Raw genomic sequence first — 72,089 nt, 5'->3', positions numbered from 1 at the left:
TGTGTGACTGTGAAACTACATAGTTAATGTAAAAAAAAAAATGTTGCCATGAGTTATTGATCACATTTCCGACCAGTGCACTTCATTGTAATGAAATTGTGTTTTCCTCTTTTGTGCAGTTTTAAACAATACACCAACACTTTTATCTGTTCCCAAGCATGTGCAGTAAGTGGACTTTTTTGTAATGTTACATCAAAAGGGAAGAAAGTAGCTACAACACTTTTTTCAATGGCCATTTTTCCCCCAATGCACAGGACAGTGAAGAAAACCTCTCAGGTATCTTTAAGTGCATAAATAACTTTACTTAATTTACACTTGAGTACCTATTATTTCTAATATGAGTTGCAGGAGTCCACATCTACAGAAGAGCAGTGATGCAGAGGTGGGCAGTGTTGTACTTTTCCTTTTAATTTTTGATGCATAAGCCATGTGTTTGACAGGTTTACCCCTACCCCTAGAAAACAGAGTATTTTGAAAATACTTGACAACTTAAAGAAAAAAAAAACTGGCACTAGAGATAGAGCTGCTTCATAGGAACTTCAGAGTAAGTGCTAATATATTATTTCACACAGAGTACAATATATATTATTTGCAGGCAAAAGATGACTTGATCACTGGCTTTTCTTTACAAAGAACAATTAAAATAAAAATCAAGGAACTAAGCATATTTGTCTTGTCTTTTATTAAACATTTAATGAAATGTTTTAAATTTTTTCTGATGGTGCAATGTTGTGTAATATGGCCCATGTTATCACCTGTTTAATGGAAAAATTCAGTTCTGTTAGGATATGCATGTATGTAATACAGTGAGCTTGATATTTATATTTTTTCTTACCATGTTCAAATAATGTGCATAAATCTCTGAAAATTCTTGAGTCATGCACAGATCCTGGCCATATTTGTGATATGGAACTAGTCACACACCATCTAAGAGATTTTAGTCAGTCAACTGCCTTTTTAAAATGTTATATATTACTAATCTGGATAAGAATCGCAATAGTAACTTGCCTGCACTGTTATTAAAGCCCGATTCCGACGAGTCGAACATTTATGCGTTTCCAACAAATTAATGATGTAAACGACATCCTCACGAGTCATGAGAAAAATGATATCTCTTAAAAAGTACACTATCGCACTGCGATAAAAGACTTCCCGTATCAGCTCCGCTTATAAAGCCGCGATCTAATCCTGTTAACATGAGTTAAGCCTGCTCGCGAGCAGGTTCAAGCTGGCACACCTGTTGCTATGACAGCAAGTCCAGGATGAGCGTCGAAGAACCAAACAATCCAAGATCATGCCAAATCGCCAACAATCAAATCCAGCTAAGTGAGTTAGCGACGTACGAAGACGGGCCCCAGGTCGTGTTTTCCCTCAGACTTACCTTCTACTGCATTGTGATGTGCACCGATAGCATCACCATACACTTTTAGGGTGGAGGGAGACAGGCCAACCCTTCTTGCAGGAAGGAAAGCACAGTTCTGATCTGGCATTTCCAGGGGTCTTCTCGCCGAGAAGAACACCACTCAACGAACAGGTTCCACTTCATAGCCTAAGCACGCCTTGCACGCTCTTGCTTAAGTGATAGTGTCTACCACTACTGGGGATAGAACTCTTAAGTCCTGCGCGTCCCATCCAGAGACCACAATCGGAGGTTACAGGGTTCCAGAAGCGAGTGCGATATGGTTCCCAGTCTCTAAGAAAGCAGCTCCTTCCTCAGAGGAATCCGCCAGTGTCTGTGCGAGTAGGCTCACTTGGGGAAATGCATACTTGCATAGGCCCCGGGGCCAGCTGTGTGCCAGTGCATCCATGCCGAGGGTCATGAGAGTTTGTCGGCTTGACGATTGAGCTTGCCTGGAACGTGAATGGTGCGAAGCGGCCTCAGATGCTTCTAACTCCAGAAGAGGAGATGGTGGGAGCGTAGACGTGTTTGCCCTGTAGCAGCGATCTGAAGGGACGCAGGGCAAGCCGTACTGCTAGCAATTCGTGGCAATTGATGTGCCATCGCAGTCGAGGTCCTGTCCAGGAGCCCGAGGCTGCACACCCGTTGCACATGGCACCCCAGCCGGTGGTGGAGCCATCTGTTGAGGCAACAACACGCATGGACACTTCTAGGGGAGTTCCTGCCCATAGAAAAGCAAGGTCTGACCATGCGCTGAAGGTTTGGCGACAGGCCGGTGTGATTGCCACCCGGTCTGTGCCGATGCGCCATGCCCATCTCGGGACTCGGCTGTGTAGCCAGTGCTGAAGCGGTCACATATGAAAGAGTTTCAGTGAAACCAACGTCCTGCCCTTGAATGAATTCAGGCAATTCAGCATTGAATGAGCAAGTGCATTCATGGGACGTGGTGTCATGTTGACCGAGTCCATCTCAACCACACACTCTGGAGAGCTTCTTCCGGGTTTGTAGAACACTAGAAGATGACTGCAGTGCAGAATCAACGAAATGCTCGGCTTTTCTGTTTTTAATACATCGTTGTTGTGTAAACGTGTCAGGGTTCTGCCCTGGCAGCCTTGTCTGTGTTGTCTTTGTTTCATGTTTCTATGTTTGTCTTGTGTTTGAGCACATGGCTCTGTCTTTGTTGGTGTTTGGCATGTTCTCCTCGTGTCCCGCCTCATTGTTTCCTGTTACCACGCCCCCTTGTTTAGTCCTCGTTTTTACTAATTGTGCTCACCTGATCCTCATGTGCTCTGGTCCCTTTATATTGTGCCTCTTCCCCCATGTCTTTGCTGGTTATTTGTGTAGGTACTTTGTGGTGTTTTCTGGTTTGTGCTCTTGAAATTATCTTAGCGCTTAGGCCTACTCTAGTTTTTTTCTTAATTTTTCTTGAATCTTAAACCCAATATCAGAGTATCCTTGTTGCTATTTTGTTTTGCTCAGCTTCTGTTTTGCTTAGCTTTAGTTCGTGTGCTTTATAGTCTAGTTTGAGTTCTCTTTTGATTTAGAGTTTTATTTTTAGTTATTTTCTTCAGTTCTTATTTTCCCGTTGTTTTTTGTTTTTGCAATAAACAGTTTTTTATCTTAGATCCTAGTTGTTGTTTTGTTTGTTTTTTAAACCTTTTTTCCTTAGTTTGCTTTTGTTAGAATTATATCTGTACTTTTTTTCTCTCTAATCATTGATCTTATCAGTTTAATTTTGGTTCTCTTAATTGTTGTTATATCTTGAGTCTCGTCTTGTATGTTCTTCTGTGTGTTCCTGCCCTGTATCCTGAGTTCCCTGGCCACTGACTCTTATGCCGAGTTCAGACTGCACGATTTTAGCCCCGATTTTGGCTCGCCGACAGGTTTTGAGAAATCACCGAAAAATGCCCGAAATCACAGGCAAATTGGTGCTCGTTCACGCGAGTGACAATCATGCAGTGTGAATGAGCAAAGACGCGATCTGAGAGAATCGCCGACGAGTCGCCGACGCCCGTGAGATATTTGGCATGTTAAATATCTGGACCTGTCGGCGATTCACAATCCTGCTGTGTGAATGTGTTCTGACTGAAAACGGAGGAGGAGGAGGAGGAGGAGGAGGAGGAGGAGGAGGAGGAGGAGGAGGAGGAGGAGGAGGAGGAGGAGGAGGAGGAGGAGGAGGAGGAGGAGGAGGAGGAGGAGGAGGAGGAGGAGGAGGAGGAGGAGGAGGAGGAGGAGGAGACCAGAATATCAGTATTTTAATAGATAGGCCTATATTTACAATTATATCAAACAGAAACAAAGCACAAACATTTGCGTGACCAGCAGCAACAGCAGGACATTTGCAAAATTATTTATTTACCCCCAACTCTCTTTGCAAAACCTCCTTGCTCCCCTCGTCTTCCCAACCATTTCCTGCATAAACTGTTTATTATTATTTTTCAGCGCACAGACAATTTGTATCATTTTTAATAACAAATTCAGTGTCATGCGAGAACTCCGGTCTCACGCACGCGTGATCTTCCGTTATTTCCTATCACTTCTCGCGTTTGTTTGGTTGTGAAACGTAGTTTGCGGACCAGGCAGAAGTTGTCGGCGATTCTTTCTTTTGTAAAGTCATGCAGTGTGAAACCTCCTGTCGCCGATCCATCGTGCAGTGTGAACACAGCAGCAACTGAATGTTACCCCAGATAGTCATGCAGTGTGAAAACAACAGTGACCCGATTATTTTGAAAATCGTGCAGTCTGAACTCGGCATTAACTGCCTGGCAGCCTGACTGGTGCAGCTATCTAACCCCTGTGTCAAGCCTCTGGTTCTGTGAGCCTCTACCTGGCGGCAAGACTGGTGCTACATCTGAGATCTACATCAAGCTACGAGTTCCTTGTGTTCCTGCCTGGTCTTTTCTTTGGAGCTGCCTCTATTGCACTTACTTCATCGCCATTTTACTGACAGTCTCAGTCGTGTCGTCTGCCCTGCCCTACTGTTTTAACTGTGGTTCACGCTTCACTCTCCCTGCTGTCTCAAGTCTTCTGTCTTGTTAATAAAAACCCACTGTCTGCTCATTTGCATGTGGGTCCTATCTCTTGCAGAATTGTGACAAAACGTACCTTAAGTAAAGTCGGTGGACCGAGGAAGACTTTAGGTGGAACCCAGCACACCATCTTGTCTGATTGGGAACAAGCATCCAAAGTGCAACATCAATAAGTAGGATTAGTTGGCTTAATTGCCTTCAGAACTGTTAATCTTTTGCTGATTCTCCCTCCCCCCCTTCCTCAACCTAAACCACACTGCAAAGTATAGTTCTGTTTTGAAAATGGATCCTGTTCTAGCAGAGAGTTAATGTAATGTCAGTGTCAGTATGTCTCTCATGCGGTCCGTACTTTCCAATAAAGGGATCTCCGTGAGCGCTGATCACCACAGAGCTCTTTCGTTCATTCTCAGGTTGCTGTAAAGTGCCCCATTAGGACCAGGCATAAACATATCCAGCTGACCAAGCAAACAAAATAACCCATTAAAAGAGGAATTTTCAAATAATATTACAAGCTTTTAAAAACACCTAATGTGCAGTGGGCAGACAGAGAATTATGTAAGTATTTTACCGCTCAAATGCCAGTAGCTACTCTTGCAAACTGTCTTTACGTTGTCTGTATTTCCCACAAATCTAGTCATTATTTTGTACTCTAACATTATTGAATGTAATATTATTTGATATTGATATTTTTTTTCTTTACAATGGGAACTGCTATATTCATAAGAATATATGTAGCAGCACACATCCAGAAAGGAATCAAAATTTGTCTGTACAGCATCGTGGGAATGTTAAACGTGTTTAAGTGCTTCCATTTAAAAAAAAAATATATATATATATTAGAAATGTTATGAATTGAAAAAAAGAAAAAATTAAAAAGATCATCCACAAAGATAATGCATAAATAGCTAAATATAAAATAGTATTTCATTATTTTCAGAAAAGTTAACAATGGCTTTTTGATTATTAACAACCTCCATCTGAATAGGTAGAGTTTACAATTAACTTTAATAGAAAGGACCTGCTTATTGGAAGTGACAGCCAAACCCCTCCCATTTTGTCTCTTCAGCATGGTCTTTTGTTTATTAAAATCCATCTGAATGGGTGGAGTTTTGTAATGAACTTTAAAAGAGATGTGCTTATTGGGAGTGACAGCCAAACCCCTCCCATTCAGTCTCTTCATGACGCTTTTTCACACACAAACATATACACACATGCTCTCACATACATCCAAACAGTTACACATTCACAGTCTTGCACGTCTGGACAGAATGATCAATAAGGAGTCCCAATCTTCTGACCACCTTACAGCAGCCTCGAGCAGAGGGGTAAGCAAAACCTTTTATCACTGTATTAATGTCCGGATTGTAGCAAGCATGAATGTATTTTGTATTTGATGTTTGCTTTCTTATCAGATTATGGAACAAATGTGGGTTCAGATTAATTGATTTTGTTATAAACTGTTATTGATTTGTGTCTCTGCAATCTGCCATATCTAAAAAAAGAAGAGCAATTAAATAATTAATAAATCAAATAATATATAATATTATAAAATATTATAGTACAATAATTTATAATACATATATAATATATGTAATTTGTATATGTAAAAGCAATGGCATGGTTGTGTGTTTTGGATGTCATTCGTATCCAGCTTCTGTGCTGTTATTTAAAAAGATACTGTATGCATACCTGTCTTTGAGTTTAAACCGCTAACCACTTTCTTTAATCAAATTAGAAACTGAAACCATGATATGGGTTATGGAAAAAGTCTCCATTATGATATGTGTGCATTGGTTGAGGAAGGTACAAAACTGGTTGTGCTTGATATGATGATAAGCCAACGATTGACAGATTGCCTGCGAGTTTGACAGTGTGTGGAAGATTTTTCAAAAATTTACAACATGACAAAAGCAGATATGTCTGTACTCGCACATTTTTAACTGGTTCAAGCCAACGCTGAGAGTGAAATCATTTTAAAAAGTAACGTTTTTAATCTTTATTGGGCTCAGCACAACCCTCTTACTATCAAAAACAATCAAATTATTTTCCCAGTTAAAATAAAAATGTGCTTCATGTCATAACATCTAAATGTTAATGTTAAAATCAAATGTTACATTTAATATGAATCAACTTGAAGGTTACAGCAGTGCACTTTAATTTTAAAGCTCGCCTCAAGGTTACAACTGCACATTTTAACCTTTTACAATGAGCCATTCCTGGCTATTTATGCTTCTTGTGTTGAAAACATGATTCTTTGGAGGGGAAAAAAAGGTAACACTTCAGAATAACGGTCCGTCATTAATAGGTAACTATGTATGAAGTAATGCAAGATAAATGAGTAGAACTACTACATTAACACTTCAGCTACCACTGGTACTATTAACTAATATGGAAACAAGATTAATCAGTACGTAATAGCAAATTTAGGACTGAGCTACTTCCTTATTAGGTGACTGAATTATTGCTGAATCAGATTAGCCTCATTAAGAACTACTAACTATGAAAAAATGATAAAGAATTGCCAATTAATTACTAATCACAACATTAACATGTGTCTGAGACATTTTAAAATAATGGTCCATGTGTCTTTTTTTACTCTGAACGTGGTCATAAAATGCATCCTTAATTACTCAAGTGTTACCTAGTCACTCTGCAAGAACTACCAATGATCTGGAACATTATTTTTAAAGTGAAAAAGTAATTGAGTAATTATGATGGATTTTATGACCACATTCAGAGTAAAAAAGATAATTGCTCACGTCTCAGACACGTTAATGTTGTGGAGAGCATAAGGAGTGTTCAGTTATGGGAATCAAGCTTTGCAGTAAGCTGGGAATTTGATTTATTCATGGTTTTTGTCTGTAGGCGAGGATGGCAAAAGTGGCAGTAGCTTTAGCCGCTGCGTTTATGCTGGCCAGCATAGCGGTCATCATTTCTATAGCAGTTGTGCAAACTCATAAGAAGACTTATATATCCCGTGGACTCAAGGTAAAATTCTTAAATTTGAGCATGCCTGATACAAACCGTACAAGTGGGATCCAAATAAACAGACCTATTGTGTACCTCTTAGATTGTGTAAAATTATGGGACATAAAAGCATAATTGGTGTTTACCAGTCACATGTGGGAATATATGTTCAAGAATGATTTAACTTAAATTATTCATTCCTATTGTTTAATCATACTGATTTTCTTTTTAATTATACAAGAAAGAGTAATGTTTGTTTTTTAATATTATGTGTTGAAAAACAAACATCTCGCATCCCACATATGTTATGACATGGGCCACTATTCATTTACAGATGAATGGCAGGTAAAATGTGGTCAAAGAGTATTATACATGATTTATGGATTATGCTTTTTTTTTTTTTATTTTTATATAATGCTTCATTCAGTTTCCGTGAAAACAAATACTGTTTTTGTAACACGGAAAGGAAACCTATTTTCCTAAACACAAAACAACTTTCAGTGGATAATCACCATTCATGGAGTTATTTAATTCAATACAATGCTGCATCCTTAACATTGAGATACATGATCCTTTTGATGACTCATAAAGTCCTTGAAAATTTTCCCAACAGAAGAGAATGAGATTTTTTTTTTTTTTTCAGTAGAGTTAAGGGCAAATAGACATGTCTGTTCTTGGGTGCTTCACTCAGTCATGATTTATAGACCTTGGGATTTTGGCAATTACTATTCAGCAATGTATTTTGTGAACAGTGCAAATGAATGAGCTCTTTATTGCTTTGCAAGATCTTTAGAGTTTGGTCTTTGGTTACAGTAATGTCCTTTTTCACTTCTGTTGCTCTTTCTTTCTCCAGTATGGTATTGTTTTGGATGCAGGCTCGTCCAGGACTACCATTTATCTCTATGAGTGGCCTGCCGAAAAAGAAAACAACACTGGGGTTGTGAGCCAGACAACAAAGTGTCAGGTTGAAGGTACGAATCAACTGACATAAAACCTTGGATGGTTTACATAAACACATGGAGTCTTATTCTATATATACTAGCCAAAAGCTGAACTGTTGGTGGCACTTTCCGAGAATACTGTAGTATTTGGTTAACAAAGGCCACTTTTTTAAAAATATGTTTCTAAAATTCAAATTGGTGTGAAAAGCACTAGGTTTAAACACATCAAATGTCTCTGTTGATGTCTTGACCTTCTCATCATTTAAAAAAAAAAAAATCATACCACATCTTAATTTTGGTCTGTTGAATTCATATTAAGTTCCGTATAAAAATTAAATAGAAATAATAATAATTTAATTTATTTACCAGAATCATAATACGAAATATCTCAAATTTTGCGTGCAACCCTGTTACTATATGATTTTCCTTCTATTACAAAAATTAAACATTTTTTAAAGGGGTCATGAACTGCATTGCTTTATTTCAGAATATTTCCTGGAGTGCACTTATAATGTTAGTGTGGTTTTTACATCAAAAATTGTCATAATGTAAAAAATATAAAGGCAATTTTCCTACCCTGATTTTAGCCTCTGATTTGAACGCTCTGTTTGAAGGGGCGTGTCTGCTGTGGGACTTGCATCTGAAATAAGTATTAAATGTGGAAGTCTCTTGAAAACTTTATAGCATGTTTTTACTTTTACAGCTCTCAAGGTTAACTAATCGTAAAAAGAGTTTTCACCTCTTGAAATCTTTGGCGTTCTTATTCTTCTTCTTCTTCCGCCATGGAAGTCTATGGCAGCCCATAGAACCGCTTGCAGGAAAGTTATGAAATTTGGCACACAGATAGAGGATAGAACTGTCAGTGTCATAGCACATTTGGAGTCTCTAACTCAATCCCTTTAGCGCCACCAACTGTCGAAGTTTCACACATTTATGCTAATAACTTTTGAACCATACAGGCTAGAAACAAAATCGTGTTTCCTCTGATTCCTTAGCTCAAGTCGATTTGATTGCACTATATGTTTTTCCGTCATGAACAATTTTCTGCCATTTTGATTTATTTTTTTAAACCTAATTTTTCGTACTCGTCCTAGACGGTTGCTCCGATTTTCTCGAAAATGGAACCATATCATCTTCAGACTATGCTGACAAAAAGTAATGGAATTCAAGTTGATTCGTCAAATAATGCGCAAACTAATTTTACATAGCACTTGCGAAAACAGACTTAAGTCTGTATCTCCGCAATGCTTTATCGCATTTATACCAAACTTGGTACATTTCACCACAAGCATGACCTGAGGCAACATGCTGCGCTTCAGTCCAGCGCCACCTAGTGGTCCGGAGATGCCAAAATTGCTATTTTTGCTTATAACTTCTGAACGGTTTGTCCAAAAAAAAAAAAAAAAAAGTGGTCTCGTTAGATTTGGGGCATCATGTAGAGTTTAATGATAGCCAATTTTCCCATATCGGCCATTTTGTCCGTTGGCCATTTAGATTTCTTTTACTAAAATGCTGTATTTTATGAACGCATGAACATATCGTTAGGAAACTTGGTATGGGTCATCAGTACGATGCCCTGAAGGAGCATGAGAAGTTTCGAACAAGCGCCACCTGGTGGTAAAATGAAATATTCAAGTGCTTACAACTCTGGGTGTGGTTGACTTATTTTCACGGGAGTCATCTCCTTAGATTCCTGAATCCTTGCCGATTCCACCGATACTAAATATGCTAGGTTTCGCCTTACGGTTTGTGTAGCGTTGTGATTTAGCGCTTACATTTTTTTTTTTTTTTTGCCAATATCTTCAAAACCTTTAGACCGATCGAGCCAAAACCACCATGGGAAGCTTGAAAACATAGGTCGTTGGTCATACCTTAATGACCAATTGTCAAAATATTAATAGTAAGTGGCAAGAAAATGCAAACAAAGTCAGGTGTGGGTAATTTTTTTATGTGTTAATACATATAAATGTCTATAAATCCAAAACGAAAATGAGATATTTTCACCAAATATGACACACTCACTCTGAGAACACATAAAAAAGTGGTGGAACTGCGCCACTGTGTGGCTTTAATAGTACAAAACAAGGCATTGCCATTAACTACAATATAATATATCATGATATTAAATGCTACACTTTACGAATGCATTGTGGCTCTTCAGCTAAAAGGTTAACCATAAGCTACATTAGCATTAAGATAGCTTAGCATGCTAATCTGGTTAACATGCTTTTGTATGCTAATTCTTACAGTGAAGGCTCTCTTCGCAGTTTGGTAGGTCAGCGTCAACTGAGTGGCGCAAGCAAAACCAAAAGCCCTGCACCATAAAGGTCGTGGGTTCGAATCCTGTGTGGCACATGCCCAGACCGCAATGGGTACTGTGGTGCAAAAGTTGCTTCAGTTCCAGATATGGTTTTTATCTGAGAAGGAAATCAATAAATAATACATGTGGCACATTTATATAAAAATGATTTATTTTGAGTTGATTCTCACTTGAACTATAGAACATTGGCATCTTGGTGACTGCATGTCTTCCCAGTGGTGCGCTGGGATGAGTGACCAGCATCTGATCCAGAGATAGTGGGTTTGAGTCCCGCGTCCGACGACTTTAGAAAAATTTTGTGGAATATTGTGTCATTTCGATTCCTTTTTTATTCAAGCGTTGTACTAATCTTTCTTTCTCTTGGATTAGAAATAAGTATGTTTTGTTCAATCTGTGTTCATTCTCATCTGAACTTCTGCTCATTTTGAGTTCATTTTCACCTGTACTTCTGAACAAGCTATTTTTTCATGTATGTTCAATTGCTGCTGTTTTTGCTCTTCCTGCTCTGCACTGTTGTTGCTGCTGCTTCAGGGGCTTGGCCCCGTATCGCTGCTTGCAGCTATATTATTATTATATTTAGATCTATATCATTTTATTTAGATCGTGACATGGAAGGTTGTAGTGGATGAGCATTGTAACCGATCACAGATATGTTGAGTGCATGAATGCAGTGATCTCGTCATTGCAAATCGATTTCTGCACTTTCACGAATGCTTTCATCATAACTAACATTGCAAACACGAGGTAAATAAGAGAATTGTTGATTATAACGGGAATTTTGGTGAGAGTCCAGACATAAGTCACTGATAAACTCACGCTGTTTGATTGACAGCTCCAGCGATTGTAAAGGGAGCGTTCTTTTCATTTAAGTTAAATATACAGCCGTGTTACTTGCAACCCTGTTACCAAATTCTTACACTTTTAAATACATGTTAACGCGTTACTTTAATGGTCCGCCTTAGACATTAGTAAATTTGCAACTACATGTCAACTAACTCTCATTAGAGTATTAGTAGACTCATTGCTTAATATCTGCTAACACTTTATTTTGATGTTGGACATTAGCACATGTTAGGTCACTGTCAAGGCTCTATTGTGAGATCATTTTAGACTAAGTTTTATAGAAGACAGAGAGGAAAAGCTGTGCCTTTTCCAGAAAGTATTGATAATGGTGACGGCAATGCATCAGAAAATAAGGTCGTAGTAGGAAAGGTAGAACTTGAAGATCAAGGAGGATAGAAGCAGTGAGGGTGAGGGTAGAGAGAGATGAAGAATATAAGTCACAGATTGTTGTGGAAGTCAGACATTTGGGTACATTATCCTATGCCAGTTTGGAAGGTGTTATCCATACCATAACCAGAGGTCAGGAAAGATGCCACTGCCTATTGGCCTCACCTGCCTATTGGCCTATTGACAAGCAAATGATGTCTAAACAAATCAAAATCGAGATATGTGTGGGGGTACACTGAAAAAGAAGATTTTCACTTGTGCTACATTAATTGATTTGGAATTCCAAGAAAGAAACACTGTTTAACAATAAACACTAATGCCTGCTTCAGACTGTGCTATTTCATCAATCTTATAAGATCATTACAAATCACACTTTACGCCATGGATCTAATAAACTTGGGTACGACATGTATGTAGACCGTACAATGACGACACCTATTGAATCGTAGACTACGTTGTAGGTTAGTATAGAAGAATAAAAGTCTTCAGCATGCACTATTGGTAAAACAAATAGAGCAATATCAAAACTACTTTGGCAATTGTGGTTTTTATGTGCGCTGAAAAAAAGGGGAGGAAGCGAAAAAGGAGAATATGAACGGGGTCATGGCTAGGGAAAAGAGGCCAACTTGGCATTCCAAATTTGCAAATGGCTTGAGGTAAGTAGTTTTAGGCCATTGATCAGTAGGCTACGCCATTTTTGCATTTTTTTTTGGCTGGCCAGTAGATGTAGGTCGTAGCAACAAACACTGTGAGAAGATCATGCTAAATTTCTGACACTGACACAGAAAATTATCGCAGGCTATCTTTAGTCGCCAGACTGTGACAACGGCTGTCTTTGAACCTCTCTCACTGTACGATGTACAATAGGATTACCGTTTATGAGCCACAACCAGAGAAATCACCACGATTGGTCATCTTTTGTATGGGACAACCCACAATCGTACAATGTGTACCAGGCACAATGTGTACCAGACATAAACCAGACATAAGGCACAAGATGAAATGAAATGTTAACTATGCTTTTTGAAACACCAAGGACTTTTCACTTCTTTTCAGATCGTGAAACTGCATTTGAATGTGTGTGAAGTTGGACAATTTGCCAAAAACAATATACCCTAATAGGACAAAGGCAGTTATGACAACACCGTAAAAAAAAGGTCAAATGTAGAAAACTAATTTTGGAAAATTATTGTAGTCTTAAATATGTCAAATATGAAGTCATTTAATTTTTCCAGCTGTGATTTTATAATTAGTATTTGGTTTGAGAGTATAATTCTTTACTACTCTTTTTACTGAGCAATATATAGGCAGTGATAGAATAATAGTGTGACTTAAAAATATACATATATAGGACTATAACAGAACTTACATAATGTGATGTGTCTTTTCAAGGCCCCGGAATTTCAGATTTCGGTGTAGACGAGGAACAGGACAAAAAGACATGGAAAAGTTTAAAACATTGCATGGCAGAGATAACCAAGGCCATTCCCTCCCATCAGCATAACTCCACCCCAGTCTTTCTTGGGGCGACAGCAGGGATGAGGCTCCTACAGTAAGAATGATTTTCCATTCCTCTTTTTGATCATATTTTCTGTTTACATTCTTACCTTTGCATCACAATATATTTATGTATCAGTAGAGCCATTTGCTGTGATACTGAGAGCTCATCATATTGTAACACCTATATCCAATGAAGATGAAGGCAGATTCAGTAGTTCAAAATAACAACAAGATTTATTTAACGAGCTCTACCAACACGAAACAGTGTGCATGGTACAAACAATACCAGACAATGAGGGAAAGGAACTTAAATACACTAAGGTGATGAACACAATGACATACAGCTGTGTTGATTAATGAGTGTCCATGGTTTAATTTAATATTCAACAAAATTATTGATCTGCCTGCATTGACACCATTATATGAGAACTGAACTGAGCTGGACGATGACATCACGGTTTTCTCTAAAGTGGCCAAATATATAAATTAACTAAATTAATAACTTTTCTTTTCTTTTTTTTTACAACAAAATGAATCATCACTGAACTTACTTAAGCTGGACTGTGACGCTATTTTCTTCTGGAAACAAACTTTGTTGCATTATTTTCCTGTTTTCTCTGTAAAGATGCTTTGAAACAACCAGTATTGTAAAAAGCGCTATATAAATAAAGGTAACTTGACATGGAAACTGACGAGTGGCAGGAAACTTGAACAAGGAAACAGGGGACTGATGAATACAAACTAAAAGTCCATGAAAATATATATCTAACAGAACATAATAGTGACGCATACAGTGTTAGACAATAGAATATAGTACAAAATAACATAATATCCACTTAATTTCTTCAGATTCATTAGCTGCTATATATTAAGAAGAACAACAAGGTGCAGTCAAACTATTTGCGCTAGAATGTTTATAATTATGACAATGCATAATGCAATGATATGGTAAGAAACAAGAAAGCTTGCTTTTTCAAGCAGCATAACAAGTTGTTGAAATCGGAAGCCATAGACATTCAATATAGAAATGACACTGTCCGCTCTTACATTAAAAATAAAGTGGATTGCTAAAGAAAAATGTCTTTATGCACTTTTTCATAATTTTAACACGCTGTTTTTAACACTATGTTGTTATTACTCAAATAAATTATTATGTATAAATGTATATATTTTGGCACAGAGTTAACGTGACACTGACGCAATGTGTCCTGCATCTTTGCCAAATCTTTTTTACACAGAATGAAAAATGAAGACACATCCAACGCTATCCTGAAAGACATGAGGAACTACCTTAGCTCTCTTCCTTTCAATTTCCAAAATGCTTCCATCATCTCTGGACAGGAAGAAGGCCTTTATGGTTGGATCACCGTCAACTACCTGATGGGGAACTTCTTAGAGGTCAGTTCATGGGCTGCTTTACTGAACCTTTTTTATTTTGGTCTTTGTAACTAAATGTTTCATCTTAAATGTATGTATTCAAACAACGTAAGTGTTTAATGTCCCCCATGAAATAACTTTTTGTTTGTTTTTTTTGGTATGAATATGTTAGCCTTAAGGTTATCTAAGCTAATGTGCTCAAAAACAATGACACAATTTGCATTTAGAAGATATAAGCATTCAAAACTTACAGTCTCTCACTTCCGACAATATGATTAATGATTTTGATGACATCACTCTGCACTTCAGCTTCTCATCAGATTTTCTGCACTATATATGGGATAGGGAACAATTCAGACAATGTAAATATGCTTTCCATTGGGGCAAATGAAGTCTGGTTTTGTGTTAGTGTCTGCTCTGGTCCAGAGACACGATAACACAGAGCGGATCATATGCGCGAGTTGGTGCAGACCCCACAAAACATATAGAAGCCATTTGACCATTCTACATCGAATGCTATATTTTAAAGCGATATGGAGGAGATTAGGAGAAACGGTTTAACAGATTCGGCATTAGAAACAGCATTGACAAATGTAAGGTGAGGAGCTGCTCGATATGTAGGCTACCTCCCTGTCTTCCTGTTTCAGTTGAAATTGCGTCACCTCATAGAAAAACGCTGTGCGTTTCAAGGCACTTCAGTGGACCTTTAACCCTGTCAATGCTCTTACTGTGGTATTATCCCCAGTTATTTGTCTTCATTATGAAACAGAGTCTGGATGTGTTCAAGGCATTGCAGTCATCTTATGACACAATATTGAATCAAAACCAGAAGTGGACAACAGAGCTTAATTGAACTTTTAAAATGTTAAACTTTAGTCTGTTTTATAGAGAAATCTTTGGAATGCCTGGGTACATCCTCGTGGGGCTAAGACAGTTGGTTCATTGGACTTGGGTGGAGCCTCCACCCAGATTGCCTTTGCTACTTCTGATGATGCCAAAGGAGAAGATATCATTACGGTTTCGCTCTATGGCTATGAATATAATATCTACACACACAGTTTTCTCTGCTACGGGAAAAATGAAGCTGAGAAAAGAGTTAATGCCAAACTTTCAAAGGTATAGTATGCTCATGTCATTGAATGTTATTTCAACCAAAATATGGGTTTTATTTAAAATACAGACTATTTTGTACTTTTAGATTGAGTATTATTGTATGTTTCTTCTTACTTTGCCACCATCAGTAATTATATGTCATTGAATGCTCTTTCAACCAAAATATGTTTTATTTAGGATACAGACTATTTTGTACTTTTAGATTGAGTATCATTGTATGTTTCTTCTTGCTAATTATACTAAGACATTGATCAGTTGTGTAAAACCTTTCTTATAAAATCCATTATTGCTAATGCTGAGTGATGCAATTAAACCAATAGCTTATGCATAACATTTCCCCAGACAAGCCACGTCAATACATCAGTCATTTAATGTAGGATTGAAAGAGGGATGAATTACGCTACATTTCCCTGATTTGCTCTTAGGTAAAATCTTCCTGGAAATTTTATATTAATTGGTTACTGGAATTTTCTTTTCTTTAGATGCTTTATATAAACTATTATCTAACAGAAAATTATCCTAGCAGTACAAGTGACTAGTTTTAAATGCATCAAATGTCTGTAACCACTCATTAGAATCAAGTTTTGGCCTGTCCCACCTCAGGTCTTTACACTCTTTGCATTTATTGGAAAAATCTGAAAAGAAAATTCTGCTGTTGCCCTTAGTGTAAATAGCTTTTAACACTAAGAGTAAATTATAGTCAGATACTATTTCCATTAAATAGTGTTAGATAACTTGTATACTTAGTGCACACAGAGGCAGATTCTATTTGCACTCCAGTGTATGCACTAATAGCAACATATTCAGTGTATATTATATTATATTGTAATCATAAATGGATGCTGCCTAATTGGTTCCTTGCTTGTCACTAAGGCCCCGTCCACACTACTGCGTTTTCGTTTAAAAACGGAGACCTTTTGCTACGTTTGCACCTCCCGTCCACACTAAAACGGCAAAAACGGAGACCCAAAACGTTTAGAAACGCTGCCGATCCGTTTTTCGTTTTGAATCTCCGGAGGGCGTTTTAGTGTAGACGGGTCAAAACGGAGGACTTTAGAAACGATGACGTAGTAGAGGCTCAGTCTCGGCTCTATGATTGGGTGTCATCAGTCATGGCGTATATCTTTGCTAGCAGCTGTTGTACAAGTAAATTCTGCATTTTACAACGCTATAACTGCCTACATGCGCCGGAGTCAAGCTATTATTCGAGCGATCTGTGACCATTCCCGTGTGCAGTGGCGGCGTTGACCGTACATGGAGCGTTGGTTTGGGGTTAACCCAGAGCATGGTGGGATGATTTTATCAGTGAAGTTGTGTTTACACCGGCACGCGCATCCCCAGTGTTGGTAAATGGTCACGTGATCCGCGTTTTCAGTCGTTTTAATGTGGACGGAGATCAATTCTAATACGCAGCTAAAACGCTGGTGTGGACGGAGATCGTATTTGTTTTAATTATCCGTTTCTAAACTAAAACGCAGTAGTGTGGATGGGGCCTAAGCCCGAAAACCCTCCCCTACACCTGCAACTAACCCTAACCCAAAACATATTGAACCTTCTGATCAGTAAAGCTCCGAGAAGGGAGTCACTGTTTTGAGCATATTTACAATATGATCACTACAATAATGTAATTTTGTCTTGCTAAACCAGACAATGGTGGGTGGAGCTAGTGAAAATAGCCTTTGCCAACAAAATTGGCTTTTTGATTTGGTTTGTTTTTAACTATTAACTATTATAATGGCCAAATAACCCTGCAACACTGTTATCATTACCAAATAAAAAAAATCACAAATTGCAAAAATTATCATTCCTTTGTAACACCTAACCCAAGAAGTAACACTTGTTCATAATTTTGGAACATGTATTAACTCTTTGAATTGTTTTCCTTTCAGGAATCCTCCAACTTGGCTAATGTGAAGCACCCCTGTTATCCTTCTGGTTATAATATCTCTATGCTTGCAGGGGATATTTTTGGAAGTGAATGTACAAATAATGACACTCCTTTGTGGTATAGCCCAAAGAAAACAATTACTTTCTTTGGACAGAGTAACCCTGAACAATGTAAAGCCTTGGTCAGGAGTATCTTTGACCTGACGTCCTGCCAGGGAGCTGAAAACTGCTCCTTTGATGGAGTTTATCAACCAACCCTCAGTGGAGACTTCATGGTAGGTATTTTTCTTTAGTTAAGATAAAACTAGGAACAGTTTCCCGCAAAATGAAAATTCGGTCATTATTTAATCAACTTCGTATCATTCCAAACCTGTATGTCATATGTGTCAAAGTCCGCTCCTGGATGGCCACTGTCCTGCAGTGTAGCTCCAACCAGCTCCAAAACACCTGCCTGGAAGTTTCTAGCTGTATTTTGCCCCTATACTCTCATTCACCATTCCCAAAATTACTCCACTAATAAAGTCCACTTGAAGGAGTGAATGAAAACGAGTGAATTCGGACATTGAGTGTGCCAGAAGGGCTGCCGCTTTTGCATAGTTTATGCTTGCCGTAAATAATCATTTAAAACTTCGCAAACTAGCAACTCCAGTAGTTATGAAAAGATTGATCTTGAACTCTGTCATGGAAACTATAGCAAGTATAAACCTTAAGTGAACAATTCAATAATGAATTAAAAAGCAATTTATATCTGTATGATATTATGCTGTAGCCACATTGGACCAGCGGTTTTGAAAATGGATGGATGGATGATTCAGCTGCGGCGTTATCTACTGTGAGACATGGGAATTCATTAAGCACGACCCTTACAGTCCATTATGGGTATTCTCTAGCCGTTGAGTGTACATCAGTTGTTCACTAGTTATTGCGGTGCATTATGGGATTAAATGACTGCACTTGGTAACGTCCACAATGGACACCACTACAAATGGCTGTTCCCTCAAATAGTGCCCTATTTAAGGGTAGGGTGGCAATTTTAGACACAGACTAGTAATCCTGAAGACCTCGATTAACTAATCCAGGTGCGTTTAATTAGGATTAGCATTAAAATCTATTGATTGTAATGCTGGACTGCTGGAGTTTCACACCCAGAGGAACCCAAATAACATCAAATGTCATTGTTTCTTGCATGTTAATGTGACCAAATGTTACAGCCTAAGCTATATTTCTTTCATCTGGATCTATTAAAGCACTTATTTTTGCGTTTTAGGCATATGCAGGGTTTTACTGGACTGCTTGGGCTCTTAAAGTAGAGGGTTCCAAAAGTATGGATATATTCAACAAGAACATGGAGCTGTTCTGCTCAAAGGTCTGGAAAAATGTGAGTACCAGCCAACTGCATAATCACGACTTGCAGGAAAATATAGATTGGGAGGAATGAGTGCTGTGGTTCTTTGTTACATTTATGATTGATGTGTACAATCAATAAACCTACCATTTAATGTCCCCCCTCCCCCTCCTTTAGCTCAAGCAAAACTACAGCATCAAAGACATCCATCTGAAGTCCTACTGCTACTCTGCAAATTATGTGCATACCATTCTTGCAGATGGTTACAAGTTTGACACGGGCAACTGGAAAAATCTCAATTTTCAGAAAGAGGTGCATTGCCTTTCATGTTTATCATGAGATTGTGTGAATATATAGGCTATATATTGTGTGTGTGTGTGTGTGTGTGTGTGTGTGTGTGTGTGTGTGTGTATAAACAATGATGCCATACAATATATACTGTATACTATATATATGCCATGATATTATTGCACATAACCTAAAAAGGCTGTAAAATTATTTAAAATGTATATAAAAAAGTGCAACAAAACACTTAATGTACATATTTTTCTAAACATTTTAATCTTCATATTTCTGCTTTTAAATGGTCCAAGAATTGGTCCCATTTACATCCGTTGTAAGTGGCTCACCATAAACTTCATAATTTGTATTGACAAACGTTGTCGATTGACTTTAAACTGAACTTGAAATATTAATTTAAAACCTTTTCACAGCAAATGCATTTCTGAGCACGTGATTTCTACGGAACAGTCACCTCAAGTCTCAATGCATGACTGTAATGTGAAATATCTGCCAATGATATTCTCTCTCCCCCTCCAGCAAATCAGCTCTGTCTATCCAAAATGCTGCAGTGAACTGGACCTCTTCACTTGTCTCTTTGTGTTTCAGGTAAATAAGACCAGTATAGCTTGGTCCCTTGGCTACATGCTTGCACTTTCCAACATGATCCCAGCTGAAGGGAAAATCATCAAGCTACCCATAAACAACGTTCTTTTCACTGGACTTCTCCTCCTGTTCTCTACTCTGACTATTATCACCCTCACGTACCTCGTCATTGCTCTGGTGCGCTTCTGTTATTGAGGTGTTTGTACTGAGTTCCCATCTATATTGTACTGAGTTCTCATCTGTAGGACCAGTGTCCCACTTAGGGAGGTTTTGGAAATCAGGAGAGACGTCGATGTGTCAATGCAGATGTACCTGCTAGAGAAGGGTTTTAGTTTTGGAACGTGAAGGTCTCAAATGTCTAGCGGTGCTAAGGTAAAAAAAGAAAAGACGCCTGATGTGAACTCCAAATGTGTTAACCTGTATTAAATGTCATTCTATCCAAAAAGGGGTGTACAGGTCTTTCTAGTCCTGGAATACAGTGGCAAGATCTTGTACTGTGAACTTAAAAGACACCGAAGACAAAGTAAAGGTTTTTGCTTATATACAGTCAGTAAAAAGTATATCTACTATGGTCATGTCAATGTTTTGATTGTGTATTGTATCTAATGCTTGTCTTATCCCTAGCATCATGCCTTATGTATCTCACACATGTATTTCTGCATGTGCTCTTCAGCACACATTGTCTTTGGATGAAATGTCATAGTATCTAAATAAATGTTATGGTTGTTATGGCAGTGAAGACTAATGATTATATTTTTTAGGAAAATTAGGTATTTTAACTTGTAGTCTGGGCATTGGGCATTCTATAATGTAATAATGTAAATGTTATTAAAAATGGACAAAAATGTATGTAAGGGAGACATGGAAGAAACTACGTTGGGGATAATTTGTGTCTGTCAATGCTTCTGCCAGTGTTCTGTCTGTTAAAAAACAAAACATTAAGAAGACCAACCATAAAATGTATAATATATATATATACAGTTGCAATCGAAATGATTCAACCCCCATTGCAAATCAAGTTTATTGGCAAAATTTACAGACTTCCAGCTGTTTGCAATGAACAAATAAAACAAAAGTAATTGAAATAGCTCAACACAACAAACGTTTCAAGTGGTTTCTCCAAAATTAACTGAAAATGCAACAGCTGCACAGTAAGGTGCGTACTAAACGCATGCAAGAACTCCAAGACGTAAACCACTACTGACCCAGAAGCACATAAAAAGTCTGCTCCAATTTGCTCAAAATCAAATAAATAAGCCAAAGAAGTTTTGGGATTCTGTTCTGTGGAGCGATGAAACAAAATTGGAACGTTTCGGCCCTATGGATCAGCGGTATGTCTGGAGGAAGAAGAATGAAGCATATGCTGAAAAGAACACTCTGTCTAAAGTTAAGCATGGTGGTGATGCTCTGCGGCTGCTTTGGATCCTCTGGCACTGGAAACCTGGAGCGTGTGGAAGGCAAGATAGATCCATTGAAGTATTTGGACCTTCATTGGACCTTCATTCATTGGACCTTCCAACAGGACAATGATCCTTATACCTCAAATTCCGCCACGGCTTGGTTTCAGAAGAAGTCCTGGAAGATTCTACAGTGGCCATCACAGTCACCTGACTTAAACCCCATAGAAAATCTCTGGTGGGATTTGAAGAAGGTGGTTGCAGCAGGCAAACCTACGAACTGGAGACCATTGCTCATGAGGAATAGGCTAAGATTGCTCAGAAACGCTGCCAGAAGCTGGTGTCTGGTTACACATCTCGATTGCAGCAGGTCATAACAGCAAAAAGGTGTTCTAAAGATGCTTGCAATGAAGGGGTTGAATAATTTTGAGACTCAATAAAAGTTGCATTTCAGTTGAATTTGGGGAAACCACTTGAAACATTTGTTGTGTTGAGCTATTTTAATTTCTGTTGTTTGATTTGTTCATTGCAAACAGCTGAAAGTCTGTAAATATTGCCAATAAACCTGATTTGCAATGGGGGTTGAATAGTTTCGATTGCAACTGTCTATATATATATATGACATTCTACATGAAATACTGTATAGTCCAGATAATGACTACCAGTTATTTTTTTGTTGGCCCTAACAAAAACCTTTTTCTTGCGTGACTTCAGCTGGAGATTTTTTTTTTCCAAACATCTTCTGAAACCCTCCTGTCTGTTTTTCCATGTTTAATGTATGAATTCAAATATTTTTTTTATAGTGAATTTATCAAAACATATTGTTCCAAAGCACTTTACACAGAATAGTGCCTTACAACACTTTAGTAAGCAAGTTAAAGAAAACAGTAGAATCTTTTTTTAAATGTATACAGAGCATACATAAATTCATGTAAAGTTAATCTGGCCAGATATAATTCGCCATGATATTATCAGGTTAAAAAGGCTAAAAGAATCCCTTAAAGATTTTTTTATTATTGATTTAAATATTACAGTTACTGAAAAATCAGTGTGAGCCCAGTTTGCACCAATGTTATTTTCTTTGAAATATTTTTGAAATATTTTTTATTGTTTATCATTTTAGTTAAAGTTTAACATTATTTTATGTCTATGTAGATTGTATTCATTTTAGTTTAGTTTTAAGTTATTTTAGTACAACAAGTTAAACTAAATGCAAATGAGAAGTGCTGCCTAGGCAACTAGCTTAAAAAAATGAGTTTAAGGTTATTTATATTTTATTTCAGTTAACATTTTATTTCTAATAATGAGAATTTTTTTAATGCTTTTAGTTACGTGTTTTGCACAAACTTCTCAACAAATCCATTCTCTCGCAGTTATAGAAGACAAGTGAACTTTTTATACTCCAAACAGATGAAATTTCATGTCTGAAATTAGAAAAAAGGTGAAGTGTACACTAGTGACAACATGGTCCCATGAACTAGCATGGTGTACAATCTTCCCTTAGTATACTGTAAATCACCATTCAACCAGAAGAGGACAGTATAATCCCACAATAAATTATCAAGGTCCAATAAATCATTTCTAGACATCATTTTTAAGGACCGTGACACATAATGTGAAATAATGAATACTACACTTGATATAAATCATTTTCTTAGTAAATTTCAAGTGAAACAGTTTTCCAAAGCCCTCCATTTCTTCCTCCAATTCCCCATTTTATGGACAATTATTGTTAGTACTGTGAAATCATAATTTATGAATATTGGATCTCCTTCAAACAATGTTTCAGAATATTTCATCATTTTGTTCTTTTTTTTTTCCAATGATATATTAACACCAAGATGCCACAAAAATGTTGTAAAACATTAACTCTAGCTGTAATTACTTCAGTGGAAATTACAGTTAACATAGTAATGAGATCTGAATGAGGATTTTGTTTATAAAAAATTAAAGGAAGATCACATACAACTCTGTGCATTAGCAATACGGCTAGAGGCGCCCAGCCCAGGACAATAAATCTCCTCAGTATGTTTTTTTTAAAGACTTCTCAAGTTACACAGCACATTCCTCTCCAAACCTCCACTCTGCTTTCCCTTCTCAAGTCCACCATCCTCCTGCAACGTGTTGCTAGAGATCAGTGCTTTGTTCTGAGACTTTGGAGACTTTGCATTGGAAACGGAAGAATACACCAAGAGAAAGTCACTGAACAATCTGACTTTGGATGCATCTCACATATGGTCCAGTTAAGATGAGAGATTGACGTGCTGGAATAATAATGTGTTTGAATGAGGAGCGCAGGAATTAAGATGATGTGGCGCTGATGCTGTGAGTGAACAGCCAAAGCATTAGGCTGCTGACGTTAGTGTTTATGATGGTAAGTGTCCAATTGAGAACTGTTCAGTATTATACTTTTTAAAGTTGCTAGAGTTTATGTCGCACAGGTCATGTTCATCAGTGGATTATCAAATACCTGTAAGCATTAATTGTCTGAGATGAGTTTTTATTGTTTAACTCGCAATGCAAACTCTCACCTGAGTTGGTTAAGTTGGAATGCATGTTATGTATCTAAATTCAGTGGAAACAGATCAAAAGAATTTGTCGAGTGCTCTTTGCAGGACATGGCACTAAAGCACATTGTGTGTATTGAGATCAGACCTCTGATTTACACTCTGCAGAAAACACTCTGTCAGTTATGCAAGATGCATCCAAGAGTTGTACAACAACAGTGCCTAATGTTTTACAGCATTGAGAATTCTTTGAATCATTCATCCCAGCTCCAGCCCTCCCCAGCAGACCCTGTTAAATTCCCTTACTCTGCAGACACAACGTTAACTGCATTCTGCCTTTGAGGGTTTAGTTTGCATTGCTATTATTTGCAGAGAAGGTGATGAAAATGTATCTGCTTATCATTGAACCACTAGGATAAATCTAGTCTTTTATGAGGTCAAATTATTTAAGGTTATCTTTGATGTGGGTCACTGCACTATTTGGACACGCTTTAGTGTTAGAACATTGAGTCCTTTAATACAGGGATTCTCAAACTTTATAGTCAGCCGAACCCCTTTTGACATGTAATATTTTCTTGAAGAACCCACTGAGATTTAATACTGAAATGATATGTAATATTTTAGTGTTTTATTTTGATTGTTTTTATTCGAAGTCAAGTCACTTTTATTTATACCTATAGAGATTTTAACAATACAGATTGTTTCAAAGCAGCCTCAAAGTAAATTACAGGAAACTAACAAACTTTAAATATGAGACATTCAACTTCTGCTGTGAAGCAACTCTAGAAAGACAATAGTCTGCTTATTGTATTTAAAATTATTTATTTTAATTATTAGCTTTTCAACCAGTCGCAAACCCCTGCAGTTCCCTCAAACACGGAAACCCTTCTTTAATAATGATTACGTAAAACTTCAAATAATAGCCGAGTCCCAAATAGACGCCTGTCTCTTTTACACGCCTGGTGTGGCTGCAGGTTTGGGTAAATAAAGGCCGGGTCTGTTTTTTAGTTTCGGGTTGTATTTTATCCTCTAAAACCGTCAGATCGTCCGCTTTTTGGCATTCGCGCTACTAGGGAGAGAAGTAGAAGGAAGGTTGTATGCAGGCGCACGGACTTGTTGTTGTTGTTTGGCAGTGCTTCACATTGCCACCTAGCCGCCTGGAGTGCATACTACATCGCATTTCTAACACTTTTGCGTCTCCATATGCACGCAGATTTCCCCCCCATAACGCTCGTCTAAACGCAGAATAAAAAGTGAAAACGAAACGCCACTTTTGCGTTTTCTCTTCAGATCGTTTCCGTGTAAACATGGCCTAAATGATAAAGGCCTGTCTCATATAGACGCCTGTCTCAAAATACAAGCCGGTGCAGTTCGACGATTTGGGAAAATAAAAGCCTGGGCTACTATTTGAAGTTTTACGGTAAGTAAGGAATAATTGATGACTGTCTGTTGAATTATTAGGAAATAATGCACACCACAAGCGGTTAAACGTGTACTAATACTGTGCGTATCTCAGCAGTCTTCGCCAACAGCGTCTCTAGCGAAACTGTAAGCTTATCAGCGTCAGGAACAGCGCCGATATTCCCTAGTTTTAAATGTCATGTCGCGTTTAGGTTGCTACTCTTTTACTGATAAAATTGACAGAGCAGCGGACAACACATTTATAGTGAGTGTGTGTCTGCACTATGTGTGTGTGCATTTGAGTGGGAGAGCGGGAGAGTATGCGCTTTCCCTGCATAATAAAATGTAATTTTGTGGCAACATCATTGAAATAATTTGTCATTTGTATCCTATTGTTTAATTATTTTTTTTGCTTGGTCCGTGTCGTTGTGGGTTTTAGTTCTTTTGCTGTTGTAGGTTGTAAGGACCTTTGAAATGACTGAAATCATTTGGCGAAGTGATATGAACGTATTGCGGTCAAGACCTGCCTGGAACTACACTTTTGCCTTATGTTTCCCTGAAAATGATTGCACATGCACAACTTAGAATGTTCATCAACCAATCAGATTTAAGCATTCAACAGCCCCCGTAGTAAGGAAATAACGCATGTATAGAGGCATGTTACAAAGCATTGTATTGCATTTGCTGGCACTGGCATACAGATGTTGATGTAAAATCTGGAATTTAAAGAATTGAATCTGTTTTTTTGAAAGAAAACCAAATGATCAGACCTCATAGAGAGAATTTGTTATTGTCTGCATGAGATAACATTTTTTACACCAAAACTAAACCAATGACAGATAGCTGTGTTTTTTGTTTATTTTTACGTCTAGCCAATTTCTTTTTTACTTTGGCAAGAGTTAAGAGTTTTCTTCTGGCGAACCTTCCAACTGTTTTGTTGGAATGGAGATGGTTTAATTACAGGTTTCAGGATTGTTGAAACCAGGATGCTAAAAGCACCCGCAATTGTCCATCTGTGGTCTTTGTTGTGTGTACAATAAACTATTTTAAATGCATTGTCTCATTTATAAATGTCTATAGTCTTAAGTCTCCTCAATTTCTTACATGAGCATGGGCATCTCTTAATTTTTGGCAAGCTTTGGGATAGCCAGATGTTTTCAAAGCAAAGAATATTAATCTAATGCACATATGTCAAGAGTTCCAATTATTCTGGAAGTTACTGCTTTTATGTTTGTTGTTCTGTTTGTGTTGTTTTATGATAGCTGGCATGACTTTTCTACTAGATTAGAAAAACAATACCGTGTTTTTCCAGATTTGTCACAGATTTATGGATTCTGAAAACCCAAATAATATTACCATTCCACAAAACCAAAATATCACTATCATTTAGTGAAGTCTGCTTCATAGCTGAAGCATTTGCAGGTGAGGTTAAAAATTTCAGCATTTTATTCAGAACTTGTGTTGTAACATCAGCTAAACGTGACTCATTGCTGCACATCTTGAATTGACTGGTAAAGGGAACAATGTTTGAAAAAATTCTATGCCATCTGTTTGCCAGTTACTGCTTGACTGACTTAGTCGCTCCTGAGAGAGCCGTATTTTCTACAGATAACTTTAAGTATTGCTGTCCCAGATTCCCAAGCAATAGTTAAGAACACCAGGCTTATTTCTTTCCTTTATTTAACATCGGTGGATTTTATATAAAGTAGTAATAATAATTAGTAGTAATTTTATCATGGTAAGGGAAAAAATTATACATTAGTTTTACTTGTATCATGGTAATACAATAATGTTCTTTGAAGTACATTGAAGTATCTTGTAAGTACAATAGGACTTTAACTAACGTAAAAGTTTGGGGTCATCAATATTTTTTGTTTCGTTTTTTTTTGGAAAGAAAGAACATTTATGTAAATTGATGCTGTCATCATTTTAACATTAATGCAAAAAAATAATCAAACGCAAAAGTTTCCACAAAAATATTAAGCAGCACAACCATTTTCAACTGTGACCTTGAGCAACAAATCAGCATATAAGGTATTAGAAGCATATAAAAAGCATATAAGCAAGATTGCTGAAGCTTAAGTTTTTCTTTACTCTGTGACCATCATCCACCAGTGATGTGGTGACATAGTACGACTTAAAGACTTGAGTTTTAAACAATTGATTGTTGAACAGTTGATTAGTATTTTTTTTTCCACCATAAATTGAGACATAACTCTGACTCACACAACATTATCTAAAAGTCATGTCTGCAGTGTTATTGGTCTGCCTGTTAATCAGAGGCAGCCAATGAGCAGTGAGCTGTGCATGAACATGACAGAGTGAGATTGTCACCAAGGGAATTAGAATTGATTGTTCTAGGAAGTTCTGACATTATAATAATGGCTTTTCAAATTGCCATGGAGTAACAGCACCTGCACACAATTCTGTTGAGCTTTTGGAGCAGTATCAGGGAAAGACTAAATGTAATAATCAAGAAAGATGATCATATTTATGTTTAGCTATATCTGGAGGCACTGCAAGCAGGTCCTCTATAGCCTGTTACTGAATTCATTTGGTTCATCCAGCAAACAGATCTGATTTTGTCTGATCTTTTAGATATGCCTGGGGTTTTTTTTAAGACAAACTTACTTTGTGGTACTTATTGGTTGTAGGTTTTTCTATACTCGATTGCATCTAAGGCATCCACATTTATCAGGATAAATTTGAAAACTTTACAAAAAAAATCTATTCAAAACTATGAGGTATGTATCAGTCTTTTGATCCATGTTGTACCCATAGATATATATTGTTGTGTCCAGCATTGTTGTGCAGTCTTATTAAAGATAAAAGTTTCCTTTCAGTCAATCATGTTCTACGTTAACTAAACTAAACTAAACTAAACTAAACGAGCCAATGCACATTGGCGTGCGCGATTTGCATCGCGAACTCCGCCCCGCAAAGTGGGTATATAAGGAAGAGAGCGTGCAATGCACATTCAGCTTTTCGCTTCAAAGCCTAGTGGTTGTACTGTTCTCTACCAATCACCTCTAAGAGTGTCTGCGATTGCTCTACGGGAGAAGTTCTGCATCCGGTGTTGGTGTGATGGCGCTGCAGCTGTGGTTGCGACTTCAAAGAGATTTATGCTGTTCTCATATAGCCTTAAAGAGCTTGTTGCACACCGCAGAAGCCACTAAATCCTGCGAGCTGTGCCGTGACCATTTCCCCTGTGCACTTTAGCACTGAAAGAGCTTATTTCCCTAAAAGAGCAAGCATGGGTGTGACACTGCGTCTTTTTAAAGATATCATTCCACCCATGTGTTTATGGATGCGGTCGTTACCTGGCTCTGTCTGACAGTCACGGTCGCTGTCTCATGTGTCAGGGCTTAAAGCGCGCTTGGTGTTCTTGGATGAGTCAAACACCCATTGCGGGAAGATGACCATCACGGTGTTGCGGTCGAGACTCAATTACCTCACACGAGGTGGAGTCCCCTCACCTATATCCCGATCTGGTTCCTCTTCTGGTAATCAGAAAAGGGCTTCTTAGCCAGGGTGACCTGAGGATCACAGTGGGGCACTACCCGCCAGGGCCCCCCACTACTCTAGCACACCTCAAGCTTTGGAGCTTCCGGATGAGATTGCTAGACCTTTTGATTAGGGACCAAGCGTTTCATTCGGGGCTCCGGCGGAAGTCTGGATGTCAATTGCGGCATCGGAGGGTGAGCTAGAGTCCTCCGGGCATGAAGACCCAGCTGTGTTGCCTCCTTCGGGGAGAGAAGCATTGATCGAGTCTGACCCAGAGCTGACAGCTATGCTTTCCCGGGCTGCTGAAAGTGTTGGGCTCGAATGGAGGCCTCCACCGTGTCCCGAAAGCTCGAGGCTGGATGATTGGCTTCTGGGGGTGGCTCACGCTGACCATCAGCGCCCCACCCCAGTGCCTTTCTTCCTGGAAATGCATGATGAGGTTACCAGATCGTGGGTGGCACCTTTTTCTGCCCGAAACCAAGCTGGTGCCTCCTACCCCCTCACTACCCTCGATGGTGGGGCAGCCAAGGGGTACGTGGAGATCCCCCTGGTGGAGCGCAGGGTAGCAATGCAGTTGTGTCCTAAGGGCGTTGCCGCCTGGAGGGGTAATCCGCATCTACCATCCAAGGCCTGTAAAATCTCGTCTGTTCTTACGGCCAAGGCTTGCAGAGCCGCTGAACAGGCCACCTTTGCCCTGCATGCCATGACTCTCCTGCATGTATTTAAAGCCCTTAAAGACTTGGACGAGGGTAGTTCTGATCCACTGCTAATGCAGGATCTGCGCCCTGCCCCGTGCAAAGAATCTCTTTTCTCAGTACATACATGGAATCGGCCGACCTGACAGCACGCCTCACGTTTGAATGTGCTCGGTCTGTGCGGAACTGCCTGAACTTGCATAAGTGCAGGACGGCGGCCCCATTGAAACTATTTTAGAGGCTCCTGGGGCATATGGCATTCGCAGCTACAGTATCGCCTCTCGGATTAAAGAGAAACGATAGAAGGGTTAAATAAAAAAAATGCAATGACTTCTCATCAACTAAAACTAGACTAAAACTATGAAAGACAAAAATAACTAACATGTAACTTATAAGACTCATTTTTGTCTGCAAATGAAACCTATAACTAAATCAGAAATGGCTGTCAAAATTAACATTGATGTGGACTCAGATGCGCGCACTTTCTAAACTAAAGCATTTGCTGCTTGGTTTATCCATAGTTCTTCTTCGATGATCACGTGCTGCAAACAAAATGGGTCCTGAAGCTGATGATGTGTATTACAGGCACTCTGCTTGTTACATCATGGACTGTCGTCTGCCAATGGATATGGGCATGAGGTTACACATGCCTCAGACACCGGTCACGCTGATGGCATTCCACGTGGCGTCAGCACCAAGACGCAACGTCGAAGTTCTACTTCGAAAGGGAACGTCTCGGGTTTCCCCATTATGGCAATTGTTTTTTGTTTTGTTTTTTGATAGATGTTATTACCCATTCAAGCAATAGCCACCATTTCACCGTCTAGGTTAACTATAGACCTGATATAGTCCGGCTATGAGTAACCCACTTCTAGCCAAAATAACCTTGAATTTGGTTATATGTCGTTTTTGCGTCAAGATGTATGATATTCCATCATGTAAGCAAAGTAAACAGTGATTACAAGGTGTTTGGTTTCATTTCATTACTCATTTCATTTCTTTGTTATCTAATTGATGACTAGTCTATTCGTGGGCTATGGTTAGACGTCTATAAAATGTTCACTGACTGCCCCAATTTTGCCTTTTTTTAGCCTAAACGTCTGGGCTGTGTTTGGACGGCTATTTAAACGCAAAATTGCTTGCTGGGTAATCATAAAATATTTGTTCACATTTTGTTCTGTGGACAGTGTTTGTTTTTGTTTATGCAATGGATGCTGAACATACGCTTTGTGACATCTATTTGTGGTATCTAAACTAATATGAGTAGCCCTGCATCTACATGTGAACATATACTAGTGTTTGGTTGTGTACATCTCTATTACATGTTTGGTTGTGTATTTATAAGCTTACCAAAAGATGGGTTACAAGAGCCTGTTTCTGTATTTTGTATATTTTTTATATGTGGCTATGTGTTTCTCTGTTGTTGTTGTTGTTGTTTCGTGTGAATATAAATGACTGCAGCAGACTGTCAGTGACACATTTTCATCCTACACACAGAGACCTGCACATTATATATTTCAGGATGACACTAGTGTCAAAAGCATCTGCTCCGTAATAAAAAAGACACTCCACTGATGACACTCAGAGGTAGGACAGACGGTTGGTTCATCCCCTTTTCTTCCTCTCTCTTTTCTCTCTCACTTTTCCTCCCTCATCGCACCTTTCTCTGCCCCTTAACCATTTGCCTCCTGCATGCAATGGTATAGCTATATATCCTGTATCAGCTCCTATACGGATAGAGGGCAATGCTGACCTTTGCACAATGCATGAAAGATCATACATCAAACAGAGTTTTCCTACAGCCGGTCATGGTACTGTATGGAAGATCTTGGTATGCTGACATTACAATTTTTGTTTAGTCTGAGGGGGCTACAGAGTTTCTCTATGTAAGCATTATGAAATCTGTTTTGTTGTTGTTTGTTTGATTTTTAAAGGAAAACAAAACATTTTATAAAGATATTTTTGACTACCTAATCTCACCCCTACCCTAAACATAAACGACATAATAGGTAGATAAATACACTATGACAACACATTTAGATACACCATCTTTACCAATTTACCTAACCAATTCTTGACAATATAAAAATGTAATGGACAGATAAATGTACAGTGACAATATAAATAGAATTGAGTGAGTCTTTGTTCTCTGTTGTCATGAGATGTTCATTCAGATCTTCCATGCTGCTGTCACATATAACCACTCAGACGCTGACAATTTGTTTGTTTCCTTTGTCTTGCTCTTGGCAGAGATAGATGATGTGAAGTATCTGACATTTCTATATAGTCTTTTCATTCAATCAGAAATTCAGCAACTCTTTCTGGATAGTATTTGATGCCAATAAACTTCCTAATGTATATGTAATGGACTAATGCCAATTTGTATAGAAATCTGACATAACTGGCTGTATTTATTTAAATGAATGTTCTGGGTTACAAGTTAATAGTGGAGTGTTTAATTTTTGTGGCACTTGAAGCAACAAATGAATCTACAAAAATGAATGACTGTTTTAAAAAAAAATGTCAACCCGAACACTCCTCCGCTCTGTCATTGGTCATCCAAACAGATCACATTGCCCCAAAGTCATGCCATTGGTTGAGAAAATGTTGTTGGACTGGTCAGAGTGTTCAAATGAACAGAGCAATGTTGCAAACAGAGCAAATGGCTTAATTATAGTTGTCTCTGCATATTAAACTATGATAGGAAAAGATACTTTACTTTCAAAAAAAGGAAACACACTTCACCTTTATGACCCATTGACACCAACGTTTTGGCTTCTAGCAAATAAATAGATTTTCATGGGCAAACCACTTATCCTAATTCTATGATGTACTGTAGACACATAGCAGCTGAAGTGAGAGAAGACAGTAAATGAAAGCACAGGGAGCTGCTCGGAAAGAGTTTCTCGAATGGTCACAATTTATTTTCAATGAGAAGGGCCAGTGATCAGGTGAGTGGGAGCTAGAACTTCCACAGAAAACAGTTTAAAATTTTCTTGTAGGCTTTGCTCTATTTTCTTCCTGCTGGACTAGCCCTTAAAAGTAAAAGTGTGACATCTAGTTTTCTTTTGCTGTCCCCTGTCGTTTAAGAATAGCTTGATAAACTGCTATTTCAGAAAGAACAAACTCTCATTCAGACGTGCATTGTGTCTTTTTAGGGAAAACGAGTAACCTACTTTTGATTAAAATAGGGGTCATTTCGGTTTACTTCAGTTTACTTCAAAATCCAACATACTCTCATGGCAAATCGTAATTATTTTAAGGTTTGGCGAATTGGTGGCTAATTTGTCATTTGTATTTTTGTGCAATCTGCTTACTCCCCAATGACAACTGGGTTTATGGGTGGAACTTCATGCTTACTTTTTTCTAAAAATCTTTTTTTTTTTTTTTTTTATGAAATCGACACCTCAAAAACACTGTTTTAATGTTTTCTCATGAGACCGGGTTTGGAAAATCATAAAATAATTTCACAGTTGTTTTAACCATATCATATGTTTCATATACTATATACACTACCGGTCAAAAGCTTAGAATACTTATGATTTTTCTCTCTTATGCTCACCAAGGCTGCATTTCTTTGATGAAAAAATACAGTAAAAACTAACACAGTCTCATCCCAAGAAGTCATATAACTGACGTCTTGGGACGTCTTTTGACCATACGTCAATATCCGCCTTTTTAGGGTACCCTTAAACGTCGGTTTATGACGATCCTGGGACGTCATACAACTGACGCTTTACCTTTAACGTCAGTTAGGTGACGGGGTAGGTTTAGGGGTAGGTTTAGGTCTGGGGTAGAGTTAGGATCCGATAACGTCATCTAACCGACGTTTAAGGGTACCCTAAAAAGGCGGATATTGACGTATGGTCAAAAGACGTCCCAAGACGTCAGTTATATGACGTCTTGGGATGAGACTGCGCTGTAAAAACAATAGAAAATTTGTAAAATAATATTAATCTAAAATAACGGTTTTTTATTTAAATATATTTTAAAGTGTAATTTATTCCTGTGAGGGCAAAGCTGAATTAAAACATTTTTGAATAATAAAAAATTCAAAAAGAACAGTACTTATTCGGAACAGAAATATTTTGTAACATTATACATTTCTGCACTGTCAGTTTTGAGAAAATGTAATGTATATTTGCTTATTAAAAGTATTTATTTCTTGTTTTTATCTTACATAGATACAACTTTTCTAAACACCCAAACTTTCGAGTGTATCGGTTTCCACAAAATATTATGTAAAAAAATGTTTCTTAAGCCCCAAATAAGCAAATTAGAATGATTTCCTGAAGGATCCAGTGAAACTGAAGACTGGAGTAAAGGCTTCTGAAAATTCAGCTTTGCCATCACAGGAATAAATTACATTTTAAAATATTGCGTTGGAGCCACTGCAGAGGTGTGTGGTCCAAACAGAGGGAGAATTGTTATATAGCTGGCTCTATCTGTCCTGAGCCTGCAGCCAATTTTTCATGGAGAGCAGCAACAATGAGTTTTGCTCAGAGATCCAGAATATACTGAATGTAATTTTTACTATATGAAGGTCCATCCCCCAAGCTTCTCGGAGGACATCGAGCACTCCGGGAGGCTGACATCCATAGAGAAACTTGAAGTCCTATTTATTCCAGGGTTGAAACCAGCTGGGATGCCCCCCCTTGGAGGCGCTCTCAGTCCCGCTGCAGGCTCCATTACTGGTCCACTGGCACGGCTCGGGGCAGCAAATTGCTACGGGACCTAGGGATAGGAACAGGTCGAGAGGTGGAGGGATAAACAGAAGGGGCAGGGTTGGAGAGAGATACTGAGGGTAGGGGTTTGCCAACCCCCGGTGTTGTTCTGCACTGCGGCTGACCCGCTACAGGATGGCCCATTTGAGGTCGTCGTAGACCAGGAGGTTCTGCATTGGCAGCTGTTGGGTGGCCACCTGCACCTCCCCCGAAAGCAGTGGAATGAGGCGCACTGGCCAGTGGGCACGCAGCCACTCACATGCTTCCACGGTCTTTTCTAATAGATCTAATAAATTCCTCTGGGTCGTCCTGTGGACCATTTTAGTGAGAGGAACATGAGCAGTGGTGGAATGGGGTTCTGCAGACCGAACCTCCCGATTCATCCAGCTCTGGAACAGCTTGCGGTCCTCCTGGTGTGCCTGGAAGAGGGCACGGAAGCACTGGTCCTGGTCTTTCCTTATATCGAGGAGCGCCTGATGGTGCTCTTGGTGGAGGCACTGTATGGTGGTAGCAACCTTCGCCTCCCGAGTTTCGGCACTACTGTAACACAGGTTCAAGGAAATGAGGAGAAGGCAGGGTCGGCTGAGGTAGACTCGGATATTTTTTTCACAAAATAATACCAAAGAAAATAAACTGTACTTGATCTACTTATGAACCGCACGTCTCCTGTCTAAATCTGCCATTGCCGACTCCACTGAACAACGGCCCCCCTCACCACATATTTGTTTTAAATTGTAATAAAATGTCACCATTTCATTGTATTTTCATTGTATACATTTTTCATTGTATTTTTGAACAAATAAATGCAGCCTTGGTGAGCATAAGTTCTTTCAAAAACGTTAAAAATATATATTTTATCATGCCAAACTTTTGGTAGTGTATATTTTGCTGTGAAGGGTTTTATCACTCCTGGTAAAATTAGCCCTGATGTGCCAAATTAACTGAGCAGATAAGACAAAGAGCTGGCGAGAACAAACAAGAGTGATATACTGTATATCACCTTACATTAACACTTCAAACACCTTGCTTTGAATAATCCACGTTGAGAACTGAGAAGTAACTACCATGTCATATTTTGACTGTAGACAACATGTTTATTGGATTCATTTGGAGGTTTTTTTATGTAATGCTATTTGGTTTTTATTACTTCTATACTTTCTTTCCATTATTTCACAAGTGACGGATTTATACACTGTGTTTTGAGTTATGAAGGCGTAGTCTGTGCAAGTAAGACCCGAAAAAACAATAACTTTGGGATGTGAGCATGTTTTCCCCAAAACATTGTACTTGTCTGAGTAATTCCTCATGTTCTCAGTCTGTCTCCCTGTGTTTGTTGTGCTTGGATTGCTGCCTTGTTTAACAGTGTGATGTCTATGCCATACTTGTTTGTGCTGTTTGCATTTGCCAGTTTAGCTCTGTGGTGTCAATATGCTTAGTTGTTAAAAGGAACACTGAGAGCTTAATGCAAGGCACTTCATTTGCAAGGGTCGTCTCTAAACCACAGAATGTGAAAGTTCAGAAAGATAAAAGTTCAGTCTACTGCTGTATGTTAAGTTTCACACCAGCTATACCTTCAACCCTTTCATTTAACCTTCTGAATGTCTAGTCACCTTCCCTTCACTCACCAGTGGGTAATCAAACACATTTGACTCTTTAAGAGGTCTAAGATTTGTTAATGGTTATGAAGGTTTTGTTTTATTTGTTTTGGCAGATATGCTGTGTCTCTGGTTTAGTGTATTGACATATCCACTTGCCTTCAAAAAAACATTCACTTTTTTGTGTAAGTTAGCAGTCAAACAGGCCCTAACCTGTCCAGACTGTGTCTTCCCTCAGCCTTGTGAAACTGCACACAAGACATTCTTTAAACTGAAGCATAATGGAAGTCTTTCACATGTGCGATCTGCTAAAGTCATGAAAATGTCAGCCAGGAAAGAGAGATCTCACAGTATTGAGAATTTTCTTTCCTGTTTAGCATCCAAATATATGTGGAATTGAAATACATGGCAGTTAGGTATCATGCACATGTTTATGCCTTATATTGAACTTTTTTTTATGTCTGCAAACAACTAATATCAAACATGCTATTCATTTGTACGCTATATTATATAGGCTAAATGTAGAGGTGGGTAGATCCAAAAACTGTACTCAAGTAAAAGTACAAGTACTTATAGAAATATTTACTCAAAGTAAAAGTAAAAGTAATAACCTTAAACGTTACTTGAGTAAAAGTAAAAAAGTATCCAGTGAAAAAAACGACTCAAGTAGCTAGTTACTAATTACGTCGGATCATATATAGGCATAGACTGTATATATATATATATATATATATATATATATATATATATATATATATATATATATATATATATATTATTATTATTATTTAGATATTTTTAATTTAAATTACTATTATTATCATCATAATTAGGCTATCTTTACCACAAAAACAGAAGAGACAATCATTATGTCTGGCATCTGTAGCCAAAAACCATTGCCTGTCCTTTGGTTTGTACAATAGTAATTTATACAACTACATTTGGATTATTAATCAATGTCGAAATAAAGTGAATCTGCAGAGTTTTGCATTCAAAGGCGTGTAAAGGACAAAGAAACATTGAAAAAAGAGTAAACTCTAAACACATGCTCGCGCTCATGACCGCTACTGAACATCTGAACACAAACAATGATCAAATGCACATTGATAGATCATCTTCTATCTGTTCTCCAAAATGTAATCAAATGTATATTTCTTCAAATAGGCTAAGGCTAATAATCTGTTTGGTTGTAAAATGTAGGCTATTTCCTGAATGAAATGAAATCGAATGTATCGTCCTGTGGAATTATTAATTCACAGACAGCATACGAAGATGTTCAACTAATAAAGATCTTCATCGCTGGCAAACAAAATAATGCATTTGCAGATTTGCTTTCACTTGACTGTAGGTCCACGACCACTTCATCCAACGCTCTTGATGTTCTTAAAGATGAACTGAACTGAAATTTGAAAAACGGTGATATAACAGATCTATTTTATTTATTATCATTGGTACAATTATTAAAATGCAGAATTTGTTAAAAGGGATAAAACTGTACGTTGAAAATGTTGTTTTTGTTACACGGGCGCCGCCATGTTGGATTTCAACATTCGGCTACGTCACTGGCATGGTAGGCTACTCCGTTGCCAACCAACACCAGCAGAGCAGCCATAGCATGTAAATAGTCTGAGGCTAGCTGACATGGCTGGGGAAACAGAAACCAACAGGTCTAGGGGGGCTTCATACTGTATTGCCCCTGGCTGTAGTAATGAATTGTATAGGGGGTTACGATACATTTTCACAGGCTACCTTTGACAAGGAAACCAGCCCTCAAGTCAAGGCTAGCTGCCTTTAACTGTCTAGCCCTCCGACAGCCCCTGGATTTCGAGTCTGTATTGAGCATTTTTTAGTGACAGACTATTTAGTAGGCCTGTCGCGATAGTCAATAAATAAATTAATCGCACGATAAAAACAATTAGCTCGATAATTTTTCCGGCCGCGATAATTTCCATTTGCATGCTTGTTTGTTTTCCTCGTCTCTCTCTCTCTCTCTCTCTAGCAAAGAGACTGGATGACAACTCTCGGTTCCTTAGCGTAGGAAGAGTGAAGAGCTTATTCTGCCCGAGCGATATTTCCCGACACTATCCTTGAGACGTGCACTCCCAACGCAATGGGGTCTATGCACGGCGGTATTTCCGGTGAAGGTCTAAGGATGCTGGATTACTTCCGCCGATCGTAGAGTCCAATGCTATACCGAGAATTTATATTGGTTTTTATACTCTATTGCTATACTAAAGAAACGTTAGTCACAAAAACAGACAAAACAGACACCCCTCGTTTTGTTTATGCTTCTGTGTTTATTATATTAAATAAACATAACTATATATAAAATTACATCTAAACGTATTAAAGTTTCGTTTCAAAGACGAGAGGACAGTAAATTTTGAAGACTCTGCCATAATCCCGTTTTCCTCGGTTTTCCTCCGCTTTATAAATCTCCCCAACCGGAAACGCACGAGCATCCTTGCGTCAAACGCGGAAGTTATGCGTGCATATAGCCCATAGAGTGCTGCGCGGCACTACATCTGATGGCAGAGACTCCGAGTGCGAGCGCGGGCGGTTATGCACTCACTCTGTGTGTGCGGGTTATAAATAAAACGATTCGCGGGGCTCCCGCGAACTAGAAATATCTATGAATAAAAAATAATATATTTTTATTCATCTGTTGCAGAAAAGCAACAAGAACAACTAAAACAAAATAGAAACGATTTACAAGCCAGAGTTTCTATTCATAACAACGCTTTAACATCACGTTGAGTGATGTAGCCAATCACAGTTATATGTGTTGCTTATGATCGGCCATTGCGTTCAAGAAATCATTTAAGATAGACTGCCTTTTTGGTATTTATTCAAGTGCATTTTTTTGTAACAGAGACTGTTGTTCTCTGCAACAGATTGACTCCGGTGCAGTGTCCATGCTCCGGCAGCTCACACACCCACACCAGTCACTTCGCCCCAAACGATCCTGTGCTGTAGGCTATGTGGAGCCTGAAACTGATCCTCCATGTGGTGGTGGTAGTCAGAAACTACTGGACTGTCCCTCACAGGTTCAAATGCGTAACCCATGCCGTTAAAAGTGCTCATTTTCGTCTGTGTATTAGGACCTGCAGCTGTTGCCTATGCACCTTTGCGTGTCCTACCATGCCAGTGACGTCATCGAAACTGCCAGCGTAACAAGCGCAATTTTTGTGTTGCTTAAAAAAAGCTATATTGATATTTTTAATTAAAAATTTTAGTGTAATTTACTTTTAATTGTCATAAACAACACGTTATCAACGTCGATTTTTTTCAGTTCAGTTCATCTTTAAAGTGCCCCTATTATGTTATTTTAAAGTTTCCTAATGTTGTTTTAGAGTCTCCTACAACAGGTTTACATGCATCAAAGGTCAAAAAACTGTTTCATTTCTTCATAATATACATTTGCACATCACCATTTCAATGATTCTCAAACGACTTGTCAGATGAATCAATCTCTCTAAATCCCTCCTTTCCGCGAGCTACTCTGCTCTGATTGGCCAGACAGCTCAGTCTGTTGTGATTGGTTTGCTGCGTCAAAAAACCAAAACGCCCATTGCCATAACAACGTCAGCTCTGCTTGTCCTGAGGCTTCCAACACCGTAAACTAAAGACAATGACGTCAATTTTACCATATCAATGCGAGCGCGAGTCCGATAATGAAATATTGGAAGAACTATTCATTCAACCCGAACCTCCATCGCAAGGACAACTCGAGCAGGACGTTTCTCAGTGATGCATGTATGCAATGTATACATTTGCCAGGCTCTAGAGTTGAATGACTGATGTAACATAAACGTTGGTAAAACAAATCTTTCCTCAAAGTGCTGAGAACGACAGACAATCTGCATTAATAGACACATTTTAAGGTAATAGTGGCCCACAAATGATTAGCAGAAGTATTTCAGTAAGACAGTGATAACATGAGTTAACCAGTTAGCAGGAGACCTACACAATATAAAAATCAAAACTACGTTTTTTGAACACCATCTTTCAAGAGCAAGCGGTTTGCGAATTCTACATTGAACTCCGAGATTTGAGAAGCAGTCGTCAGTAAAATAAAGGGAACACAGCAAAAGATTAGACTTATACTGCTGTGATATCGTGGTAAAGATTAATTTTATCCACTGATTCTTCACATGCTCGTCCTGCAGTGAAAAAAAAAAACTGGCTATACCTGTCCTTCACATTGTAGAGATGATGCTGTCCAGTATCCACAGGAATCAGCTGCCGGTTTGAGGTTCAAGCTTTCCCTGGTGTCTGCACGTGCAATAAGTGGGCGGGCAATGTGCTAATGTTTCGTCTTGACGTCATGACGAAACAGCTTATGACTCGTTTGAAAAACAATTAAATTCATTGACTCAGAGTTGACTCTTACTTTTGAAAAACAATAAATTTATATACGGTGAACTTTCAGATTTAAAACTTTGCAGGATGTTTTCATTCACTTAGAGCAGGGATGGCCAACTTCGGTCCTGGAGGGCCACTGTCCTACAGAGTTTAGCTCCAACCCTGAAAAAAAATCACCTGCCTGTAACTTTCTAGTAATCCTGAAGACCTTGATTAGCTTGTTCAGGTGTGTTTGATTAGGGTTGAAGCCAGGGGCGTCACTAGGCCCTTTTTAGGGGGGATTCAGCCCCCCTAAACTTCTGCCTAGCCCCCCTAAAAATGTGAGATTAATGTAGGCTACACAAATTCGTGTTCGCTTCAGTCTTGTTATAATCAGATTCAGCGCGTTCTTCATCTTCAATCCGCAGCGGCGCCGACAGAGAGCACGTCAGAAACAGGGTGTGTGTGTTCATGTGTGTGTTCATCTGAGCCTCATTTGTCTGTCACTGCTCGTCAATGTCAGAATATTTGAGATGACCAATCAAATCAAAGTAGGCAGGCTTTATGTTCACAGACGCTGCTGAGCGCGAATTTTAACAGTGCGACTCGACGCGTACGGTCAAGTGCGAGATAAGATGTAAGTAGCTAAACTTAACATTTCATATTTTACTTTTTTTAGGTCATAAATGTTAAACGAATGACAAAAAATAATCAGGCAAACTAATATAGTTTTGTCTAATTTCGCCATTTTGAACTGAAAATAGGCTGTAACGTGACTCATGTAATGTAATAATTATAGTTTACAAGAAACAATAACAAAGCCGTTTTCATCATGTTAGGCACAAGATTAATAATGAATGTGTACATATTGAGGATATAATACAAATTGTAGCCTTTAGTAAATTAAAAAAGCTCAGCTTTAGGAGGGGAAGAGAAAGGGACGAAGAGACTGAGAAAAAAAGAAAGAGTGATGGAGATGAGAAGAGAGCAGGTATTGACAAATAATCTGCCCACTGACATGGTTTTAAAGCTATTTCTTATCCTTTTTTGGTCTTCAAACGTCTTGAAATGCACATATCAGAGAAATAAAAAATGTGAACCCCCTACCAAACTCAAATTTAGGACCTCTGTGATTATAAAGCCCTGTCTACGGCCCTGTATTAGGCATAAGATCAATAATAAATGTGTAGCCTACATATTGTGAATGCATTTAATAAACTTAATTACCTTTAGTAGCTTTCAGTAAATAAACGCGTCTGAGAAAATGATTCATAGGCAAAATCAACCTATCAATTGACCCTATGTTTACTTTCTTCACTGACAGACAAAAATGAAAAGCCTATATCAGTCAAAGCTCAGCTTTAGGAGGGGAAGAGACAGGGCAAGATAAAAACAAAGAGAAAAAGAGTGTGATGCTGATGAGGAGAGAAAAATAATCAGCTGCCCACTATCCAAGTTTTTTGGCCTTCAGAACATCTTAAAATGCACATATGTAGATCAGAGATATCAACATTTTTTAAAAAAAAATCATATTGGGGGCTTAGCCCCCCTAAAATGAAAATCCTAGTGACGCCCCTGGTTGAAGCTAAACTCTGTTGGACAGTGGCCCTCCAGGACCGAAGTTGCCCATCCCTGACTTAGAGCTATGTTTCACACTATATGAAAGGTCATTTTCAAAAATCCATAATAGGGGCCCTTTAAATCTTCCTATACGTGCAGGAAACCGAACAAATCATTCAAACTGATTCGCGAACTGATTTATCCCCACTTTATTTTGATTTTTCCATATAAACAGAGTACATCACACAATTATAGATACCATTGGAATATTATATGTAATTAATTCCGTCTCTTTTGTTCATAGAAAGTACCATACAGAAAACAGAGTCAGAATAAGATTAATTCTAAGTTAAGCAATAATAAAAAGGAAATATACAATTATGGATCTGTCGTAAGAAGCAAATTACGTCCAAACAGCATTCAGCGTGAGAGAATAAAACAATGACAAAAATACAAATACAAAAAAAACAAGAACAGCAACATAAACCAAAAAAAAAAAAAAAAAAAAAAAACTTGGTCATCCAAAAACATATTCAGGTTAATATCACGTGTAAGAAGATACTTTACTGCCAGAGGGGATATAGACAGGCGTTTAAAACCATTTCACTTTCCTACACAGTCTAGGAAAGGACCCCATATCTTATAGAAGTTGTCAGAAGATCCCTTCATTGTATGCCTGATTTTTTCTAGTTTGATGAAATGAAAGATATCATTAATCCATAGAGAATGAGTAGGAGGTGTAGGCGATTTCCAATTTATTACAATTAGGCGTCTTGCCAGAAGAGTGACAAAAGCTACAAAATTAGTCTTAGATTTGGGCATGTTAAGTGAAAGAGAGAGAGTACCAAATAAAGCTGTAACAGGCAAAGGTTTAACATAAATTCCAAGAACTTCAGATAACGTTTTAAAGATCAGAGACCAATATTTGTGTAGAGATGGACAAGACCAAACCATATGCGCAGTAGATGCAGGGGCTTGGTGACAGTGATTACACATGGGATCTACCTCAGAATATATTTTAGAAAGTCTAACTTTGGTCCAGTGGGTGCAATGAAGGATTTTACACTGCATCAGACCCTGTCTGGCGCAGAAGGATGAGGAGTGCACACGACGTAGAATCTTTTCCCATTGTTCTTCTGGAATATTTTCTCCTATGTCCTCCTCCCACTGAGAGATGCAAGTGAACTCTCATGTAGGGAGCAGATTGCTTCATAAAAATGTGAAATCATACCCTTCATAACATGAATAGGTTTGAGGAAGGAGTCAATGGGAGTGACATTAGGGAGGCAAGGAAACTGAGGGTGCATGTCCCGAACAAAACTACGAACCTGCAAATATCTGAAAAAAATGTGTTTGGGCAATGCACATTTCTCCCGTAATTGCTGGAAAGACGCAAATACATTATCTATATAAAAATCTTTAACTATTATAATACCCAATGCTGACCACTGGGAGAAAGTCCTATCCATTAATGATGGTAAGAAAGCAAAATTTGCTGCTATAGGTGCAGAAATAGAGGAAGCTTGTTAACCAAAGTGGTGTCTGAATTGCCTCCAGATTCTCAATGTAGTTTTAACGATAATATTTTTGGTCCGCATACAAAGATACCTTTTGTTCTGTACCCATTCTTTTTATGCCCATTATAGAAGAATCAGATCGCAGTGCAATAGAAAGGGGGCTCAATAGCAATGGCAAAGAGAAGTGGACTCAGAGGGCATCCCTGGTGAGTGGACCGGTGAAGGGAAAAATATCCTGAACGAGTATTATTGGTCCTGACAGAAGCTTGGGGGCCAGAATACAGTAACCTCACCCAAGAAATAAATTTGCGACCGAATCCAAATTTTTCGAAAGTGTAAAAAAAGATACTTCCACTCCACCAGGTCAAATGCTTTCTCTGCATCTGATGAAATTACAGCCTCTGGGACAACAGAAGAAGAGGGGTTGTATACAATATTAACAGTCTCCTAATATTAAAAAATGAGTGTCTATTTTTAATAAACCCAGTCTGATCCGGTCCGGAGAGATAATGGATGGTAACATGGAAACGTATTGCCAGCAGCGAACTGATTTAGAAAGTTCTGCCAACTTGTTTGATTTAAGTCTTTGAACAGAATCGATTCATAAGAGTGATTCATTTGTGAATTGAGCATCGCTCATGCCCAGAAAAAAAAGATACAGCTCTCTTGGAATAAACTACGCATTTAACAACATATTGCATTAAAATTAAGTAATGAGAGGAACGTCAACCAACATAACAAAGTAAAAGTACAGTTTTTTCATTAGAAATGTACTCGAGTTAAAGTAAAAGTACATTTAAACACTCTTTTTACTTTTACTCTTTATACTCAAGTAGGCTAAATGTAACGACGTACATGTACTTCGTTATACCCACCTCCATATGAAATGCATATTTTCTAAGGTTTTGTATATTACATTTTTCTAAAATTGCATTTTCAAGTGTTGAGGAGTAACTATTCTACATTTTGTCAGTATCATGCCAGAGTAGAGTAGCTTTTTCAGTTACAAACTACTTTTTCTAATTACTATCATTATTTAGTTATAAATTGTATCAAAGTACGGCTATATACATATTTAAATATATGCTTCTTTTTATTAGTAGCTTGTAATGTATACGTTGTAGTTAACTACTTTTTCAAAAGAGCTTCACTTTAGTTTGACTACTAGCTTGCTTGCTGTTGCTAAGTTTACCTAACACTGTTTGACACAGTAAACAAAATAAAATCTAGGCTTTTTATTAAAATGTTGTGATTTTTTCCAGGCATTATTTTAGTTTTTACAGTTGTGTGTGTGCAGTTTGGGAGGATTGGTACCTCTTCTAAACCCAAATGACAGGCTTCGCCCAGTTTGGAACGGGTCATGGCTAGGGCAGGAAAATTAGAGACTGCAACTAAAAAATAAGCCAAATACAATAACATTCACAAAGGCATTGTTCATTTGTTCACTACTGTTTATTATTGGATGTTAAAGTCGGCATGAAATGGAAGTTGCAATAGAGGGCATGATTATTATTATTTTTAAAATAATGATGTGCACAGACAAATCATTACTAATAAATACTGCAATATTCCATAAAAAATAAGAATTGTTCATTTTTATTTTCTGTATACATTAAAACATTCTGTATTCAATCTGATTAATGTAAAACTAACAGCTTGGAAAAATTCAATCTACATTCCAGTCTGACACTGTAGAACCTCGAGTGTACTATGGAACAGACACATATGGAAAATATCTGTAGGCATAATGTCAATCTTATCCACATATGGAAAAGGGTGAAATGAATCTCAAGGTTGTGTGTTCAAAATCCAGCCCTCTGAATGGAATTCCCTCTTAAAACATTCACTCATTTAGATTTCCCTACCTTTCCTGAAATCCAAACTGCTTTTCCTGTTGTAGTTTACAAAAAACATTTTCTCTTTGAGATTTTCATTTACGACTTGCTTGCTGACTTTATTGTACCATTTGTCTTTACCACTGCCTTCTCTGCTGTGTCTTTCAGGCTCTAAGAGTGTGGTTGAAGTTCAGACTAAAATGTCGGTTTGTGGTGGCCTTCCTTTTTTTCGTCAGTCTGACAGTGGCGCTGATATACACCCTTCCTCCCTTCCCATCTGAGGAGAGCAGGGTGAATCTACGGGGCCCCTGCAATAACAAACCCAGCAAGCTGGTGGAGAAGTGGTCTCTGAAACCTTACCTTCCAGTGTCTTCATATGGACAAAACAGCAGGACCTGGAAGAACCTTGAAATGAAAGATTCCGCTAAGCATCTCCTGATGGTCAACCATCACCAACTATCATTTTCCTCCGGAAAACAAGTTCAGGAAAAAGTATCAACCAAAAAGCATCCAAAAAGTAAAGTAAACAAAAAAGAACGATATCTGCAGAACACAAACAAGCATCCAGTCAAGCCATTTGCAGCCAGTGCCAAACGAGGGCGAGCCAATAGACTAGGAAATAGCAATAACACAACCATCCATCTTCTTCGCTCCAGACATGACCCTCGGGCTGCCAGCATCCAAAGCCTCCGCCCAAATAACAAGACATGCAGGCACAAATGCACTCCAGATGGGGACAGAGTAAAGAGGCTTGTGGGGCAGTTCTCTGATACACAGCAGGTGGTAAAACTGAAACAGGCCCCTGGAGAAGAGGGAACACATGAAAGACGAGCAGGGCCCACCGAGAGGAAGAGGCCCAAATCCGGGGCAGAAAACAACGATGGGATTCCAGCAAAGGCTGGCATCAAGGAGTCAGCCACTGACTGGTGTAAGACTGTCTCTGATGAGGCTTTTATTGAAAACTGGAACCAGACCAAAGCAGAGACTCTACCCTGGCTCAGTGAGGATGATGTGAAAAAGATGGCGCTTCTCTCCAGTGGCACTGTGTTGAGTAAAGCCAGGCTTCCAGGCCATGGTCAAGTGCTTCAGGTTGGATTCAGTGATAGATATAGCATTTTTGCTTCTGCAGGGGACAATCATATCAAACGCTGCCAGACCGGAAGCTGTGCTCTCATAAAACGCCCCAATGACTGGTTTGAGGTGTTCGCCTTTCACCTGGACAGAGTTCTAGGTCTGAACCGGAGCTTGCCCGCAGTGTTGAGAACATTCCACAGTGAGATTCTACCATACAGGTACACCACTGGATCTCCAAGACCGGTGGTATGGTGGGATCCCAGCATCCAGCATCTGTCTGATGCTGACAATGACCAGAACTCTTTTTCACTTACTTGGCCACAATATCAGACTCTGCTTAAGAGCAGGTGTGGTACTCGCGTACCGTTGAACTTTACAACATGTGTGGGAGTTCATCATTCAGAGTGGGGGCGGCTGGCCTTGTTTGACTTCCTGCTGCAGGTAAGAGCCAACATATTACAACATTTTGGATATTTGGTTTCCACAAACTCCTATGTCTAATGTGTAAAAATATATTTTATGAGAGTAAATTGCACATGTACACAAGAAAATATGATTATCTTACAATATGAATCCAAAAAAGATTGGGATATGTAGACAATAGAATAAAAATGGTCACTAACTTAAGTTTAAAAGGTTTACTAGGTTACATGACTCCAGTTTATATGCATTTAAATGATGTCTTTGACCGTTGTGGTTAGAAACTCTTTTATGAGTCACAAATTTTAGGCCTGCCAACTACATAATGGCCTACCTGCCAAGCCTGGTTTTTAAAGTAATTCATGTTTTCCATTTTTAGCATTGGCATTTTTCCTGTTCAAAACAGACTCTCTTAAAAGTGAAGTGTGTGATTTTAGATTTCAAACATGTTTTTTGAACACTTGCCCCATCTGGCATTGTTTAGACTAACAGTAAGTTTTGCCTCAAAGTTAAGTCATTGGTTGAGCCATGATTGCTATGTTGTGCTGGTCGGGATGCTCCGACCTTTGTTGCACAAAGGTAAAACAAATTCAGATTTTCAGAATAGGTCTGGAGTTGACAAACCAAACAAATCTAAACTGGTTTAGATCAGGTTCAGGGTTCTCAAACATTCACAATAAAAGTTCTCTGTCAACTCAGGGTTTGATCCACAGTTGAATCTCTATTATAAATTTACACAAATTTCATATTAAACAACAAGATAAGAAGAAACAGCACTGCTATAAGTTAGAGAATGCAGCTGAAAGACTCAACTGGATTATTTTAGTAATTCATTTAGGTTCACAACAAGCTTAAAATAAAACATATAAGCACTAAAAGCTTAAAGGGGTCATATAATGCCATTTTTGTACAAGCTAATATGATTTTTTAGGGTCTAAATTAAAAGTTTGTAATATACTTTAATTAAAAATTCTCATTAGTATTGTAAGAAAACACTTATTTTACCTGGTCAAAAACAGCTCTGTTTTCAGCACGCCGTTTCAGTGCATATGACTTTAAATGATCATGAGCTGCGCTGACTCCGCCCCTCTGTTCTGTGCATACACCGTTTGTAACACAATAACACAATAACCACGCGTTGTTCATTATAAACGTGGGATTATGAATTATATTGAGAACGTTGTACATAGAAAACATGCTGTAATGTACCCTGAGTGTAAACCGACGCATTCATCGTGAAGCGTGCAGCTGGCGATTTGCAAAGATTATATAAATATTAATATAAAGATTAATAAAACGTTACACTCACTTTAGTTCTTCTGAAGGTTCAGCAGGAAGACGAACAGGTTCAGATCCTTTATTCAGGTGCAGCTTCTCAGCAAAACCAGCTTTACACTGATCCTCGTTTATAAAGCAGTCCACTGAGAAATGATTCGGCAAACATAAGAGCATTGACTTGCTCGTGGGGAATATTCCCTTCGAAAACAAACAAAAGTCCGTTTTATTGACGTCACAAAAACGAACGGCTCAATTTGAGGCAGGGGAAAACATATAAGGAGATTAAAACAAAAACACTGGATGGATTTTTATCATTATATGATGGTTGTGTACAGGCACTGCCAACACTCATTTCAGTACAATCAACTTGTAAAAGTGCATGTACCATTATATGACCCCTTTAATCATTTTAAAAGTTACATACAGTATATATTCTAAAGCTTGTATTTGCATATGAATAAAAGCTTAATAACAATATTGAAAAAACAAACTCAAAATTGCATGTTGTCTTTAGATATACTAGGAAAGGAGAAAACAGTTAAAGAAAAAAAAAATTTTTTACACACTTCACCTAAGCAGTTTCATATAAGGCTGCTTTTCTTTTCGGTAACGCTTTAGATTACAGCCTGGAAAGTACTGTGTAATTAAGAGGAATTTACAGAGTAACTTTCGGTAATTATAGTGTACCTATAAAGTACTTGCATGTAAGTATAAGGGAACAATATGTAAAGTTTGGGGAATAAAGGGGTAACAACCAGGAGAATTAAAAAAATATTTATACTATAAGTATTATAGAACTAAGGGGAACTTATTCTACTATTATGATACAACAATCTTACATTTGGGAGCAATTTAGCGAGAACATACACTGCGTACCTTTTTGTAATAATTGTGTACCAATACATACTGTATAGGCTTTTTTTAAATTACAGGGTACATATCTATGCATTATTTATACTTTTATTTATTTATTTTTTGATAGCAAAAGTGCAGATGTTTAAGTTGGACTAACATGTTTCAAGGCAAGAAAAGCTAAGACTATTGCAATTTTTTTTAAATACTGTGAAATATATCTTGTTTCATGTGGTTACAGGGTAAGTGGTACTTGTATAATAAATAAAGGTTTCCGAGTCAGTGATATAAGATTGTGTGTATGCATTTTTATTGTTACCTTGTAACAACATGGAACAAGAGGGTAACAAGCACCACTTTAATTTACGGCCCGCAATGTCACACTTACCCTGTAACTACATCGAACAAGGGGGTAACAAGCTACATGAAACAAGAGTATCTTTCCACAATATTTAAGCAAAAGTTGCAATAGTTTTCGTTTTCAGTGCACTTTTGTTAAAAAGATTACATTTTAAAAATTACAGGGTACATATGCATTTATAAAGCCTATACAGTATGTACTGGTTCACCATTATTTCAAAAAGGTACGCAGTATGTTCTTGCTAAATTGATCCCAAATGTAAGATTGTTATATCATAATAGTAGAATAAGTACCCCTGTAGTAGAATAAGTGTCTTCCTTCCCGGGCCTGTAGGTACTCGTCGGACCTATTCGACGAGGCTTACAAGGCCTGTGGGGAAGCTGCCTCTGCCATGCACGCCATGGCGTTGCTGCAGGTCCATCAGGCCAAGGCACTGAAGGACCTGCACGAGGGTGGTCATGATCCACAAGTTCTCCAGGAACTTCGTGCCGCAACGGACCTCGCGCTTCGTGCGACGAAGGTCACCGCGCGGTCAGTGGGTCATGCGATGTCCACCTTGGTGGTCCAGGAGCGCCATCTCTGGCTGTGTCTGGCAGACATGAGTGAGGCTGAGAAGCTCCGGTTCCTCAACTCCCCCGTGTCCCAGACCGGCCTCTTCGGCGACGATTATTCACCATTATTTCAAAAAGGTACGCAGTATGTTCTTGCTAAATTGATCCCAAATGTAAGATTGTTATATCATAATAGTAGAATAAGTACCCCTGTAGTAGAATAAGTGTCTTCCTTCCCGGGCCTGTAGGTACTCGTCGGACCTATTCGACGAGGCTTACAAGGCCTGTGGGGAAGCTGCCTCTGCCATGCACGCCATGGCGTTGCTGCAGGTCCATCAGGCCAAGGCACTGAAGGACCTGCACGAGGGTGGTCATGATCCACAAGTTCTCCAGGAACTTCGTGCCGCAACGGACCTCGCGCTTCGTGCGACGAAGGTCACCGCGCGGTCAGTGGGTCATGCGATGTCCACCTTGGTGGTCCAGGAGCGCCATCTCTGGCTGTGTCTGGCAGACATGAGTGAGGCTGAGAAGCTCCTGTTCCTCAACTCCCCCGTGTCCCAGACCGGCCTCTTCGGCGACGCGGTCGAGAACTTCGCCCAGCAGTTCTCGACTGTACAAAAGCAGACTGAGGCCATCAAGCATATCCTGCCGCGGCGGTCAGCTGCTGCCTCCAACCCACCGCCTGCGGCTCCTCAGTCTGCTCGTCGCCGGGGGCGTCCTCCTGCGTCTGCCCCTGCTCCCGCGCTGCAGCAGCAGCCTCCACCTAAACGGCGCCGTGGAGCCAGTCGCAGGCAGGCAGCCCCGCCCGTCCAGGCCCCCGCCAAAAAGGGTGGCAAAGCCAGAGGTAAGCGGCCCCAGGACGGGCGACCCGGAGATGGAAGGGACTGCTCTCCAGGAGACGATGACCGCATCGCTCCTTCCCCCGGAAGAGGGCCGGGTGGAAAATCCTCTGTTTCGTTTTGTTCCGCCGCTGGCCTTAAAACCAGCGGTACCCAAATTTTCAATAAAAGAGCAGTTTTTACCATCTCTGGGTCCGAAGAGGACCCGGAGAGCAGTGGGGGGACAGAATCCTCACCACTCTCATCCGCCTCCTCTGTCGCCAGTGAGCAGCAGTGTGCAGTTCGAGAACGCCACCGAGCCGCCTCCTGCACCTCCTGCCCCGTGGAACCAGGTAAGTGCTGCACAGCACACACAGACCCTGCTACGGGCCGCCTCCCAGAGAGAGCCTCCCGAGCCACGTCCCTGTGTTCCACCTCGCTGCCCCACTCCGGGTACGCCTACAGTCCCTTTGGTCCCGCTTGCACGGTCTCTGAGAGCCTGGTTAGCGCTCCCCAGTCCGTCTCGCTGGCTCATTCGGACCATCAGGCTCGGCTATGCGATTCAGTTCGCCCGGCGTCCCCCCAAGTTTCGGGCCATCCACTCCACTACAGTGAGAGCAGCCGATGCCCATGTCTTGCGTGCGGAGATCGCAGTCCTACTGGCGAAGGACGCGATAGAGCCGGTCCCTCCAGCCGATATGGGGTCAGGGCACTACAGTCCCTACTTCATTGTACCCAAAAAGGTGGTGGGTTACGACCGATCTTGGATCTGCTAGTTTTGAATCGGAGCCTCCACAAGCTACCGTTCAAAATGCTCACGCAGAGACGCATTTTCGGATGCATCCGTCCCCAAGATTGGTTTGCAGCGATCGACCTGAAGGACGCGTACTTTCATGTCTCGATTCTTCCTCGACACAGGCCGTTTCTGCGCTTTGCGTTCGAGGGTCGAGCATATCAGTACAAGGTCCTGCCCTTCGGGCTGTCCCTGTCTCCCCGTGTCTTCACGAAAGTCACGGAGGGGGCCCTTGTTCCCATGAGAGAACAGGGCGTTCGCCTCCTCAACTATCTCGACGACTGGCTTATACTAGCACACTCTCGAGATCAGTTATGCGAACACAGGGACCTCGTGCTCACGCACCTCAGCCAGTTGGGCCTTCAGGTCAACTGGGAAAAGAGCAAACTCGCCCCTGTGCAGAGGATCTCTTTTCTCGGTATGGAGTTGGATTCGGTCGTACAGACAGCGCGCCTCACAGAGCAGCGCGCTCAGTCGGTGCTGAACTGCTTGAACACGTTCAAAGGCAGGACAGCGGTCCCACTGAAATTTTTTCAGAGGCTCCTGGGGCATATGGCAGCGGCAGCAGCGGTAACTCCGCTCGGCTTGCTTCATATGAGACCGCTTCAGCACTGGCTTCACGGCCGAGTCCCGAGATGGGCGTGGCATCATGGCACTCACCGGGTGGCAATCACACCGGCCTGCCGCCAGACCTTCAGCCCGTGGTCAGACCTCTCGTTCCTTCGGGCAGGAGTCCCCTTGGAACAGGTCTCCAGGCATGCTGTGGTTTTCACAGATGCCTCTGCCACCGGCTGGGGTGCCACGTACAACGGGCATGCAGTGTCAGGGGTGTGGACGGCTCCCCAACTGCATTGGCACATCAATTGCCTCGAGTTGCTAGCAGTACATCTCGCTCTGAGCCGCCTGAAAAGGCCGCTACGGGGCAGGGACGTGCTGGTCCGTACGGACAACACTGCGACCGTGGCGTACATCAACCGACAAGGTGGTCTACGCTCCCGTCGCATGTCGCAACTCGCCCGCCATCTCCTCCTCTGGAGTCAGAAGCGTCTGAGGTCGCTTCGAGCCATGTATGTCCCTGGCGTGCTCAACCGTGTGGCCGACGAGCTATCACGAGCTGTGCTTCCGGGAGAATGGCGACTCCACCCCCAGGTGGTTCAGCTGATCTGGAGAGAGTTCGGAGAGGCTCAGGTAGACCTGTTTGCCTCTTCAGAGACCTCCCACTGCCAGCTGTTTTACTCCCTGACCGAGGGAACACTCGGCACGGACGCACTGGCACACAGCTGGCCCCGGGGCCTCCGCAAATATGCGTTTCCCCCAGTGAGCCTACTTGCACAGACACTGTGCAAAGTCAGGGAGGACGAGGAGCAGGTCCTTCTGGTGGCTCCCTATTGGCCCACCCGGACTTGGTTCCCAGAACTCATGCTCCTTGGGACAGTCCCTCCCTGGCCCATTCCTCTGAGGAAGGATCTTCTGACTCAGAGACGGGGCACCCTATGGCACCCGCGTCCAGACCTCTGGAAACTCCATGTCTGGTCCCTGGACGGGACGCGGAGGTTCTAGGTGACTTACCCCCTGAAGTACTTAACCCCATCACTTCAGCACGGGCGCCGTCCACGAGACGTGTTTACGCCCTGAAGTGGAACCTGTTCGTCGAGTGGTGTTCTTCTCGCTGAGAAGACCCCCGAAGATGTTCGATAGGGTCAGTGTTTTCCTTCTTGCAGCAAGGGTTGGAGCGAAGGCTGTCTCCCTCCACCCTCAAAGTACATGCTGCAGCTATTTCAGCTTATCACAACCACGTAGATGGCAAAACAGTGGGGAAGCACGACCTGGTCGTCAGGTTTCTTAGGGGGGCGAGACGATTAAATCCTCCTCGACCCCCCTCCATACCCTCTTGGGATCTTCCCCTGGTGCTTCGAGCACTTCAGGATGTTCCCTTTGAGCCTCTGCAGTCAGTAGACTTAAAGCTTCTTTCCATGAAGACTTTGCTACTGGTTGCACTGGCCTCTGTCAAGAGGGTAGGAGACCTGCACGCATTTTCGGTCGACGAATCGTGCCTAGAGTTCGGGCCGGGTGACAACCATGTGGTATTAAGACCCCGGCCTGGCTATGTGCCCAAGGTTCCTACCACTCCCTTCAAAAACCAGGTAGTGAACCTGCAAGCGCTGCCTTTGGAGGAGGCAGACCCAGCCCTGGCTTTGCTCTGTCCCGTTCGCGCTCTGCATATGTACGTGGACAGAACTCAAAGCATCAGGACCTCAGACCAGCTCTTTGTCTGTTATGGAGGCCAGCAGAGGGGAAAGGCTGTCTCCAAGCAGAGGATGGCCCACTGGATAGTGGATGCCATCGCCTTGGCTTACCAAGCTCAAGGCGTGCCCTGCCCGCTCAGGTTGCATGCACACTCCACAAGAGGCGTTGCATCCTCCTGGGCGCTGGCACGTGGCTCCTCGCTAACAGATATCTGTAGAGCTGCGGGCTGGGCGACACCTAACACGTTCGCTAGATATTATAGCCTACGTGTAGAGCCGGTCTCCTCCCGTGTTCTCACCCTAAACGGGTAGAAGCACCGAGAGGCCCGGCTCTGTCGGCTTGCTGCACCCTACTGTGCACCCTTATTGCTCCAGAGTGAAAAACCTGTCGAGTCCTCCAAAAACCCCTCGGCCCGGACATGGCGGAGCGTCCGGTGCCAGGCCTTTATCCGCTGAATCCTTGAGAACCGGATCTGGGCTGGGTTCCATATGTGTGACCCTACAGGGATCCCATATGTGTATATTTTCCACGGCTGCTCCTAACGGAAGCCCGTGTCTTTCCCTTGGGCTAAGTCACCCACTATCTCATATGTAGTACAGCCTTCGGGCTAGTCCATATGTATTCCCCACATAACTCCTTGAAGTAAGTGGCTTCCGCAGCGTCCTCCTTCCTAACTGAAGGGCACGCTTTCCCAGTGTTATCCAATAATCTCACTGTATGGGTTATTACGGAACAACAGTGACAGATACACTCTGTGTGTAGCCTCCTCCTATCGTCCTTCTAGGCAAGAAGGTGTAGAGGCTTGCATGGGGCGCTGGATGGGGTGCAGCAGCTGTGGCGCTTTGGTAGGGATTCCTATTGGTCAGTCTGACCTACGTTGTAGTGACTGACCGATAGGGAACGTCTCGGTTACATATGGTAACCCTCGTTCCCTGAGGGAGGGAACGGAGACGTAGGTCCCGTCGCCACATCTGCTGCCGCCCGCTGGGGCGGCCAGCTTTTTCAGGTTTGGCTCCTCAGCAAAAAACTAGTGTGCAATCATAACAGCTGCTGTTAAATACCCGCGCTGACGAGGACGCGCAGCTGATGCAAATGATTGCATGCCAATGTGCATTGGCTTGTTTTAGTTTCACTCGAAGTAGATTGGCCTCTCTAGCGAGATTCCTATTGGTCAGTCTGACCTACGTCTCCGTTCCCTCCCTCAGGGAACGAGGGTTACCATATGTAACCGAGACGTTATCAACCCATTGTTTTATTACATTTATTTTCTAGGAATTTTTTTTTTTTTTTGGCTTCTAGAATAGGTAATCGGGCATAACTCGGCCTGAAACTCCACAAAAGAAACTCCAAGTTAACATTTAATGACATTTTTGTACTGTTTATTGCATGGAACGTCTTAAATGCTTCCTTCTGTGTTAAAATTAGTCAAAGAGAGCGATAATTGTACTTTTGTGAATATTATCATAAAATCACAAAACCACAAAGGACATTTCAACCAGTCACTTTCACTTTCAACCTGATCATTATAAGTATGCATGCATGGATTTTTTTTCTATTATCTATGTTCAAATTTTTAATTAAACGTCACCATTTGCTGCTATGTGGAGCAAAAAGTGGAGGAGAGGAAGAAAAGTGTAAAAGACATCATCTGTTAATGAGGTGATACCTAATCACAATCCTCATGTGATCAAGATTATCATTCACAGTGAATGAAATTTACGCTTCTAATTTTGCCAACAAAAATAAGTGTGCTTTGATGATGCTCTGGAAATTACAGTATTATGAAATACTTATTAATTAATTTGTTTGTTTGACCTTTTTTCACTTTTTATCATTTAGTCTGAAAAAGTTACACTGCAAAGCTTTCAAAAAATCCAATTTTAACATCCTAGGCCCAAAGGTAGTAACCTTCATAGATATTTGGAAACCCCCGCCCAATATTTAAATGCATGTCAACAAATACAAGTTTTTCAATGACTGGTTGTTAAAGCATTATCCCCAATTCTATATTGTTGTTACAGTCACCTACCAATCTGTTTGAACCATGTCATGTATGATCAGTGTTGGGTAAAGTTTCCTTTTAAAAGTAATGCATTACAATATTGTGTTTGTCCCTAAAGAAGTAACTAATTGCGTTAGTTACTTTTGCAAATAAAGTAATGTGTTACATGTAATTGGTAAATGTAAAGGCCCTTTCACACAAGGGGCCAGATTTACTAACTGGCGTTAAAAAACTTCTGTCAGGATTTACTAAAGACACGCAGTGAAAAATGAGTGCTGAAAAGGAGTGGGCAGTTAGTTTTTGCAGCTGACCTTATTGCAAATGCAAACAATACGTGGAGAGACATTGAGGATCTTCAACACTCCAGCCCCAGAGTCACAAACAACCAAACATTAAGGTTTCAAAGACGGGCATGTCTGCCTTTTATTTCTATGGGCAGGGGTTCAAAAGTAACCCAGAAAATATTAAATAAAACATTACGAATAAACCAAAAAAAAAAAAACATTACCTCGGGAGGAGGACCCAAACAAAAGAAAACCAAAATATTAAACAGGAGAAAAGATATAGGTATCTTCCACCCTATGTTATCCACAAGTTTTAACTTATCATTAATGTCATTACCTCAACTGAATGTTATGACGCACACATTGTAACCCAACAACAAAGAGCGCAACGAGTGCTAACTCGTCTGGGACTGGAGAGCGGAACGACCTCAACGCCGCGTTTGTCTCTCTCCTTCCTCCACGCTATCTCAGCTGCTTTATAAGGAAGTCCTCAAGACACCAGTGCTCAGGTCGATGAATGAGCACAGGTGGTAGTAATTCACCTATCAAGAAAGCAAAGAGAGGAAGACAAAGAAAGAGAAAGAAATATACACTCCAACAACACTCCTTGTATAAACAACAATAACAATTTGAATACGTCATTGGACGTAAGATATATTTAAAAGTTTTTTCCTTGAAAAAAAATTCCTTACGCCCTAAAATAGCTTGAATGTAACTCTACACCCTTGCCTCATTTAGTATATGCTGTTCTATGAATATGCTAATTTGCCCCGCCTCCACTTACTCACACCAGGGGTGCTTCTCAATATCCCTCCTCGTCTCCTCGCTCCTCCGTCCTCCATCCTATGACCCGGAAACCAATCGAGCTCAGCCATCTTGAAGGACATCTCAATTCTCTAATTGCACCGCGAGGAGGCGAGGATCGAGGAGTGAGGAGGCTTCCAGAGGAGCTATGAGCGAGGATACACAGGTGTACCCTTTGCAGAAGAGTTTTATCGACTAAACGTGACGCACGTATCAATTCTCCTCCCCCTTCACATCTGTCACAATCATTTGAATTTATACTTTACTTTTGTAGTTTACATAAACCACACAACTCACATATTTCAACAAGGTATGAATTTCTTAAATAAACAAACTTTAACAACATAAGGGCAGATCCTTTGAGTACTACTGATGACGCAGTGAAGTGACGCTCGAGTGATCAAGTATTCCAATGTATAAAAAAGCTTTCATTCAATTCCTCCGTCCTCATTTTTTGTCCCTTGCAGCCTTCCCTCGCGTCCTACAGGGGGTGGAGCTGAGACGCGAGGAAAGGAAGCGAGGAAAGGAAACGAGGATGCACAAATAAGAAATGAGAAGCACCCCAGGGGCACGTTCAAGATCACAACGGTGCGCAACGTTTTGCTACGGTTTCCGGGTTGAACGTCATGTTTCCTGGAAACGGCGTGCACCGGTGTGCAACGGGGTTTGAGATGCGTTTTCTCTTGTTTGGTGTGTGTGTCAGAACTGTAGTCCAATCAGCAGCAACATGTATATAAAGCACACGGTATTAAAGAGAACTCGCACAATGGAAGTAATTTACAAATGTGTTCGATACGCAACAACTGAGGATATTAGAAGACATGTTTGTCGTAGGCATTATTGTAAAAATATAGGATATCAACATAATGATGTAGTTGTTTATATGTTTAGCTTCATTGCAAGTGTGTGACATTTGGTATAGAAATAACCAATGCATGTAAAGTGCTTTTCCTAAAAATGAGAAAGAAAATACAGGGTATTAATAAAACAGAATGAACAACAAATAAAGTCAGTAGGCTATGTGAGGCTAAATAGATGTGTTTTAGTCTTTATTAGGTAAGATGTGCTTCCATTTCAGTTTCCACAAATCCCTTCACTCGATTGGGATGTTCTCTTGCGTTCTGGGCGGCAAGTGCAGTAGCAGCTAACTGTAACATCGGGCATATTTTGTAGTAGGCTATTAAACATATTTATACTGACTTCATCAGGCTCCGAAAATTCTTCACAAAGAACACAAAAAGCCTTCTCAGCTGCCGTAGTTGCAACTCTTGCGTCATCACAACAGTGCGTTCAACGGATCACCGTTTCTGTTTAAAAAACGTTCTGCAACGTTTTGTAGGCGCTGAACGCAGCCCAGCTCAGCGATCCACTCGTTGACGATCACACGTTGACCTGATTGGTTACAAGGTAGTTAGTGACGTCAGAAACACCAGCGATCAACCGTGTTTTTGAGACTGTCTTTGGTTCACTGCAGTTTGAAAGAGAAAATACTCGACAATGGTGTTGACTTGTGAATTTGAACATGGTTTGTCTTAAAGCATATTAAAAAAAAAAACACATAGACATATAAACAACTTTAAAAGCTGGATTTTCACCACAGGGAATATCTTGCAGAGTGTGATACACCAAGATTTCCCAATCGGTTAAGATTTAAAAACTCCTGTAGTCTGAGCCCGGCTTAAGAGTTTAAGAAAAACACTTCTTCCCGCTTGATTACAAGCCATGCCAAATCAAGAGTGAAAATATCACTTGATGGCAGATGAGGCAGAATGTGAGTGCATGTGTAATTGCATGTGCTCATGAATGTGCTTGATGGATTTGTGAATATAATCTGCGTGTGTGAAAACTGTGTGTGCTGTAAAAATGTGGGTCTATGGATGTCCATGAATAATACATTATAGGTCTTAGAAGAAAAGTCAATAGCTGTAACATGGCCAAAAGCTAATAGCTTTGTATTGATTTAGTGAAATTGCTGACTGGGACCCTTGAACACTTGTTCCTCTCAATTCATTTAGCACCTCTGATGACACTGATGTGAAACCTCACACCCTTAAGCACAGAACAGTGTGAAGGACACACTCACTGTCACCACAAGACCTTCTGTGTGCCGCTCTGAAATCTAGATCAGTGGTTCTTAATTGGGGCCACAGATCTGGCCTGATAGGATCATAAATGAGATAATGCATAAAATACAATGCAGCCAACCATAAAATCATACTTAAGTAGCAAATTAAAAAGACTTAGCATCTTTTGTTGTGAGGAGGAAAACACTTCACATACATTTTGTTGTTGTTGTTGATTACCATATTATTTGTTCCAAGCGTTTACATTTACCTTCGTACAGTTGAAATTCCATGGGTGAAACGTGGTCATCTTAATGGGAATCCACATGATTTGGAATTTTGTGCGAGAGATACGAGATAAACATTTTCTGCATATGGATTTCACATCAGAATCAAGGGGATTTTTTGGGTGCAATTTGTCACAGCAGCATGATTTGGAAGCAAACTCTAACTAAGAGACGCTTCATGCATCGCTACACTATTGACATAGATAATGGCCAGCTACTGTTAATGCATTTATTTAAAAAAATCCTTTTTATAATTTAGTATTCCATTATTTCCCCTCAATTTTTTTTTTTTTAAATTCCCTTTCCCTGACTTTTCCAGGCAAGGAAATCCTAATAAAAAATAAAATTAATTAATTAATAAAAAAAAAAAAAAAAAACATTAGAGAACCATTGATATAGATAAAGATGCATATATGTTCTCCTCTTTAAGATATTTTTCAATTTCACAGTTTCTATTCAACACAGGATATGACGCGGGAGCTGGATACTTAAATATATAATATAATATATATTAAGTTGCAAAATTCAAATATTTTTGTTACTTATTTGTTTTGTAAGTGGTTAAAAGTCTGAAAACAATGGGGTCCAAATCTGCAAGAAAAAAAAGAAAAAAAAAAGGTGATATTAATAGTACAATAGTACACCTGCATTGCTTCACGGTCAAACAAACATTTGTGACATGGACCATGTGAACTCCTTTGTACAAAACGTTAGATTTCCTTGCCTCTTTTGAAGGATGCAAGATGCTTTTTAATCAAATTGTTATTCTGAATATGCTAAATATAATGTTACATTTCATTTTGATGGTCACTTTTGAAACTATAAGTAACTTTGCAAGTACACTCTCATTAGTGTATTAGTAGACTTTTATGGTGGAGTTTGGTGTTAGGATTTGGGTTAGAATCAGTTGACATGTAGTTGCAAAGTTACTTATAGTTAGATAAACTATAAGGAACTAAAGTGGACTATTGAAAAAAAGTGTTACCAATATAATTTGATATTACAATATTTTAGTTAATTTTGTTTCATTAAAAATGCTAAACAGAAGTATCTTCTTTTACCAATAGAGTCATGTGCTATGTATAAAATCTCTGTATATAAACCCAACATCACTCAAACCAATGGCAAAAATAGTTGTCTTGGTTTCTGAGCAAAAGGTTACATGATTCAGAATTTGAGGAGCTGTGACATGGAAATGTCTTCGGCAGAAATGCTCTTTGGCATTCACCAAGGTTCAGTGGCAGTACTGGGCTTGAACATTACGCAAGCGAGCCCTAAGGTTATCATAGTGCCGGCTGTGTAAAGAAAGAGTGCATAGATTTGAGGATGATGTGCAGGAGGAACACAATGTGTGTTGACGACTGTCTGCTTCTGATACTGTCAACTGACAGCTGCTGTCACAGACACTGAGCTGATGTTAAAATCGTATTATTCTGAGTATTATTCTCAGCATGTAGACAAGTGACATAAGCATCTTTTCCCATCTATTTTTAAGGTTACCTATAAATAATTTTCAACATAATCGACAAAGACTTCTCTAACAATCATGGTTCTGTTATGTTTGGACTATATTTGTGGTTTCCCGCTTGAGTTTGTCACGATGGTTACTGATTTGATTTCCTCATTCTGTTCAGCTGTTCATTATTAAATAGCTTAGATGATCTGTGTTTAATAGTTCCTGTGTTTTCAGTTCTCATTTGTCCGGTCTCATCTATGTTATGATTGTGTTTGCTTGCCTGCCTTTGTTTGGATTTACCTGTGGATACTATTAAAGACTGTCTTGGATCTTTATCTTCTTCGTCAAAATCCAAGACATTCTTTAACAGTATCCACAGGTAAATCAAAACAAAGCAAGCAAACATAACCATTAAAAAGACAAGATTATATATATATATATATATATATATATATATATATATATATATATATATATATATATATATATATATATATATATATATATAATCGTCATTTACTCATGTCATTGCAAACCTTTATAGATTTTATGTATTCATTTTATATATTTTTATATAATTTTTTGACCATGAAATACAAGAAGTTAAGCAAAATGCTCCATTAACAATTGACTGTGATTTACTCTTTCAAGTTCCTAAATAAATCAAAATAAAGTTTTCTGCTGTATTCCAATACTTATGACACAAGTTTTGTGATTAACAGGCCAAAGTTTAAATTGTTATTGATAATCTTCCCTTCCACCCTAGTCTCAAATCCCTTTTGAACTTGCATCATTATGGAGCCCCCTAAAAAATAAAAAAATAAAAAAATAGGCCTATATCGTGGCCATGAATTAACAATTTGTTCATGAGTTAACATTGTAATAATCATGAGTTAACATTGTAATAATTTGTTCCCTTGTTTTAGTTTAATCAAATCGAGGGAACAAATTAATAAATCATGGGAGTGAATTATTAACAAGACAAGCTCCATGAAATTAAAAGAGTAAAAAATTATGATAAAATTACAATAAGCCACATCACAATTTCTGTTTTATTTCAACTAATCGTGCAGCCCAAACATGAATTTCAATGCATGCAATAAGAATATAATAATATAGAATATAATAAACCAATTAGCATCTTTGAATAAATTATGCTTTGTCTCAGAACTACCTTTAATTACATTTATTGGAAATCACAGGTTCTGTTCATTACATTAACAATGGATATGTACCACTTTTTTTTCTTTCTTTTTTTTTTCTAAGTCCAAACACTGTCTTTATTTTGTTTAAAAATGTTATGCATCTCTTTTTTTTAAGTCCATGAGAGGAAAAAAAAGCTTATTTAAAAGCAGAATTATTACCCAGCTTTTGAAATCATATCAATTTTCAGCGGATAAACAGAGTTGTTCTGTGATCAGACCTGGTTCACTTTACAATGTGAAATATAGCAGTGATATGTCAGTATGGCCTGTGGAGTTTGAGGGGGAAGGAAGGTGTTCAAACTGGGAATGAGCTGGTAAAACACACTTTCTGCACCACAGGGTCACATCTCACCTTAACTCCTCACCCACAGTGTGGTATCATGACACAGACACCAAAGAGGAGTAATGTTGTTAAATCTTGTGAGAAAAGATAAACCATTACCACTGGATTCTCTTAATACTCTCTGCCCTCAAAGTAGTTGCTTGCCTTGTTAAAGGAAGAATGAGTCTGAAAACTGTTCATACTACTCTCTGTTAGAAAATACTGTGTTAACTTTCTTATTTGAATATTTGTGAGGTTAATAACACTGATTAAACAAGTATGAGTTGTGGGCATCTGTGGTTACATGAAAATATTTACATCTATGGAACCTTTCCTGCACAAAAGGTTCTTTATTAGTGGAAAAAAGGTTAGTCAGAATACTAAAGTGTTGTGCATTAGGACAGGGGTAGGAGGGGGAGGGGAAGGGGGAGTGTGGGGGGGGGGGGTATTGGTTAACTGTTACCTGAAAGGTTCTTTGGGGAACCAAAATTGGCTATATGGCATTGCTGAAAATAAATAAATTGGAACCTTAATGTCACGAGTATGTTGGGTTGTTTCTGTTCTGTTCCTCTTTGCCTGTGTTCCCGATCCTTGTTTGTTTCTATGGTTACTGATTATGTAAGGCACCTGTCTCCAGTTCTGTTAATTAGCCTCCTTGTGTATTTTCTTGTGTATTGTGTTGAGTTTTCCCTAGTACGTTTTCTAGTGTTACCCATATGTTATTGCGTGTAGTGCTTTGTTTTACCTAGTGTTCATTAAAAGTCAGTTTGATCATCTTCTTGTGTCTTTCTTGGATTAGGCAGTTCACTGTAACACTTTATTTTTAAGTTACAAATAGTTTAAAAAGTGAAGATTAAAAAGCCTATATTCATGTCTATTGACATAGTATAAGAGAGAATAACCGTGTCTATTTGGTCACACTTTAGTTTGGGGAACACATATTCACTATTAACTATGATTTTTGCTTCAAAAAACTCCTATTTTACTGCTTATTAATAGTCAGTAAGGTAGTTGTTGTAGTGGTTAAGTTAGATTTAGGGATGTAGAATATGGTCATGCAAAATAAGGCATTAATATGTGCTTTATAAGTACTAATAAACAGCCAATATGCTTGTAATATGCATGTTAATAAGCAACTTAATAGTGAGAATTGGCCCCAAACTTAAGTGTTACCGTCTACTTTTCATATAACAGAGATTACAGAGCATTTTATTTATTTTAACATGTGATTCATTTGTTGCTTTTTAGGTGAATGACAGACTGGACCGGTCTTGCTGTGGTTTCAGACCTGACCCATCAGAACTGTGTGTAGAAAACCTGCTGCATATCAAATGTGAAAACCCAAAGGACTTAAATCTGGTGCACATCCTGGTAAATGAAATATTGGTGATATTTGTCAGATCAATTATAACATATCAATACAAAGCAGCACACAGCATCCTCACATTATCTCATATTATCTCACGACCAATTCGTACGAATTCGTACGAGTGATTAAAAGGTGGCTAATTCGTATGAATTTGTACGACCTCACTCGTACGAATTCGTACGATTTGTCTAAACCCACGTGATGGGTAGGTTTAGGGGTGGGGTCAGGAGTAGGTCATTCGTACGAATTCATACGAATTTGGTAACTCGTAAAATATGTACGAATTAGCAAAATTCGTACGAATTTGTACGATTGAGGTCGTATGAATTCGTACGAATTAGCCACCTCGTAAAATTCGTACGAATTGCAGTGAGATTGGGTTGCAACTCCAGTTGTGGAGAAAAGGGTCCCATATTTTATAGAAGTGAAATTGTTTATTTATAAGAAACAGTTCTTCAAGGGTACAAGATCAGTGCACTTCTAATTCATTGTATTATTATATTAGAGGATAAAGCATATATATTCATATTATATATATTTGGAGGATAAGGGATATATTTTTACATTTTTTAAATACATTTTTTTACCTTGTTCAAGTGCCCTTAAACTAGTCAGGAGTTCATTTGACTTTGAAGAGAGTAAACATGCATAAATGATGATACTATGACTTCAGTGAAACTTGAAGCAGTTCCTTTTTTATTCATCTAGTTTTATTGACCGGTCTCACGACAAGGTTACATCACTGGCAAGCATTCGTTTTTCTACCAGGAGAGAGTAGTAAAAAAAATCTTTCATTCTGCTTTCCAATATCAAAAGTAATAACTTTCCAACAGCTCTTGAGATCTATGTGAAGTTTGAGCTCCCACTCAAACTGTGAGTTAGAAACCCAGCTATATTAAGTGAGGCAGATAAAATGAGTCAAGGCAATCCGTTTCCATGGGAGCCTTCAGATTGGTTCTGTAGTAATTATCTGATAGTGTTCGGAGAGCTGGAGAAATGCAGCTCCAAAAGTCATCTGTTTTAATATTGCTTGCTCACAAAAAAATTCCACAATTTTAGAAATATCTCCCTGTCACTTGGAAAAACCTACAGAGCTCACAGCAACTAGTATAATTCATACAAGCTGTCTTTTTTTGTTAACCCTAACCCTGAAATTAAATGTGCATGCGAAGTGAAAAACTTTTTGGCAGACAGGATGTTTCAGTGATACTTTAGTCTTGACTTCTGCATATATATTTGTACACACTGAATATACTTTTGGCACAATTGTGAGATTAGAAATGCAATTAAACAGAATCAAAAGAAAGAAAAGAGGTCTAGCATTTGGTGTCAGTTGTCACTTGGTTTGATATTTTGTGTCTAATGCAATGCAATTCTAACATTTTTAAGTGTGACTTAAATGGTAAGATCAATAACAATAAAAAAGACAATTCTGTCATCAATTACCCTCTGCAAAACACAAATGATAGATATCAAAACCTAAGAGATTTCTGTCCCTCCATCGAAAGTCCACACAACCAAAACTTTGACACTTCAAAATGTTTCAAAAAGACATTGTAAACACAATATGAATCCTAGTGGTTAATCCAGGTCCTCAAAAGTGACATTATGGCTTTATATGATAATATAATTTAGTCTTTAAAATAAAAATTGATTAAGGTTCAATAAAGCGGAAGATCAAATATGCTTGCTTAACCCACAATAATCAATGAGGTTTGTTCTTGTGTGTCACACAAGCGCGTTTGAGCTTCTGCAAGAAACAATAAAAGGTCGGTTCTCACATGCCAAGCAAATACAGTTGAGCTTCTGTTTACCACATTTGGTGTGCTCTATATGTACGTGTGTTAATTAATGTTTATGCGAATAAAAGCCTAAATTAAATCTGTTGAAGTTATACGTGATCAAGTCTCTTTTGAAGAGTTGGATTAAACTGCTCAATTTTTACAAATCTATGGGCATTCAAGAAATCAGAAATTGCTTATACTTCATTAAAAATATCAAAAATAAACAAAAGTGAGTAATTGACAGAATTTTCATTTTTAAAACAATTTGGGGTCTCTGCAAATGATATACTAGTAAATAACGATGAATCGGTTCAGTTATGGTCTATGTAAACCTCTATTTATAGGTTCGGAACACAGAACCATCCAGACTGGTTTTTATTGACAATGCAGGAAGACCTCACCAACCACAAGACAATCTCAACTTCAGACTTGTTGAAGGTATTGATGAGTAAGTATTAATATTTGTGAATATTTATTCTACCCGTACTATTTACAGCAGGGGTCTCCAACCCTGATTCTGGAAAGATACCTTCCTGGAGACTTCAGTTACAACTAGCATGTGAGCGGAGCTGTAATATTTCCTCCGGAGCGGAAAGCTCTTTGTGAAATGCTGGTTCGAGAATACGTAAAGTAAGCAATAGGTCTAAGGTTATGGAGTTCAAATGTTGTTTTAATGAAGTTGCGAACCTTATACATAGCCGAAATGCACGGTAAACATCAAAGTAAAGAATAAAGAAGAAGAAATTTAAAGTTGTGGAGAAATGGTGAACGTGATTTCACCAAGTACAACATGTTCCTGGATCAACTTCATTGTTGATCCTGGAATAACATTCCAATCAACCAATCAGATTTGAGGGACAAGTTTACAGTTTATCTCAAGTTTAGAGTTACAACAAGGGTTATATGCGTCTACATCAGTGTTATTCACCTATCATTTTCCTCTGAACTTAGGGGCAAGTTAGGGTAGGGATAGGTTTGGGGGTAGGGATAGGGTTAGCACTATTTCCGGACAGGAATGTTGTTCCAGGATCAACAAAATATGTTGATCCAGGAACATGTCTCAATCGACAAAATCACTGTGACCGTTGAGGGAGCAAATATTCATTTTGTGATATACTCACAGCGAAGTTCTTTTTTGTTTTTTGCTTATGGATAAAAATAAATTTGAAATACATTCGCAGCGCTATACTGTTAATATGTAAATAATGTGCTGCAAGCTTTCCTCTATAAATAACTAAATAAACACAGCAAAAATAACAGTGGCAAGGAAACAGCAGTTAAGAAATCATCTGATCACAGTGATGTGGATATGATTGCACAAGCTCTGCAATTCGGCACTTTCCAATTAAGTCACGTCACATTTATTTATAGTCTACTACTTTATCAAATACTGCTTTAAAGCCACAAATATCATAACTGTTATCTATGGGCCTACTGTTATTGAGACATTTATTCAAGAAATTAATTACAAACAGAATGACGTATTGTACAGAGAAATATAATGTCGGAGCGGGATTTGAGCGACTTTATTTTACCGTGAGTGTGAGCGGTGAGTGGAAGATCGCTTGGGCCATTATTGATTGAGCGGAGCGTACTAGCATATCAGAAAATTGAGCTGAGCATCACACCGCTTTGCTTCACTCACATTCTCTGGTTCCAACCCTTTTCCAAACACGCCTGTCAGCAATTTTCAAGTAACCCTAGTAAGTAACGTGTTTTATCAGATTTTGTTGAGTGGTGTGGAACTGCCTTTCTAAACATTAATGTAAACAAAACTAAAGAAGTGTACATCAACTTTGGCAGGTCACCTGTGTCTCTTCCTCCTGCTCTTATCAATAGCCAGGCTGTGAATCAGGTAGAGAACTACAAAAACCTGGGGACAGTCATTGACAATAAGTTGCGTTTTGAGTCGCAGGTAGATGCTGTCTGCAAGAAGGCTCATCAACGTATGTACTTTTATCGGAAACTTAGAAAATTTAACCTGGATACTACTTTTATGAAAATGTTTTATTCCTGTTTTATTGAATCAATTTTTACTTTCTCATTTATCTGTTGGCACGGTTCTCTCTTGGAGAAGCAAAAGAACCGTCTTAATGATGTTGTCAAAGTGTGTAGTAAGGTTGCTGGAATTGCCTTAAATGACCTAAGCGAGGTGTACAGGGTCAGATGTTTGAGGAAGGCTAAGGCTATTATTGCTGACCCATCTCATCCGTTGTACCAAGAGTTTTTACTGCTTCCTCCGGGCGCCGTTATAAAGTTCCACGGGGTAACACCAACAGGTTTGAGAAGTCCATGATCCCCAGAGCGATTAGTCTTTTAAATGAATGAGTGTATGAGTATATTTAATGTAGGCCTATTGTTTTAGAATGTGTTCTTTGTTTTGTGTCGATGGTATGTTGTATGTGACTGCTGGCTGTAAACTAACTTGCCCCATGGGGGATAATAAAGCTTAACCAACTAACTAACTAACCCTGAACACTTTGATTAGCTGCTGCAGGTGTGTTTAATTGGGGTCGGAGCTAAACTCTGCAGGATAGTAGCTCTCCAGGGTTGCACCAGTCATTCATAAGTTCTTACTTAAATTAGAGTTAAAGTCAACACTGGAGGCTTAGGGGCTGTTTACACGACACCGTTTTCATCTAAAAATGTTATAACGGTATGTGTTTTGGCCGTTCGTTTACACGACAACAGCGTTTTGGGTGCCTGAAAACTCAAACTTTTGAAAACGGGTTTCGAAGTGTCCAAGTCTCTATGTAAACAACAAAAACGAGAATCTCTAAAGACGATGACACCATGCACATCCGTATTACGTGTTCAGTCTATAGTGTTTCATCGCCATCTAATGCCATTGCAGAATACAGCATTTTAGTCGTTTTCGCGGTGTTGGGGGAATGGGGATAGTTTTGACAATGGTGTCTGTCTGTACGCAGAAAACTCAAAGAAAAAAGTTCTCAGTTTTTAGCATATTTTTGTCATGTAAAAGTATCCTTAGAAACTACAAGATAATTTGTAACTAACTCTGTACTATATATGGTTGCACCATTTGTTCTGAAGGCAGAATGTAGCTAGTAGGTCATAAACTCTCCATAAAGTAATCTGTAGTCGCATAATGCAATGCTTAGTCAAGTCAAGTCAAGTCAAGTCACCTTCATTTATATAGCGCTTTTAACAATACAGGTTGTTTCAAAGCAGCTTTACAGTGATAATAGGAAATGAAAGTAACTTTTTGTTTGTTTTGGCTTTACAGCAGCTCTAGAATGAAGTTATTGTCCAGCTAAAGTTAGTTTTGATTGATTCACTTCCGTTGCAAAGATCATTAGTTTTTAGTTAGTTGTTATTAGTTAGAGTTTACCCTCAATAATCCAATAGTTGGCTGCAAATATTTGAGTAGAAGTTGATTCAAAAATGCCCTGAATTTCAGTTTATCCTTGATTCTAACTTATTTTGCATCATACAACTAACAATAAAAATATGTTTCCTTTGAAATAGAAACGACTTAATTATTAATAACATTATATCCAACCCGATCTCACGAGCAATTTGTCCGAATTTGACGAGTGATTAAGATTAAGACAAGAATAAAACTGGTTAAAATGTGTTAACTATTACTAGTTTGAACCATGACTTCTTCATTGTGACCTTGAGCAACACACTGTTGACCCTGAGGAACTATCCCTGTAAAATGCATTGCAAGTACATTTGGATAAAAAAGCCAAGTAGAAAAGTAATGTTTACTGATTCAAATTTTAGAATAAGGATATTGTTATAATTATTGTTAGAAAAAAATAAGAATGCCCCTCTACTGATCAACATGTACAAAACTCTCAGTGTAAAGGCCCGTTCACACCAAGGACGATAGCTATAACGAGAACGATAAAGATATGGTTCTAAAAAAAATCAGAATAGCAGAATTTACACCACAACTAACGATACCGGCACAGAGAAACAATATCGTTAGAATCACTTTCAAAACTCTTTTTTTCAGCTGATGATTGATGAAAACATTGATAGCCAATCAGAATCCATCCTGCTTTAAAGACTTTGAGCATTTAAAGCAGCAGACGACATAACTGCACAGTTAGAAAAAACAGAATTATATTGTGTGTTGGTGTGGCCACTAGTTACCTTTATAGCTATCATTCTTGGTGTGAATGGGCCTTAACTGTGTATTTGTTGATTGCCAGGTTTCCAGAACACGCTGTTTCAGTGCTGCAGTCAGGATGTCTGGAGAGGATGCTTCTGCGCTCCCTATCTGTGGATCAGGAATTCTGGATGAGCAGAGGAAAGGTGTCCGGACTCAAATCTCTCATCCGGCACATAGAACAGAGAGCCAAGGCCCTTCTCCAGCACATACAAGAGAAGAAACTGAGACTATAACTCTCCAATGAAGAGATTCTCACATTTTGTAAATAATCAATTCCTGAATTCTCAGAGGACACAAAGATTTATGGAAATTGTTTGCTTTGATTTCAAATCAATTCGCCCAGATTCATTTATGTGCATGTCTCGAAGTGTGTTTGTTTGATGTGCTGTTTACAAAGTCATGCAAACTATGGAAGACAGCTTAAATGAGAGGAGGCAGTGCATTTGCATGGATTTTTGAGTGATTTCCCTAATCAGTGTTGACAGTCCTTGAACTTTGATTAACTGATGCTCTCAGTATGAGAGAAGAGATTCCAGATGGTCATTTGCAAAGCAGGACTCATGCAGAGGCCCATCACTGTGAAGAGACTTACACTATGTCCTAAGCAGACACGATGCAATAAGATTTCAACAGCAAGCTATTTATCTTTCCATGCTGCATGTGAAAGTGCTGCCCGGTGGCACACGGTTACAGCCAAGTAGAAGATATTTTTTAATAAAGTATTTAATATACAGTTATGAGGAGTGGGACTTTGGATTAATGAGATTTCATAGTGGAAGGGGTTAGTCAGTCTAATGATGCTGAGAAAAAAATAAAAAAATTAAAAATGGTGTAGAAGTAAATTTCTGAAACAGTTACAAAGAAATTGCAAGGAACATAATGAATTAAATGCAAAAATCTTTGGCTTATTTACAACAACAAAAAAATAAAAAAATGTAGAAGCCAAACAATTGACAAAATCTTTTGCTCATATTGGACAAAACCAGAATTTACATGGAAGAAATGGAGCTTTGGTTTAGGACGTCTTGCAAGGCTTTCTGTGGTGCATTCAGAAAGGGTAACTGCATCTGTAAATGAAAAATGAAGCTAAGCTTAAAAAAAAACAATGGGATTATGTTGTACAAGCTAAATCTTTAATGAAGGGTGATATACAGTCTAGAATAGGTGCTGAGAACTATGAAACTGTGGTGTGGAGTGAAACTGAGCCCTATCCAGGTATCTCCTGCTGGCTCCTACAGGGCACTCAGTGCCTAAAGGCACAGTTGTGAACAAAACTGCTGAGTCTAAATTTTTGCTGTCCTATGCAGAGTTATCATACATAATTCTCATCATACAACCGACCTTGCTCTCCGAGTGACGAAGGTGACCGCACGCTCCCTGGGTTTGGTGATGTCCACAGCCGTGGTCCAGGAGAGACACCTCTGGCTGAACCTTGCTGATATGAAGGATGCCGAGCGGTCCCGGCTGCTCGACACCCCCATATCACAAGACGGCCTTTTCGGCGGTGCAGTCGAGGATTTTGCCCAACAGTTCTCGACTGCTCAGAAACAGACTGAGGCTATTAAGCATATTCTGCCCCGACGGCCAGCTGCTGCCTCCACCCAGCCGACCGGGCAGAATACTCAGTCTGTTCGCCGCCGAGGGCGCCCTCCTACGGCTCCCGCCCCTCCCGCCCGGCCCAAGCAGCAGCCTTCACCTGGGCCAGGTCGCGGAGGAAGCCGTAAGAAGGCGCCCCAGCCCTCTCCAGCCCCGCCCCCCGCCCCCCGCTAAACGCCGGGCCAAGCGGCGCTCCTGAGACGGGCTGCTCAGGGATGATGTGCACTTCTCAGGAGATGGTGGCAGGACCACTCCTTCCCCCGGTGGAGGGCCGGGGGAGAATCTTTTGTTCTCCACTCCCCGCTGCTCACCCTCGGGGGGGCAGCACCCTAATGTGGTTAAAGAAAGAAGTGACACATTCATCCCTGAGCACACAGAGTTCTCGGACGACACGGTGCGCCGCCCCCGGGCCGTGCACCCCTCGTCCTCCTCTGTCCCAGAGCCGGATGACAGTGCGCGCCGTCCCCGGACCGTGCCGCTCTCATCCTCCTCTGTCGCCAGACCCCTGGCAGAGCAGACCCCCGTGGAACGTTCGTCCTTCCCTGGTCTCCTCTGTCAGGACGCGGTCTATGGCTGTACCCCCACACCGGGCCGCTATGCCGTCCACGTCTGGGTCAGCCATACCGCCTCGCTGCCCCACTGACGGGAAGTCTGTGGTTCGCATGACCCCGCTGGTACAGTCCTTGGGAGCCTGGCTAGAGCTTCCCAACCTGTCCCGCTGGGTCGCACGAACGATCAGGCTCGGCTACGCGATTCAGTTTGCGCGGTCTCCTCTCCGCTTCAGGGGAGTCCGCTCCACTATGGTCGGTGGCAATGCCCCTATCATGAGAGCGGAGGTTGCTACCCTGCTGGCGAAGGGTGCGATCGAGACTGTCCCTCCAGCCATGGAGTGCCATGTGCAATGGACGTGCTGCCGCGGGCTCCTGGACAGGACCCCACCGCCTATGGCACATCAATTGCCTCGAGTTGCTGGCTGTACAGCTCGCCTTGCGCCGCTTCCGAGCCGTGCTCAGGGGCCAGCATGTACTAGTCCGTTCAGACAATACCGCGACCGTAGCGTACATCAACCGTCAAGGTGGTCTGCGCTCCCGCCGTATGTCGCAACTCGCCCGCCACCTCCTCTTATGGAGTCAGAAGCATCTGAGGTCGCTTCGTGCCATTTATATCCCCGGAGCCCTGAACTGAACCCTCCCGGGAGATTGGCGACTCCATCCCCAGTCGGTTCAGCTGATTTGGGACCAGTTCGGGGACGCACAGATAGATCTGTTTGCCTCTCACGACTCGACCCATTGCGCCCTGTATTATTC

General features: G+C 39.7%; 2 protein-coding genes across 3 annotated transcripts; both read left to right on the top strand.

Annotated features, from left to right (window-relative positions):
* Positions 1–5,364: 5,364 nt before the first annotated feature.
* On the top strand, positions 5,365–20,541 carry entpd3 (ectonucleoside triphosphate diphosphohydrolase 3). 2 transcript variants are annotated; one of them, XM_056257434.1, is made up of 10 exons: positions 5,365–5,753; positions 7,294–7,416; positions 8,249–8,366; positions 13,279–13,438; positions 14,625–14,784; positions 15,652–15,879; positions 17,766–18,038; positions 19,031–19,130; positions 19,392–19,420; positions 19,997–20,541. In XM_056257434.1, the coding sequence occupies exons 1-10, from the start codon at positions 5,559–5,561 to the stop codon at positions 20,186–20,188; spliced, it is 1,578 nt and encodes a 525-aa protein (XP_056113409.1). In that variant the 5' UTR covers positions 5,365–5,558; the 3' UTR covers positions 20,189–20,541. The 2 variants fall into 2 exon arrangements, with proteins under 2 accessions (XP_056113409.1, XP_056113407.1); XM_056257432.1 differs by having other exon boundaries at positions 5,368–5,753; positions 19,031–19,141; positions 19,286–19,420.
* Positions 20,542–23,452: 2,911 nt separating this feature from the next.
* Positions 23,453–69,419, top strand: gask1a (golgi associated kinase 1A). Its single transcript, XM_056258687.1, has 5 exons — positions 23,453–23,764; positions 45,241–46,587; positions 63,138–63,260; positions 65,387–65,490; positions 69,227–69,419. The coding sequence occupies exons 1-5, from the start codon at positions 23,759–23,761 to the stop codon at positions 69,417–69,419; spliced, it is 1,773 nt and encodes a 590-aa protein (XP_056114662.1). The 5' UTR covers positions 23,453–23,758.
* The last annotated feature ends 2,670 nt before the right edge of the window (positions 69,420–72,089 follow it).

The sequence above is a fragment of the Rhinichthys klamathensis genome, unplaced genomic scaffold (assembly GCF_029890125.1).
Source record: "Rhinichthys klamathensis goyatoka isolate OS25496 unplaced genomic scaffold, OSU_Roscu_1.1 h1tg000006l_1, whole genome shotgun sequence".
Taxonomy (NCBI): Eukaryota; Metazoa; Chordata; class Actinopteri; order Cypriniformes; family Leuciscidae; genus Rhinichthys; species Rhinichthys klamathensis.
This window is presented reverse-complemented; position numbering and strand designations above follow the sequence as displayed.

Coding starts and splice junctions, on each gene's coding strand:
- gask1a (XM_056258687.1), top strand. Junction 46,588..63,137: donor TGTTTGACTTCCTGCTGCAG/GTAAGAGCCAAC, acceptor GTTGCTTTTTAG/GTGAATGACAGACTGGACCG. Junction 65,491..69,226: donor CTTGTTGAAGGTATTGATGA/GTAAGTATTAAT, acceptor GTTGATTGCCAG/GTTTCCAGAACACGCTGTTT.
- entpd3 (XM_056257432.1), top strand. CDS start 5,559: ATGTGCTTATTGGGAGTGACAGCCAAACCCCTCCCATTCAGTCTCTTC. Junction 13,439..14,624: donor GCAGGGATGAGGCTCCTACA/GTAAGAATGATT, acceptor TTTTTTACACAG/AATGAAAAATGAAGACACAT. Junction 15,880..17,765: donor TTAATGCCAAACTTTCAAAG/GTATAGTATGCT, acceptor TTTTCCTTTCAG/GAATCCTCCAACTTGGCTAA.